The sequence below is a fragment of the Heterocephalus glaber genome, unplaced genomic scaffold (assembly GCF_053883595.1).
Source record: "Heterocephalus glaber isolate CG9 unplaced genomic scaffold, H.glaber_assembly_v1.0 deba00001868, whole genome shotgun sequence".
In the NCBI taxonomy this organism is placed as follows: domain Eukaryota; kingdom Metazoa; phylum Chordata; class Mammalia; order Rodentia; family Bathyergidae; genus Heterocephalus; species Heterocephalus glaber.
The window spans coordinates 735,803-807,891 of NW_028258506.1; the positions used below are offsets into that span (position 1 = coordinate 735,803).

At 38.9% G+C, this 72,089-nt stretch overlaps 2 protein-coding genes and 1 pseudogene across 2 annotated transcripts; 1 reads left to right on the forward strand and 2 right to left on the reverse strand.

The window, feature by feature from the left end:
• Positions 1-1,728: 1,728 nt before the first annotated feature.
• LOC147820501 (olfactory receptor 7C2-like) lies at positions 1,729-2,698 on the reverse strand. The gene has a single exon (XM_087204166.1). It carries the CDS (start codon positions 2,696-2,698, stop codon positions 1,736-1,738), a length of 963 nt encoding a protein of 320 aa, XP_087060292.1. The 3' UTR covers positions 1,729-1,735.
• Positions 2,699-27,909: 25,211 nt separating this feature from the next.
• Positions 27,910-51,035, reverse strand: LOC101700451 (vomeronasal type-2 receptor 116-like; annotated as a pseudogene).
• On the forward strand, positions 37,136-45,057 carry LOC147820502 (syncytin-1-like). Its single transcript, XM_087204165.1, has 2 exons — positions 37,136-37,619; positions 41,888-45,057. The coding sequence occupies exon 2, from the start codon at positions 42,222-42,224 to the stop codon at positions 43,638-43,640; it is 1,419 nt and encodes a 472-aa protein (XP_087060291.1). The 5' UTR covers positions 37,136-37,619; positions 41,888-42,221; the 3' UTR covers positions 43,641-45,057.
• Positions 51,036-72,089: the final 21,054 nt, after the last annotated feature.

Below are 72,089 nucleotides of genomic sequence, written 5' to 3' on the forward strand. Positions count from 1 at the left end.
CCTGGGGGCCAGGGTTCATGGCCGGAAGCCCGCTGAGGCCTTGCAGGACAGGCTCCTTGCAGGAGCACCCCTGCGGGGACCCGAGGAACAATACCCAGGAGCCCGCCACACCGCCCCCCTCACGATTCACTCCCAGTTGCCAGTCACTTCTGCTTCCCCCTCCTGCACATCTGTGCTGCAGAAGATGGCCTCCTATGAAAAAAATCAATACAGAAAAATTATGTTGAAATTTATAGACAATCAGTTAGTAATTGGAAGAAAAATCAAGGTAAATTCCTGTGTTAATATTGTGATAGTGAGATGAAGTTGGACCAAAGATCTTCAGTTGTAGTAGATTTCTAGAAGAAGAAGATATAAAGCCCCTGAACACTAGTTCAATAAGACAAGAAAGGAATAAAAGTGAAAACATAATTGTGGATTCAAATAAGTTGAACATGGTTAAGTAAAAAAGAAAATAAATCATAAATTCCAATCTAGAGAACGTATTTAGAATATATTTATAACAAAGCATACAAATATAGGCATATAAAATTGTTTAAAATCAATTAGAATAAAAATATCTAATATGAGAAGCAATCAAAGGAGGTGAACCAAAACTTGAGAAAAATAAAAGCAAGTAAATCTAGTAGAATGTGTGTATGATAACAAGTCACTGCACTCTAACCTGGAATATGTGCAACTTTTATTTGTTAATTATACTTCAATAAAGCAGGAACAAAACATACACACAAAACATATAAAAATGTGTCTATCTTAATTATCAAAATAAGTAAAATTAAAATAGCATCATGAACTGCACAAAGACATTTTAGAAAGAACATTTCTTGGTTGAGCCTTGGAATTCCAGAAGTGGAAATTTAGATTAGAAGTTTCCTTTTTTTCTCCAAAGTTTAACTATTATTATCATAAGGTTAGATTCTAGGTTCCACTACACTATGCCAAATTATTCAAGAGAATAACTTGGTTTATACATCCCTGAGTTGGAGCTTTGTCACCACACCTGTGACTCAAGCTAGTTACCCAGGTCCCATGATGGCTTCCTTATGTGTAAATAGGAAAAATAATACACATCACATGCCATGAACTGGAGATGCTTGAAGTTTGTTGACACAAGGTTCATGTGTAGGGAAATTGGTCTTCAGTGTGATAATGCTGGAAACTGGTAGAACCTTTCAGAATGAGAGTCTAGGGGCGGGGTTGCTGCCCTGAGAAGGAATTGATGTAGTTCTTGTGAGACCTTTGTGGTTATAAAGAATAAGCCTGGTTATAAAGAATAGACCTCCCTGGTCTATCTATGTTTTCCTGTCTCTTTGTGTGATCTCCCTCTTTTCAAAGTGCTCCTACTACAATGCCATCCTCCATGATGTGATGAAGTCTGAAGTATCCTCACTAGAACCTTAGCCATAATACCTGGATATTTTAGCCTCCAAAACTGTGAGATAAATAAACCTTGTATAAAGTAGGGATCTGTAGTCCCTGGACAATAGATGGTACCAGTCTGTGGGCTGTTAGGAACTGGGCCACAAAGCAGGAGGTGAGTGGTGGGCCAGTGAGTGAAGCTTCCTCTGTATTTCCAGCCACTCCCCATCATTCACAATAGCACTTGAGCTCTGCCTCCTGTGAGATCAGTGGCATTAGATTCACATAGAAGTGTGACCCCTACTACGAACTGCTCTTGTGAGGTACCTAGGTTGTGTGCTCCTTTGAATCATCCCTAAATCGTCCTCCTTCACTTCTAGAATAATTGTCTTCCCTGAAACCAGTTCTTCATGCCCATTTTATTGAGGAGTCTCCCAAGAGCACCCTGCATGTCCCTGTTCCTCAGACTGTAGATGAAGGGATTCAGCATGGGGGTGACCATGGTGTACACCACTGAGGGGATCAGACTCATCTTAGAGGATGGTGTGGCTACAGAGCTGAGGTAGGCCCCAAGGCCTGTGCCATAGAACAAGGAGACCACCAAGAGGTGAGATGCACAGGTGGAAAAGGCTTTGTATTTGCCCCCTGCTGATGAGATTCTCAGGATGGAGGAGAAAATCTGAGAATAAGAGAAAAGAATCCCAGTGAGAGGAAAAACAGCTAGGACGGTGGTCACAGAATACACCACTATGTTTTTAATGAGGGTGTCAGAATATGGGAGCTTCAGGACTTCAGGAAGATCACAAAAGAAGTGGGGGATTGTGGTATTAGTGCAAAAGGACAACCTCAAAACAGTCAGGGTCTCAGACAGGGGTCCCATGAGACCAATCACCCAGGACCCCAGAGCCATCAGCCCACAGAACCGTGGGGTCATGAAGACCACGTAGTACAGCGGGGGACAGATGGCCACGAAGCGGTCATAGGCCATCGCTGTCAGTAGTGAATTGTCCCGGCAGCCAAACACAATGAAGAAAAACATTTGTGTGATGCAACTTGCAAAGGTAATCACTTTGTTCTGAGTCTGGATGTTCACCAGTGTCTTTGGAACAGTGGTGGAGGTGAAACTGATGTCAGCAAAGGACAGTTTGGAGAGGAAGAAGTACATGGGGGTGTGGAGGTGAGAGTCTGAGATGATGGCCAGGATGATGAGCAGGTTCCCTGTAATGGTGACCAGGTACATGGGCAGGAAAAGCCCAAAGAGGAGAGACTGCAGGCCAGGGTCATCTGTGAATCCCAGGAGGAGGAAGTTTGTGACTCCTGTTTCATTTCCTGTTTCCATGCAGCTGCCAGATTTACCCATGAGGAGGCAAAAAGAAAAACAAAATTCACTCTAAAGGGATTCCCCAAGATGACCCATAATAGCTATTATTCAAATTCACAGAACTCAATAAATTATTCATTTTGGCTGATGTTGGCTCATTGGATGTCTTTGCTGACAAGTTGTAGTTACCATTGCTACCTGAAAAAATCAGCTTTAGTTCAGTGGTTCTCTAACGGTGTTCTCTGGAACAGCAATATGAGCATATTTATGGAACTTGTTAGAAATGTGCATTTTTAGGCTCTCCTGACCAACCTGCTCCCACACTCTGGGTCTAAACAATCTCTCTTGGGATTCTGGTGCACACACACACACACACACACACACACACACACACACGCTTGGGAAACAGTCTCCAGTGTTTGTCTACATATCTAAGCAATCTTTTCTTTTGTAGCATCCCTGGTGGTTGCTCTGGCATGTTCTGACTAATGCATTTGGGAATGAGAATTTCCTAATTCTAGGCAGATTCATCAGTCATTGGAAAGGTCTTTGTTTTACTATGCTGGCTTTTTGCAGTTTTTACCTGCCTCATTCTTTGTTCCTTGGATGGTCCTTCTATAGATAATGTTAACAACCTCTCTTAATAGTATCTCCCTTTTCCATTTCATTTTAATTACCACATTCCCAACCTAAGGTGAGAAAACCTGGAGTTGTTAAGTAACATACCCTAAAGTTTCTAAATGTAAAATGGAAAGTTACATTTTTTACCATATGATCCTAACAGGACAAAAATTACCACCATATTGAAATGGCTCTTTATACTTCCCATTTCAGATATTTACTTTCTTGTTAAATTTTATTTATGATGAATATATTTGGGTTAAGTTTAATTTTATGTTTTCTTCTCCTAGGTAATCAGTAAATGGCCACTGCCAGTTTTTCCGAATTCAGATACTATATTTCCTTTTTCATATTCTTGTTAATAAATGATGATAAATGATTCTCTATGTCAATAGCAACAAACTTTCTGGCCTTTTTTCATGTTTTTAATTATTTATCTTCATAATATAATTAAAAGATGAGTCTGAAATTCACCTGGTATTATTTAAACACTATCATTATTTTATTACTGGCCCCAATCTGTTCTTTGGATGAATTTTAGGATCTCTAGGTATGTTGAATGAAAAATACTATTAGAATTTTATTAGAGCCCATTAAAATTATAAATCAATTAGGAAAATTTGACCTCTTTACTATGCTCACATTCTCTTTCCAATAAGAGATATTTCCCTCTAGATATCTCAATCCCACTTTGAGTATCCTTTCTTGAAGTTTGTTTTTAAACTTATAGATTATATTACTTTCTTGTTAGCAATTTTTAAAGACAATTTATATTTAATGTCATGAAGAATGATACTCCTCCATAGTATATTTCAGCTATTGCAACTATATTAATAAAAGTTTTAATTTTCTGTATTGATGAAGTGTCGTTTTACTTCTGTGTTTCTTTATAAATTTCATTTACTATCAATTTCTAATAGTATAAATTTATGACACTTTTTTTAGGTTTTACTTAATTGTTGCAAAATTCCAGATTCTTGTTAAAATGTATAGTGAGGTTTGGAATTCCTCTTTTTTTCTTTGAAAGCGGATAATCTAGAGTTTTGTAATGTAATATGAGCCTTGCTATCACATTAAATATGAAATTTTTAAAATCATATTAACTTATATCTTTGCTTCCTGGTATTTTACAGGGGACTTGTAAAGCTATGAATAAGTGTTTAATGATTAGTTAAATATTTAGAAAAATGATGTTATACTAATCTCTAAAATGTAAATAATTTTGAAACATTAGATATAGAACAAGACAGTATATCAGTTCTCTGAAGGAAACATAAAGAAATAGTATAAGGAAAATAAATATTATATACTTGAACTTGGCAACATATTCTTTGAAAGTACCACTATTTCCTGAAAAAAACTTTTGTGTAGAAAGTAGAAAAATAAAAATCAGTAATAGGAGTTATATACTAAAAAACTATCAATGAAAACATTTCTTGGAGAACATCAGAATGCAAGAATAATGTATTTGGTGATAGAGGTTAATAACTTTGATTTACAAAGCCTGCATAACAAAGTGTAGATGAATGCACTGCTGTAGAAAAGATGCAGCATATTAAATATTCATAAAATAAATGTATAAGAGTAGTAGATGTTTGACACTTTGGATGGAGAAGAATGAAGGCACTTGTAATGAATGGCTTAGGAAAAATGACAAGATCTTGGATAAGAAACGCTTAAGAGATGCTGATGCTAAGGGAAGGCCAATGTCCGTTAGGAAGGTAGAGAGCTTCAGAATTGGCTTCTAGAAGCAAAAGAAAGCAATCTGAGAAGAAGCTGAGAGGAAGAGAAACCAAGAGGGATGCAGAAACTAGCTGCTTAGAATTCCTTTGATGGACTCATTGCATTGCTCTTATTTATCATCTTTTGAGAGCTCTGCCTGCCTCCATACCTGCTGCTCACATCAGGAATTCCTGATGATCCTCTGTTCTTTAGGTGACTTGGGTTCAACTCAGCACCAAGTTTGACAGGGATGTGGCATCAGGCATAAGTCCTCTGCAACGTACAGTGGAACTCACCCTTTCCTGACGCAGTAGAGCTAGCTGAGTGGATGATGGAGGTGTACTTACTATTTTCACAGCCTCAGAAATTACATTCTAATGAATGCTCATTAAATTAATTATCCCATTGTTACTCTATTCTCTGAGCAGTTCGGTTCCCATGAGTGAGGTAACCAAAATAGAATGATATTTTTGTGTGTTGGTAGTTTTGTACCTTTGGGATTATCTTGTTTTGCAAGATATTAATTTCCCTTTCCCTGGGCTCTTTGTTCATGGTGTTACTTTTTTCTGGACTCAATCTCCTCTATTCATCATTCTCCGTGGGTATTGCCTCATATATGAAACAGAGTTTCTTTATCTATCAATGATGCGAACAGGCACAGTTTTCAAGACTGTGCAAATCCTGAGCACCTTCACTTAAAGCTGAAGACAGGGAACACATCCAACTGCACATAAAAATTTGCCAATGATGTCAAACATATCCTCAAGGTTAAAGGTGCAGTATACATAAAGTTCCAGGCGTGTGGTTCGGGGAGAGGTGGGTTGAGAATGTGAGAGGTGGGTGGGTTGGCTGTCCAGGTAGTCCTCTGCAGGTATCTGCAGCTTTCCAAGTTCAAAACTTGCCCACTGGTTAACCTTCAATATTCCAGCCCAGAAATAAAGACTATCTTTAACAAGTTACAAGGCATTGCTTTTACAGCCTGTTGTGGTTTGGACTTGGAATGTCCTCCCAAAGGCTCGTGAGCTCAGAAGTGGGGCTTGTGGAAGGTAGTTGGATTATGAGACACTACAGCTGGCTTGTTTTTAGGAGGCAGAGCTGGATTTGAGGCCAGTGATTGGAGGTGTGTCCTGGAAGGGTACATTTCCCTCCTTGGCTCCTCCTTCCTCTCTCTGGTGGCCATGGTGTGAGCAGCTTTCCTCTATGGCAGACCCTCCCACCATGCCCTTTGTGCCTTGCAGCAGATTGACCATGAACTGAAAATGTGAGCAAAAATAAACTTCTCCTTCCTTAAGTTTATAGGTTTCCAGTATTGTGTGCCAGTAACAAGAAAGTGATCAATTCACAGCCCAAATCACAATTTATTAAAACAGTTCAGAATGATGAGAACAACTGGACACAAAGCAACTGTTTTTGAAAGGCTGTCTTTAGCTTAAAGAAGTAATGAGTGGAATGAGAACTTTCTCATCCCTACCATGGAAGGAACCCCTACCATGGAGCTTACAATGCTCATGAATTCATATCTGATCTGTGCTTTATTCCTGGATTGACTCTGTTCATTCCTACTTCTCAGGAATGGGTGACATTTCTGCTTAATATTGGTGTAGAGGCCTCAGCTGCTACAAGATATAAACTGGAAAGAGCCTTGTGAAATCCATTGTTGGACAGAGAGAAAGAAAATTATTGAGGACATTGCAGAGGACTTTTACTTGAGAGGAGTGTTAGAAAGTATTTGTGTTGTCATATAGCAGGAATGTTACTCTTTGGAGAGCTAGCTGATTACTGTTTATTTTGTTAATGCCCTGACTTTTGTGATTAGTATACTCTATGTTCTTTCTTTTGTCTTTCTTCTGTTTGTCCTTCTTCTATCTTAAACATTAGACTCCACTTTAACATTGCACAAATAACATTGTGCATGGACTTATGGCCTATGGTAATGACATGTAAACATGTTTTGTGGAAGAGAAGTATATGTTTCATACAGGCAAGCAGGAGCATCTCAAGTAAACTGATTTAGAACACTAGGGATTCTATGCATTTTCATCTTAGTGATAGTGGATTTTTGAGTGGAGGAATTATTGAACAGACTTCTATTTTTAAAGATCATTCTGGCATGCTATGCACAATATAGGAAATGGTACCTTTAATCACTCCAGATAAAGCCATAGAGACAGCTATTTACAAACCTGAAAATGCCAAAGAGGATTAAAAGGCCCATTAAATAATCTAAGGCAAGTGGTAAAAAAAGATAATATTTATATTGAAAGATTGCTGATCATGTCTATATAACTAAGATAATAGGTAATATGGTTTGGGTCTTAAATGGCCCCTAAAGACTCATGTGTTGAAGCTTGGTCCCCAGCTGACATGCTATTGGGAGGTAATGGGTCCTTGAGGATGTGGGTGCCTGAGGATGTGGAAGGTTGTAGTAAGTACAGTGGCACCTCAGTTCATAAACCCTTTTGTTTGTAAACAACGTGGTTCACAAACAGAAGCATTTGGAAAAATTTTGTTTTTGTTTTTGTACTCTGCATTGGAAGACAAACATGATCATGATCATCTTTCCCAAAAATATGTGGCCATATTTTCCAAAATCATATCACAAATTAAGGTTCTGAACTGTGGTACTACTGTAGTTCATTGTGGATTTGTCTTTGAAGGGAGTATTAGGATCCCTGTCTTTCCCTTTCTCTCTCCCTCTTTACTTCTTTGCCACTATGAACTGAGCTGCTTTGCTCCACCCTGTGCTCCTCACCATGTTGTTCTGCTTCACTACAGTGCCAGAGAAAATAGGACCAAGTGACAATGGACTAAATCCTCTGATGACAAGCCAACATGAATCCTTTCCTCTGTAAGTTGTTTTTCTTAGGTATTATGTCATGAAAATAGAAAACTAACTCACTAGAAGATGGATAAGGTCGAAGAAGAAGAGTAGATTGATGTGATCATTGATGTTGATTGTATTACTTTGGCCATGGTGATGTAATTGTCCTAGTCAGTTGTGCTTCCTGGTATACCAAGACTGAGATTGCCTAAGGGTCATTACAGGCTTAAAACACAGAGGCCAACTAAACCTGGAAGACAATCCAAGAAGTAACCATTCCCTGAGGGTTCTGAATACTTGCAATAAAGATACTTGCAATAAACAATTTGCAAGCAGCAACCTAGGAGTTAAACCAAAAACATCATCAACAACAACAAAAACTAGAAATGAGAACGCACATAAGCAAGTCTCAAAACAAGACTTCCAGATCATGTAAAGCAGCCACAAGTGTCAACAAGATGGCATAATCTGAAACTCAGGAACCTCTCATCCCTCAACTGGCAATCAGAGTATGTGGAAAAAAGTAATCAGAAATAATTTATCAGATAATAACAGAGATGGTATACTCAAGGAAAGACATGCTTAATAACTCTAGAGCAGATACAGATAAAAAAAAATAGAGGAGCTCAGGAACATGATGGAATCCCAGCATAGGAAACAAATGGAATCTTTAAAATAGATGAAAAAAGATATCCAGGAGACTAAAAACTCCATTGAAAGTTTACGCAGCAGAAACACCCAATGTGAGGACAGAATATCACATATAGAACACAGGATTGTGATCAGTGACCAGGAAAAGAAATAGTCTTAAAAATACCAAAGGAAAATGAGAAAACAATCCAGCAGCTGCTAGATGATGCAAATAATAACATAACCCTGAAAGAAGTCAAATAAGAAAGAGTAGAGAGTGCAAATGACATTAAAAAAACTTGTTTACAGAAGTAATGGCAGAAAACTGCCCAAGCAGAGGAAAAGAACTTGACATACAGAGAAGTGAGGCATATAGGACTCCAACTAGCCATGATCAAATAATCCACACCTGGGCATATAATAGTTAACATTCCAGAAACCCAACAGAAGAACAAAATACTACAAACAGGTAGAGAAAAGTAACAAATCATATACAAAGGCAAGCCCATCAGAATCACAACAAACTTCTCAACACAAACCCTCAAGTCAAGAAGATCCTGGAGTGAAGTATTTCAAGCCCTAAAAAACACAACCTCCAACCCAGATCTAAGTAACCTGCAAAACTATCTTTCAATCTTGATGGAGAAATAAGATAGTTTTATGACAAAGAGCACCTGAGGAACTTCATGATTACCAAACTAACATGCAGAAAAATTTTGAACAATATCCTAGGAAAAGAGAGTGAAGATCACAACCAATGAAGCCCAACAGAATGAATTCATCAGACAAGACAAGAAATTAAATGCAAAGTGGAAGAATCCAACAAAAGGAAAATGTCATGAATAGGATAAGTCGATACATGTCAGTTATAACCACCAATGTTAATGGTCTCAATTCACCAATTAAAGAAATAGACTGGCAGAATAGGTCAAGAAGCAAGATCCAACAATACGCTGCATACAAGAAACACAATTAAAAAAGAAACTCATAGACTGAAAGTTAAAGGGTGAAAAATAATGACCCATGTGACAGGAATTGGAAAAAAGCAGGAGTAGCTATCCTCTTTGCAGATCAAATGGATTTTAAACCAACACTAATTAAGAGAGACAAAGAAAGACACTGCATCCTTGTAAGGGAAAAAATCCAAGAGGAAGACATGACAATAATGAATATATATGCACCAAATACTAGTCCACCCAACTATATAAAACAAATATAAACAGACATGAAAAATCAATAAGCATTAATACTACAGGAAAGGGGACCTCAATACCCACTGTCACAAATCAATAGAACAATTAGACAAAAATAAACAGTGAAATACTAGAACTCAATCAAACTCCTCAACAAATGGACTTGACAGATGTTTACAGAGTGTTTCAATACACAATATCAGAATACACATTCTTTTCAGCTGCACATAGGTCATTGTGCAAAATATACTACATACTTGCTTAAATAAATGTTTAAGTAAATGCAAAGGAATTAAAGTTATCCCCTGCTATTATCAGATAATGGTGCCATGAAATTGGACCAAGGAAAATGCAAGAACTTTATAAACATATGCTTCTGAACAATCAATGGTTCACAGAGGAAATTAAAGAAGAAATCAGACAGTTTCTACAAATAAGTGACGTCAATACGACATATTGGAATTTTTGGGACACAGTGAAAGCAGTCTTACAAGGGAAATTCATAGCAGTGAATGACCATATTAGGAAAACAGAGAGAGCTCATATACAAAAACCTGATGCTGAACCTCAAGCTTCTAGAAAAGAAGAGGAGGACAAAGCCAAAGCTCATACAAAGGAGGAAATTATACAGATCAGACCAGAAATCAATGCAATGGAGACTAAGAGATCCATACAAAAAGTCAATGTAGCAAAGAGTTGGTCCTTCAAAAGAATAAATAAAATTCACAAACCTTTTGCCAACCTTATCAAAAAAGAAAAGAAAAGACTCAAATCCAAGCAATTAGGAATGAAGAGTGAAATTACAATTGACAGAGCAGAAATCCAGAGGATCATCAACACATGCTTTGAGAACCTATACACCATTAAGATGGAAAACACAGAAGAAATTGACAGATTGAATGAAAAAGATCTAAAAATTCTAAACAATCCAATAGCACACAATGAAATTGAATACATAATTTAAAAATTATCAACAAGTAAAGCCCAGGTCATGATGCCTTCACTACTGAATTCTACAAGACATTAAGAGAAGAACTATTGACACTACAGTTTAAACTTTTCAATGAAATTGAAAGGAAAGCATACTCCCAAATTAATTACTGGAAGAATGCATCACCTTGATTCCAAAAGCAGAGATTGATGTAACCAAAAAGAAAAGAACTATAGGCCAACCTCATTAATGAACATAGATGCAAAAATCCTCAATAAGATACTGGCATACAAAATGCAGAAGATCATCAAGTAGATCATACACCCTGACCAAGAGAGATGAATCCCAGGGATACAGGTATGGTTCAACATGTGCAAACCAATAAATGCAAAACACTCTATGAACAGAGCCAAGGACAAACCATATGATAGGCTCAATAGATGCATAAAAAGCATTCAACAAAATCCAACAGAAATTCATGATAAAAAACTACAAAAAATTGGAATAGACAGTCTCTATCTCAACCTGATAAAAGCCATCTATGAAAAACCAATAGCCAACATCACTAAATGGCCAAAACCTAACATCCTTCACACTAAAATCAGGAATAAGAAAAGGATGTCCACTATCACCACTCCTTTTCCATATAGTTTTGCAAATATTAGCCAGAACAATTAGACAAGAGTAAGAAATAAAAGGAATAAAGATAGGAAATGAAGAAGTTAAATTGTCATTATTTGCTGATGACCTCATATTCTATATAGAATACCCCAAGAACTCCACCAAAAGTCTTCTAGACTTAATACCAAAATTCAGTAGAGTAGCTAGATACAAGGTCAACACACAAAAATCATGAGCCAGTATAGTAAAAATGCCCATACTTCCAAAACTGCTATAGAGATTCAATCCAATCCCAATTGACATTGAACAGCATACTTCACAGACCAGGAGAAAAAAAATCCACAAATTCCTTTGGAACAACAAGAGACCTAGAATAGCAAAAGAAATTGCAGGCAACAAAGACAAGGTAGGGGGTACCACAATTCCCAACTTGAAACTATACTGCAAAGCTATTGTAATAAAAACAGCAAGGTAATGGCAATGAAACAGACCTGCAAATCATTGGAACCAATTAGAAGACACAGAAACAACTCCAGACACACTCAGTCACTTCATCTTTGATAAAGGAGTCAAGCACCCTCACTGAAAGAAAGATAATAAATGGTGAGGGATAAATTGGGTTTCAACTTGCCAAAGATTAATACTAAACTTATATTTCTCAGTATGCACTAAAATAAAATTGAAATGGGTCAAAGATCTAACTACTAAAGCAGAAACACTAAACTGGCTGGAAGAGAGGGCAAAGATTTCATGAACAAAATCTCAGTCACACATGAACTAGCACAATGAATCAATAAGTGGAAACTCTTCTCATCAAAAACTTCTGCACAGCAAGAGAAACCAGCAACAACGTGAAGAGATAACCCACAATAGGGAAAAAAATTTTCCAGCCATTCCTCAGACAAAGAACTACTATCTAGAATATATAAAGAATTTACAAAAGTCAGAGTTCACAAATTTAATGACTCAATCCAAAAATGGGCATCTGATATGAACAGATATTTCTCAGAATTAGAAACAGCAAATAAGCATTTTAAAAATGTTCGATGTCACTGGTAATTTGAGAGATCCAAATGAAAATAATGCTGAGATTCCACCTCACCCTGGAAAGAATGGCTTCTATCAAGAAATCAACCAATAACAAATGCTGCCAGGGATGTGGGGGGAAAGAACACCTCTCCACTGTTGATGGAAGGGTAGACTGCTGCAACCACAATTTAAATTAGTATAGAGATACATCAAAAAACTAAGACTAGAGGTCCTAGTTTGACCCAGCCATTCCCCTGCTGGGTATCTTCCCAAAAGTATTAAAAGCATCATACCACAGCAGTATATATGCATCCATGTTGAAAGTGGCACAGTTTTTAATAGCTAAATCATGGAATCAGCCCAAGTGCCAATCAACTGATGCCTGGATAAAGAAGATGTGTTTTTTTATATAAAATGGAGTACTACTCAACCATAAGGAATGAGAAACTAAAGATATTTATAGCTAAATGGATGCCCATTGAGGCAATACTCAAGTGAAATGAATAGGACACATATTTGTAAATACCAAATAGTTTCAGTGGTGTGAGAAACTGTACATGTAAGTAAAGATTAAAATGTGTAATAGATAATGTGAAATAGGAAGAAAAGGTGCAAAGAGGCAGGGGAAGTGGGAGGGGTAGGGGAGAAGAAAGAAGGGAATGGAATTAACATGAGAAAAGGAAAAAAATGGAAACAAAGTCTTTGTACATAGAGGGGGTGGAGGGGTTTTAGGCAGGGCAGGGGAATGGGAAAAATTAAGAATCAAGTTATATTACATAAAGGTATAAATCTCCAATGATGAATGTCATTATATTATATACCTGAAATGTACCAATAAAACTAATTAAAAATAGCTGTGAGAATATTGAAAGGAAAATGTTATATGGTAATTATGTAAATGTTTATCATAACATACTACTGCCAGAATATGAAAGTGTGGTACTTCAAGAGGAAAAGGCTTAATGGAATATATTAAGAAATTCAAAATCTACAGTAATCAAGGCAGTGTTGGTGTAAGGAAAGACATATAGATCATTGGAATAAAACAGAGGATCTAGAAATAGAACCACACACATATGGTCCACTGAGTTTTGAAAGATTATTTAACATTAGCATTTTATAGAATAGAAACTCAGTTCAAGAGCCAAGGAAGAGATAGTGTTTGCAGCAAATGGCACTAGAACACCTGGTATCCGTATATAAAAAATTAACCTCAACTCTTTTTTTCAATACATGAAAATATCTTGGAGGGATCTATGAATCTAAATAAGAAAGCCTAAAAGTATAAAACTTTAAGAAAAAATTATAAGGGAAAATATTTATGAATTCAGGGTAGGCAAGAACTACCTAGGATACAAAAAACATGATGTATAAAAGAAAAAATTTGATAAATGGGATTCCATCACTGCCTTGATTACTGTAGCTTTAGAAGAAATCTAAAAATTAGGTACTAAATGTCTTACAACACTGATTTTGTTTTTAACTTTTTTAGCTCCTTTGTACTCCTACATAACTTTTAAATTTCAATATCCAATGCTTCATTTATAGCAAGAATACATGGACCTGAATTTTTATATATACCTTGTGTTTTCTAATCCTGCTAAATTCAAATACAAGTTCTAGGGGCTCCTAGAGATTTCTTAGTATTTTCCCTGTAGATGATCATTTCATCTACATATAAAGATTTTGCTTCTGCCATGCCAATCCTATCCTAGTTGTGTCATTTTATTGCCAGACTATTTTGGTGGGGCCTAGGTTTCAAAGTTTAATGGAAAGATGATGAGTAAGCATATCTGCCCTTGTTCCCCACCTTAAGGAGAAAGCATTGTATCTTCTCCATTTATATAAGGCATTCTCACTGGAAGTATGGAGTACATGTCTTAAATCTGTTGAGAAGTTGCTGTTCTACTTCTAGGCTCCTGATATCTTTTACCATGAACAGCTGTAGAATTTAGTCCAATACTTTTTCTCCAACTAGTGGCAGGATCATATGACTTTTTCCTTTCCTCCATTAAAATGATGACTTTTGGGGGTGGATCTTCTAATGCTGAACCAACACTGCCATCCCTATAACAAAACCACTTTCTACATCCTGCCCGATCTTCCTTCCAATAGTTTGTCTTGTTAAACAAATTTCTATCTATGTTCATACATTTTTCTTCTATTATCTTTATCCAGTTTTAGGATTAGCACAATGTGACTTCCTTAAATGAGGGGAGAAATGTTCCTTTTTTTTCTGCTTTAAATGTTTGATATAATTTATCAGTAAAAATGTATATGAGCCTGCTGTTGTCATATAGGTAGGTTTTCAAGCTAGGAATATATTTTCTTTAATAGGTGCTATTCAAATATTATATTTCCTCCAGAGTTAGTTTCATTAATTTGTCTTCCAAGGTACTTCTTAGAAGTTGTCAAATTTATTCAAAAAAGATTTTTGCAATATGCTTTCAATATCCTTTTAAATTCTGTAAAATCTGTGATAATGTCTCCTAGATCTTAATATTGTAATTTAAAAAATGTATAACTGATATTGTGGAACTGGAAGAAAAGGTCTAAAAGACCAGGGGAATTGGGAGAGGTAGGGGAAGGGAAAAAAGGGAAAGAAAAAAATATGAAAAGAGGAAAAAAATGGAAACAAGGTCTTTGCAAATAGGGAAGTGTGAAGGGGGTGAAGGGAGGGCAAGGGAAGGGGAAAAAATAAGAACCAAGAAACTCATGTAAAGGTACAAGATCCCAATGATGAAAGTAACTGTATTTTATACCAAAAACGTACCAATAAACTTAATGGGAAAAAAAAGAAATTCAGGAACAGCAGCCTACTGACAAAACTGTACATAGTAAAACATGTGGGTTTCCACTTCTGAATATACTCAAAGCCCAGGCATTGGAGGGTATCTGAGGACACTTAATTTCACAACTCAGCTCTTGGGAATATTCACATAATGGGGCACAGTTATCTAAGAATGACTTAACATACTCAACCACACATGTGTAGCATGGACAAGGTCATGCAGCAGCTGTTTAGTCCCACCATGCCTCAGTAAGCTGATAAGAATATAATTGTGAATTGAAGGAAATATAACTTTTTAATAGCTGTAACTGCTGTTTTGCTGAAGGAATAATGGCATGCAGCTCTTGAGCTCTGGACTGGAGCTCCAACTTTCATGCTCTGATGCTGAGGATTAGCTCCCCATGTGTTGTTCTTTATTGGGGAATTAATTAATGAACTTACTCATGCATAAAGGATTATATTGACTAAACAGACCCTTCTCCAGGTGCCTCCCTGAGGAGGCTCGGCTCTCCCAAAATATTAACAAGAGAATGGAGAAAGCCAAAGGAAAACAGTGTAAGAGTCAATAATATAATCAGACTTGAGTACAAGTAATAGGTTTGGTTGGAGATAAAATGAGATTAAAAATTCAGATTAAAATTCAAATTAGAAAAGTGACTATTAGAGATGAAAGTTACTTTAAGACTATTAGAGAAGAGGAGTCAGTTGTTCACTGAATTAAACACCACATAGTGGCCTAAAAACAGACTACAATATTGGTGAATATTTGCCTCAGACCCCTCTGTATACTTTAGGAATAAAATTATTTTTAACTTAGAAATGCTTTTTCCCAGAATGTGACTTATCTCTGAACCTTGAAGAGAGTTCCTATTTGGCTTTCACAAAATAATGTACCACTTGTGGAGAAAGATACATCGTAGGGCTCCTGTACTGGAAGCTAAGATCGAGAAGACCTCCATGGCCACCATGACCTTCCCCTTGGTGCTGTGGTACACAGGGAGGAAGGTGACCCACACACTGCAGAAAACCAGCATGCTGAAGTCAGGAACTTGGCTTCATTGAATTTCAGGCAGATTCCTGGCCAGAAAAGCCACAGTGAAGTTCAGGAGGGCCAGGGAGCCCAGGTATCCCAGGACACAGTAGAAGGCAGTGAGTGAGCCCTTGTTGTACATGATGATGATGTGGCCATCATCTGAATGTACATCTGTGTCAATGTAGGGTGGATTTTTTTCCATCCAGATTCCAGAGAGTGAGCTGGATCAGGGAGGAGAAAGGGATGATCGAGTTAGATTCCCCTGATATCGGCAACTGCCTCATGCTGCAGTGGCCTTAAAGGTCAGCATCACAGTAATGCTTTTGGCTAAGATGGTGGAAACAGCCTCAGTGAACACAACTCCAAATGTAGTCTGCTGGAGGATGCAGGTGGCTGTTGGGATGTCCAAGGAAGAGTAAGGAGCAGAGAAAACAGAAGGTGAGGGAGATGAGCAGGGTATAACTGAGAGCCTGGTTGTAGGCCTTGACAATAGGACTGTCTTGGTTCTTCACAAAAAGCCCAGGAACAAGACCTGTCTGTGCCAGCCAGAACCTCAAGGGCTCTTCATAATGCAAAGAAGTCACAGACTTTGGGAGAGAGCAATTTCTCTGCATGTTGCTATACTGATTGTCTGGGCATTTCACACACTGCTGCATGTACTGCGATGACCCATTTTTAACTCACAACCTCACTTTCCTCCAATATTGATACTTTCAATGATGACATGGGCTTAGTTAGACATTTCTTTTCTTTCTCACCATTTGGTAAAAAGGAGAAAGCTGGAGAGCACTCCTGTATTTCCCAGCACAGTAATTATTGTAGACAATGGTCACAGAGTGAAACCCACAGCCCCAAATCTCATGGTTTTATCAAGCAATGAAACTCTTTTATATGATACTGTAATGCTGGCTATTGGTCAATTTACTTTGGCCAAAGTCCAAATAATGTACAACAGAAAAATTGAACTCTAAGTTGAACCATTGATTTTATTAGTATAAATGTGTGGTGTTGATTTATGAATTGTGACATAAAATTAAACATAATGGTGAAGGAGAAAGAATAGACTATTCAGATGATCTCTTTAATTTTTGTACACTTAAATTGTTCTTAATATCAATTCTCTTCATTTCAAGAAAAACATTTCTCATAGTGAAAAAATACACATTGAGTCTCACAATTTGTATTAATGTATAATAACTATAACAATTTTTATATTTAGTACATACCAAGATAGGTAGGGGTTGGGATGGTCCTGTAGCAGTGTACTTTAATGCATTCTCCTGTTACATGCAAGGACCACAGTTTGATCCTTAGCACTACAAAAATGATGAGCCTACATGTTTCTGAATTGTGCACTGCAATATGCACACTCTACACACAGACACATGAAAGTAGAGTAGAGCCAGCATTTCTACATGCTGAGATAACCACACAAGTTTTTGACCTACTAGATACAAACTCTCAGGGCCAGACTATCATTGTGGGTTGTACACTTTGGGGTCATGCTGCTGGCTGGACAGGGATGTCATTTCCTGGATTGTTCTGCTTAGTTAGCACTATTTCTGTGACCTGATGTGGGAAGATGAGGAGAGATGAATCCTGAGCAGAGGATGATCTTCCTAGTACAACCTAACACTGAGGTAGGGTGAACTAAGGCTTGCTGACCTCATCTCCACTCCCTTTCATGCCCACCTCTTGCAAAAGAACTTGAGATATTCTTATTTGAGAAGAGGGCCTGAGAAAAGACAGAAACCATTTGAAAATTGCATCAGACCTAAATTCACACAGTTCAAAATATTTGATTTTCCATCAAGCTCATGACCAGAACATGAGATTCTGCTTTTTATAAGAGGTCTTAGAGCAATTGGATGTATCTTTGTTCATCAGCTGACATGCTCTGCCCCATGCTTTGGTCTCAGGCTAAGCCTTTTCACTAGTGAGCATAACCTTATAGAGCTCTCTGGTCTGGTTGCCTCTGTTTTGTACCATGAAGTCCTCACACTGTATCTGCTGTCCAGTGGCATCCACTCTGAGTGACCTTCCCTTGGTCAGGCAATAAGTCCCTGTATGGGGCACAAGTTACTGGAGGCTGACCAGACCCCCAATTGCTCTACCAAGGATACAGCAGAAGGATAACAAAAGACAAGACAAGATCTTTACTGCATAAAGGGGGTCCAGGATGGTCAAAGCTCTTATAAGGCTAAGACACTCTCTCCTAAAGCTTACCATTATTTATTGAATACATAGTTCTTGCAGGGGTAAGGGGAGGGCAGGGAACAGTGAAGTGGAGAGCACTGATACAAGCAGTGTCCTAGCAACAAGGGAACAAGGCATGCTAGCTGGAGCATATCATTGATTAATGAGAAAACTGCTTTTGCCCATAGATTAATTTTTGCTTGTATGCAAGTTGTGTCCATGAGTGATGTTGCCCTTAGTGCAATATTGTCTTGTCATCCAAGATGTCACAGCCTAATGGATCATTGAGACCTTTGCTGTGACCAGCAGCATGGGGAGTTGTTACATTCCCACACACCAAATGCTGCCTTTTCAGGCAAGATATTGTGGGCTAATAGACATACTCAAACTTTTAATATGAAAAGCCAATTTATAAATTTCCAGCTCACTCAGGCTGATCTTCATTAATCTTTCACACATGGTGTGAAGTCCATGCTTAGGATAAAGAAAATATCACAGGGCTGAGAATTTCCAACACATTTCCTGATGAATAAATCAGCTACGTGAAAGGGCTGCCTTTCTACAAATATTAGCAGTGAAGAAACCCATCAATAAACTGGTAATAAGATTCAGAATGAGGGTTATGAAATTTTATATATACAGGGCCACACAGTAAATATTTTAAGTTTGAAGATCCAGTGGCCTCTATTGGATCTTCTCCCTTTGCAGTTGTACTGGAAATACAGCTGCAGAAAATGGGTGTATACACAATGGGAAAAACTTTTTGCCAGCTACACATCTGAGGACTAATACCTAGAAAATAAAAAGAACTCAGAAAAATTAGACCTCTCCAAAATAAAAGATCCAGTCAAAAAATAGGCAACTGAAATGAATAGATACTTCTCAAAAGATGTACAAAATGTACAAATGGCAATAAATACATAAAAAATGTTTTAATATCTCTGACCATTAGAGAAATGCAAATTAAAACAACACTCAGATTCTGTCTTACTCCAGAAATAATGGCTATCATCAAGAAATCAAATAATAAATGTTGGTGAGGCTGTGGAGAAAAAGGAACCCTTCTACACAGTTGGCAGAATGTAAACTAGTACACCGGTTATAGAAATCAGCATGAATATTTCTCAAAAAACTAAAAACTAGAAATTCCATTTGACCTACCTATTCTCCTTCTAGGTATTTTCCTGAAAGAGTTAAAGACATAATAGTATACAATGATTAGAATGAATAATTGAAAATGTAAAATAGGAAGAAAAGGTCCAAAGGGGTAGGGGTAGTGGGAGGGGCAGGGGAAAGGAAAGAAGGGAAAGGAAAAATGATGAGAAATGGAAAAAATGGAAATAAAGTCTTTGTAAATAGGGAAGGGTTGAGGGCATGAAGGGAGGGCTAGGAATGGAGAAAAAATAAGAACCAAGATGCATTATGTAATGGTACAATTCCCAATGAGAAATGTAATTGTGTTGTATACATACAATGTACCAATAAAAGAATTTAATTTAAAAAAGACATAATAGTACAGTAATGCTTGCATACTTATGTTTATAGCAGCATAATTCAATAGCTAAATCTTTGAAGTAGCCCATATATTCATCAACAGGTGAATGAATGAAGAAAATTATATTCATACAGAATGGGGTACTATGCCATATAGAAGATAAACTTGATCCTTGTGTAGGAAAATGGATGCACTTTGAAACTATAATGTTAACTGCAATAAATAAGACATGCAAGCTTAAAAAAAAGAAAGAAAATAGGCACATAATTTGAAATCAGCTTGGACATCTCAGTGAGAATCCACTTCAGGAAAAGCAAAATAGTATGATGTCTTTTCAACAGATGGTGCCACACTTGTGTGGGGGACCCTAGAGGACATCACATATCATAGAAACCCCACTACACTGCCGGCCCTTAGAGAAGAAATTAAAAATGCACATGCAGCAATCTCGATGGCCAAGGTAACCCAAGCAGCATTTCTCTGTGCTAACTAATGTCTGGAAGATCATAGTCACCCCTTGGTACTGGGGATCCCTGCAGTTAGGTTCCAGTATCCTGTCCAGTATATGATGCCAGCCTGAAAAACATACATTAACATACAGAACTAGCAGAGAGAAATCAGGGTGCCAGGATGATGAATGCTGGTGTAACTCACCAAGGGCCTGGTCAGTCCCAGGCACTAACTTTATTGGCAATCAATTGGGGTAAAAGCAAGCTAAGTGCAGTTTCTATGGAAATTAAAGTAAACAAGGCTTGCAAAGGACAAGACAAAGCATTCTCAAATTAGGAACAGAATAGACAAACTGTATGATTGTAACTAGAATATTGTCCTTTTAGTCAGAAGGTTTTAGTTGTGGGAATGGAATTTGGGTGCAAGTTACTCTGACCTCGGCAAGTAGGCAGCAGCCAGGCTCACCTCTATAAACAACACAATTGAGGGGTTAACTCTTTAAACCTGCTTTGGGAATACTCAATATTACAGTCCTTTGCAACTTGGAGCACTTCTTATAATAGCAGAGGCTAAAGTTACCTTGTATTAATCTTATGATCTCAATATAATTGTAGTTTTAAAATATTTATATATTTTATTTTCTTAAAATGTGCACACATTTTATTGGACTCTATCTTATGTCTGATACATGTTGTGTGATAAAATTATAATGAAAGTATAAATTTTTAAACTTTAAATGATTAAAATACAGTAAAAGACTTTATTTCTTTCTCTTGTCTAATTGCTGTGGCTAATGTTTCCAGAACTATATTGAACAAGAGTGGTGATAGTGGACATCCTTGTCTTGTTCCTGATTTTAGTGTGAAGGATTTCAGTTTTTGACCATTTAGTATGATATTGGCTGTTGTTTTTACATAGATGGCTTCTATCAGTTTGAGGTAGAGACCATGTATTCCAATTTTTTGTAGGGTTTTTATCATAGATGCATATTGCATTTTGTCAAATGCTTTTTCTGCGTCTATGGAGATAATAAAGACAGGTAATGAAGAAGTCAAATTGTCATTATTTGCAGATGGCATGATACTCTATATAGAAGAACCCAAGAACTCCACCAAAAGGCTTCTAGACTTAATAACCAAATTCAGTAGAGTACTTGGTTACAAGGTCAACACATAAAAGTCAATAGCTTTCCTCTACACCAATGACAGACTCACTGAAAGAGAAATAGGGCAAATAATTCCTTTCACAATAGCATCCAAAAAACTGAAATACCTAGGAATCATCCTAATGAAAAAAAAATCAAAGACCTCTTCTCTGAAAACTATGGCATTCTGAAAAGAGACATTGAAGATGATATCAGAAAATGGACAGACATCCCCTGCTCCTGGGTAGGAAGGATTAATATAGTGAAAATGGCCATACTTCCAAAACTACTATATGGATTTAATGCAATTTCAATTGAGATCCCATCAACATACTTCATAGACCTTGAGAAAACAATCCAAAAATTCATTTGGAACAAGAAGAGATCCAGAATAGCAAAAGCAATTCTAGGTAACAGAGACATGGCAGGGGGTATCACAATGCCCAACCTGCAACTATACTACAAAGCTACTGTGATAAAAACAGCATGGTACTGGCAAAGAAACAGACCTGAGGACCAGTGGAACAGATTAGAAGATGCAGAACAACTCCAGACACAGCCATCTCATCTTCGATAAAGGAGCCAAACACCCTCACTGGAGGAAAGATAGCCTCTTTAATTAATGGTGCTGGAGAAATTGGGCTTCAACTTGCCAAAGATTAAAACTAGACCTGTATCTGTCACCATGCACTAAATTAAAATCAAAATGGATTAAAGATCTAAATATTAAAATAGAAACTCTGAACCAGTTAAAACAGAGGTTAGGAAGAACCCTTGAAAACTTTGGTGTAGGAAAAGATTTTACGACCAAAACCTCAGTTGCCCGTGAACTAGCACAAACAATCAACAAGTGGGATCTCTTCTCATTAAAAATCTTCTGCACAGCAAGAGAAACCACCAGCAGTGTGAAGAGACAACACACAATGTGGGAAAAAATCTTCCCCTGCTCTTCCTCAGACAAAGGTCTACTATCTCGAATCTATAAAGAACTTAAAAAGATCAGTCCCCTGAAATTTAAAGACCCAATCCAAAAATGGGCATCTGAAACGAACAGACATTTCTCAGACAAAGAATGAGAAATAGCAAATAAATACATGAGAAAATGTTCAACATCACTGGCCATTCAAGAGATGCAAATGAAAACAACTCTGAGATTCCACTTCACTCCAGAAAGAATGGCTGCTATCATGAAATCAACCAATAACAAATGCTGACGGGGCTGTGGGGAAAGAGGAACACTGCTCCACTGCTGGTGGGAGTGTAGACTGGTGCAAGCACTGTGGAAATCAGTATGGAGATACCTCAAAGAACTAGGACTTGAAGTCCCATTTGACCCCGCTGTTCCACTGCTGAAGATCTTCCCCAAAGAATTCAAAGAATCATACCACAGTGATATATGTGCACCCATGTTCATAGCAGCACAGTTTGTAATAGCTAAAACTTGGAAATAGCCCAAATGCCCATCAACTGGAGACTGGATAAAGAAAATGTGTTTTTTTTATAAAATGGAGTACTACTCAGCCTTAAAAAATGAGAAATGAGAGACATTTATAGCTAAGTGGATGCACATTGAGGCAATACTCTTAAGTGAAATAAATAGGACCCACATGAATAAATACCGAATAGTTTCTCTGGTGTGAGAAACTGAAAGTGTAAATAAGGACTAAATGTATAATAGGTAATGTGAAATAGGAAGAAAAGGGGAAAGAGGAAGGAAGTGGGAGGGGTAAGGGAAAGGATAGAAGGGAATGGGATTAATATGAGAAAATAGAAAAATAAGAACAAAATCTTTGTAAATAGGTAGGAATGGAGGGGTTGAAGGGAGGGCTGGGCAAGGGTGAAAAATAAGAACCAAGAGAGACTATGTAAAGGTGCAAATTTCCTATGATGAATGTCATTGTATTTTATACCTAAAATGTACCAATGGTTAGAATGAATAATCAATAATGTAAAATAGGAAGAAAAGGTCCAAAGGGGTAGGGGTAGTGGGAGGGGCAGGGGAAAGGAAAGAAGGGAAAGGAAAATGATGAGAAATGGAAAAATTGAAATAAAGTCTTTGTAAATAGGCAAGGGTTGAGTGCATAAAGGGAGGGCTAGGAATTGGGAAAAAATAAGAACCAAGATGCATTATGTAAAGGTACAATTCCCAATGAGAAATGTAATTGTGTTGTATGCCTACAATGTACCAATAAAAGAATTTAATAAAAAAAAAAACAGTAAAAGCGACTTTGCCTTCATTTCCCCCAAACACTTTAGACACACTCAGCCCATTGTTCTTACCTCTTTCTGAAAGAGTCTTGGAAAGTCTGTTTTATGAATGTCTTTATTTGTACTGACCTGGCTGCCTCAATGTCCTGAATTGATTCAAAATGTTTACCTTTCATGGTAACTTTTTACTTTGCTTCAAGACAGAATTGAAATGGTGCTGTATTTGGTAAGTAAGGTGAATTAGGGCACAGAGTAGTGTTCTATGAGCCTGCATTTCTATTGGACAGCACTAAGCAGTAACATTCATTTCATTTTTTATCTCACCTTTTAAAGACACTCAGAGCAGAGAACTTCCAAAACTGCTCAGGAAGTGGCAAGGATCATGGTAGGTGTGCTTGAAGGAAGAGAAAGTATTTTAGGTGGATTAATGGCAATGTGTCTGTTACAGTAAAAATTATTTCAATTTGTACAATCACTCCATATTGTAATCACACCTCATATTCATAAGGAGTAACTGGAATGGACAGAGGAGTAAAAATGGAGAGATGGAAGTGGTTTCCTTATGATGACAAAAATGAGTCATGTGCAGTAATTGTGGGAATTATTTAGAAGATAATATTCCAGGACAAACAGATCTTGTGTGTGTGTTATGGAAATGGAACATGTTTAGAAAATTGAGATCCAGAAAGAGATAGACACATCTAAGTTTATAATCTAGCCATGTCATATTTTATTCATGAATGTCCATCTATTACTAAAAATCAGAGAAATGCATGTTCTCATTTAGAAGTAGGTAGCTAATGCCTACAACAAACTGTATATTGAATGTTCAATGTTCGTTCTGTGTAAAATATGAATATATTCATAATTAACACAATAATACTTTTTTCAGGTACCTCAAAGTGAAAAAACTGAGTCAATCTTCCTTCTTATTATGACACATATCATCATTTATATATACAGTGTATTTTATTCTTAACTGAATGGGAACTGTAGCTTAGAAGTATCTCGAATACACTAATGTGCATGAGGGATATTGCAACTCACAGAGATAATTAATGGAGGGCAGGATTGAAGTATTACATTGCTAGTACATCAGATAGAACCAAGGAAATTTCTCTGGACTCCTTCTCTCTATACTTTGTGATCTTTTCTTCTATTCAGGGTCATAGGACACATGGGACAGCACTGGCATTGTGACCTGGTTACACTGTGTCTTTGCTGGGTAACAGATTTGGGAGCGAGGCTTGCCACATAAGAGTGCCAATTCCTCCAACATGTTCTGCCTAACCTTCCATGGACTCTATCCTGGCCTGGGTAATAATACAGAGAGTGGCAGAGGATGCATGTGGCAGAGGTACATGTCAGAATGGATGCATCAGCATTGCCTGAATATCTTACCTGAAAGAACTAACACCACTAAAATTATTTCTCCTCTGAGAAACCCTGGGGCATGTGAGGCTCTGAGCTTCTGGAATCAGTGAGGGATGAAAGTGCTTTTATATCCAGCCAAGATAAAATAAATTTTTAAAAATTGAAAGTGACTTCTTCAATTAGGAGAAAAAATGTCTGTGTGCAACATATATCAGGTTATCCTGGGATTTGGCTGTCAGGAGGAAAGATTGAACAATAAGGGAAATTCATTCTGAAAAAATGATTTTCATTTTTTAAATGAAAAATTGGCATACAAATATATTCTTTTTATAGGTATGAATATTAAACCTCAATGTGCTTTATCACTGACCTACATCTTCAACCATGATCTGTTTTATTTTGTGTGAGTGTGTGTATGACAAAACCTCACTCTGTTGCCCATGTTGTTCTCCAACACATGATCCTCCTCAATCAGCATCGCAACAGGCTGTGCCTGCAGGCCTTCACCTCCTTGCACAGATGAACACATTGTTTATGCACAGTGAGAGCCAAAGTCTGAATTTTGGCACTGGAAGAGAAGAGAGCGCCCTCTGCTTTTCAGAGCAGTCTGAAAGAACATGTGCATGGACTTTGGAGGGGTCAGTCTCAGAGGGTTGGGGGGGAAATTGTAACTGATGTGTCTGGAATTGTTCAAGACTGGAGTTTAGTTCTTCTTGCTTGGTCAGCTCTGCCTGCTTTGACTCAGGCAAAGAAAGGTGGACGCAGGTAGGTTTTTCACAATGAATGCTCCAAAACAAAGGGACCTAGACTGTTTCTTAAAATGCCATTTACTGCCAACAGATGGACAATTTTCTTGTCTTAGCCTGAATTATCCAATGTTGCCAAGATGCATTCACAAATCTGAGCTCCTGGCAAGATTCCCCAGAACTCTCTCTCTGATTATTACTGTGGCACAGAGTGATACACAAACAATCAGATTCTTAAAATTGATACTACTTGGATCCAAGCCCAATTAAAAATATACTGAAGAGAGATGTGGATTCTCTTGGTTTATTTCTCCTTAGACAAGATGTGCTGTGAAAAGCACAATTAAATACTTAATTTAATGCATAGAGCTTCCTTATATTTTGACAAAGAGAAAATAGAGATAAGTAAAAGAGTGGATGATCATGCCAGGGTTTTAGCTCAGTGGTTCTGCCACCTGCCTTGCAAGTGGAAGGATCCGAGTTCGCTTCCCAGTACCAAAAAAAAAAAAAGAAAGAAAGAGTGGATGATCAATTTCTGGGTAGGGTGAAATTTATTTCCCACAGATGAATCAGTCAGAGGTAAAGGTTTTGCAGGGTTTAGCAAAGAACAAGGATAAGTGTACTTCCGTGGGTATACTTAAAAGGGGAAAGTGATTTTTAAAATTTTAGTGAATAAAAATTTTGATAGATTAAAATTGAACCTTTTAAAATTATAATAAAAATTAAAATTCTGCATTTCTCTGCTTTATTTTTTGTGCACTCCTTGCCTCTATACTTCCATCTAGTTACGCGTGGACCACTTCCGTTGTTTTGCTGCTAACACTGTCTCTTCCCTCTGCCCATCCATGCTTTCATCATCAGACCCCCATTCATCCAGTTCCTCCTCTCATTTAAGAAATGGTTTTACAGTGTATTTAAATGTAAAAATCCAACAAGAATGGCACTACAAAAAATGCTGTTCATCAAATCATTGATAATGTATCCAAACAGATTAAATTCAAATTTGCTCAAAATTATCTTAGAAAAAAACAGTACACTGTGAACAATTAAGTTTTTACTACTTGCTAATAGTGTTAATACTATTAATAAAATTTCTAAATTTAGGAGTGCTGAAAAATGTATTATGAAGTAAGAAATAGTTTGACCATGAACTGATGAAAATTCTGAGGAATATATAATACATATCTGATCATCTTTATAACAAGATGCCATATTGGCAGTGTAATGAAAATCACAAAGAAACTGCAAAGAAGGAGTAAAGAAGATAAACGCATGATAGATTGCAAGATTATATGCATTAAAAATCCAAGGGATTCAACAAACACAAATGTACACCCAAATAATTTGGTTATTTGATTCAACAAATAACTGTTCCTTTATAAAACATTGAATACATTCAAATATGGCAGATAAAATAATTTCTTTTTGCATTAACAACAAGTTATAAAAACTCAGGAATAAATCTGAGGAGAAAAACTATTGTGTATAATATTTTGGGTGTGTGTAAAATCGTAAAACAAGATATAAACTTGTTGACAGAAGTGTCCCATTATAAAAGGATATTTAAACAAGATAAATAGACTTAGCCAACCACTGCTATGAAAATTCACTGTAAGCCTGCAAAATTATCCTTAATTTAACATAAAAATTCAATTCATTGCTATTTTAAACCCAAGAACATTTGATATCACATATGATCAACCAATCCTAGGATTCTGAAGGAAACGAGAGGGAAATTCTGCAAATAAAGGGCTTCAGAAATATTGGTAGTCAAGTGTGAGAAAGGAAATACAAACCCAGTTACCAGAATAAAGTTTAATCAGCATATTAAAGGCACACTAATTATCCAAGAGGAAAAACTATAATGAAATACATTAGGGAATTCTGTAATATAATGTTTTGCAGAGAAGAGTTATAATATGAGTAATTCATAAAAGTGATTGAGAAGAACAAATGGATCATGAGATAAAAGTATATAATATCATCATCTTAAGCAAAATTATAAGAATTTATTGCAGAATTTACAAAACAAAACATTTCCAAAATAAAATTCAAAGTAAAAAGGTGATTGTTACAGGTAATGGTAACATTAAGACTATTGTAGAAAAAAATGAGTCCCTTGATTATTGAAGTAAATGCCATGGTTTATTCTAAAACCTGAGACCAAAATGTTGCAGATTTGCCTAGAGACACTCTATATTTTATGAAGAGCATATTTTTTTAACTAATAAATTTTCTTTTTGCTAGAATGTGCTTTATCCCTGAACCCATGCAGATAATTTCTATCTGGTCTTTAAAAAATAATGTAGCATTTAGGAGCAATGATGCAGCCCAGCAATCCTGCACTGGAGGCCAAGGTGGGGAAGACCTCCATGGCCACCATGACCTTCCCCTTGGTGCTGTGGTACACAGGGAGGAAGGTGACCCACACACTGCAGAACACCAGCATGCTGAAGTCAGGAACTTGGCTTCATTGAATGTGTCAGGCAGGTTCCTGGCCAGGAAAGCCACAGCAAAGCTCAGGAGGACCAGGGAGCCCAGGTATCCCAGGACACAGTAGAAGGCAGTGAGGGAGCCCTTGTTGCACACGATGATGATGTGGCCATGTTCAGAGTGTGCATCTGTGTCAACCAAGGGAGGAGAGGTTCCCAGCCAGACTGCAAAGAGAATAATTTGGATCAGGGAGCAGATGGGAATGACAAAATTAGAGACTCCTGACACCAGTAACCACCTGATTGATTGTTCCGGTTTTTGAAGACCAGAATCACAGTGACAGTTTTGGCCAAAACAGTGGAAACAGCCACAGTGAACACAAGTCCAAATGTTATTTGCTGGAGGATGCAGGTGGCTGTGTTGGGATGGCCAATGAAGAGCAAGGCACAGAGAAAGCACAGCAGGAGGGAGATGAGCAGGGTGTAGCTGAGAGCCCTGTTACTGGCCTTGACTATGGGAGTGTCTTGGTGTCTCACAAAGAGCCCCAAAACCAGAGCTGTGAGAACAGAGAAACACAGAGCTGTGCAAATCAGAGCCATCCCTAGGGGATCTGTGAAGGACAGGAAGTCCACAGTCTTGGGGAGACAGCGATTTCTGTCTCTGTTCAGGTACTCATGCGTTGGGCACCATGTACACTGATCTGCATTTGGGGAGAAGGCAAAGATTCAGCATTTCTTTTTCACAAATTTTTCATTTCTGCCCAGTTGAACAAAGTGGTTAGCCTTGCAATATCACTATGAGTTCTGGTGGCTCATATGTAGTTTTGAGATCCATCAGAGTACATGCCTAACCTAGGGAGAAAACTTTCAGCTGTGACTAATATCAAAGTCCTTCAAATGGACCCTCAATGTTAGAGGGGTTTGAGGTCACATCATGCTCTGATTTGTTAATGTCATCAAGGCTATGGGTTGTGGACTTCTCTCAGCCCCTTTGTTACCACCACAGCCTATTCCTCATGAAAATCCATGTGTAGACACACTTGTAATAGTCACTTAGTGCAATTGAATTTAAGGCTTTCCAGTATCTATACTTAGATGGAGAAATATTTATTTGTCTTTTTACAAGCTCAGTGTTTTAACTAATTGATCTTAATTCATGGAAGAACAAGTCTTTCTTCATGTAACATATTTATTTTTCTGTGACTATTCCAGGAAATTTTTCATAAAAATATTGAAAACTGTGAATTGAAAACACTTGTATTTTGTATGCCACTATATTGCTGGTATACAACACTTTAGAGTAACTGATATTTTTATCCAATTAGTGAAAAATATGTGTATTTCTAAAAACTTCATGCACTTACAACTGAAAGTATCATTTCCTAACCTTTTTTTATAATGTGTTATACAATAAGTTGAGAGCTTAGTATATATGATGATCATTGCTGCAAATGTTCACGTCTGCTTTTATAGAGCTTGAAAGCAGTCATGGGGCACAGCTCTATTAATGGGCATTTCTTTGTTCAATTTAAAATTTATTTATAGAAGTAATAAGGAACTTTCCTACTCCCATTTTAAGGGTCCTAAGGGTTTTTTCTTCCCACTCAGGTGGAGATTTAACACATGCATTCACAGTAAACTATATCCCCAACTTCTTTTGTTTTTCATTTTGAGACAGGGTCTTGATAACTTACTCAGGACAGCCTCAAATTGCAATCTTCCTGCTTCAGAGCCTCTAAGTAGCTGGTGTTACAAGACTGCACCTCCATGCTGGGCTCTTATTTAGATTTTATAGGTAAATATCTTGCAAGAGGACAAGATTATGAACTGTTTATACAGATTGTCTTTCATATTTCTCCTGTTGGAATACTCATCCCTCTTCATAGTCACCAGGTACTCCTGGTTTTTGCCCATAGATCTGCTTGACACAGACAAACAGGTGAATGTGGCATCACGCATTCCAATCCTTTATTTCTTTTTTTAATGTTATGAATTACTTTGGTGTTTCAAACCTGTCACAAGGAAGAGAATAAGTTTTGGTAACTTATTTTTACTGAAAACAATTACTAGCTTTGCTAAGTGAATACAACCAAATGATGCTTCCTGCTGATATAATTGGAATGGCCCAGTATTTTTTTCAGGAATTCAAACAATTACAATGTTTATTCTGTAAACTTTCTAACATTGAAGTATTTTAAAATTGGTCCTACATTTCTTATTTTACAAAAGCATTTTGTTTGATTTGTAACTGCATAAATTTAAATGTGTAGGCATTACTTTCAGAGACATCAGATGATTGTATCTTTCACTGGAATATTGTGTCTTTGTATTTTCTTATTGTACCATAACATAAAAGTTGATATTATACTATCTTTATATTAACTCTGCATACTTAAGACTGAACATGGCACACTGTATAATGGAATATTTCCACAATATTTTATGTAGTTTATTGTTTCATGAGTGTACATTCCTCAGATCAATGCAATTATAAAGCATTCCAAATATATTCCAATAAAAAAGCAACAATATATGTACTTATAGTTTGTTATGGAAACTATTGGGTGGGAAACTTCAAAGCACCAGCAGATAGGTAGGGGAATTATACATCTTACATTGCCTGGACAGTCTTTAGAATGGCTCACCGTGAGACTCATGTTTTAATGCCATCTGACTCAGCCCTGGATGGCAAAGAAAGGCAACCACTGGAATCAGTGCCTCTGAGGAGTGTAATAGAATGTGCACTGTCAGATGAGAATATGGACATATTTTAGTGATCGAGGTTAAAAAATAAATGTATTGGAGGGGCAATTATCATGGTGTAGCTTAATGTTTTCTACCTGTCTGATTGGAAATGTGTCTCTCTGGGCAAAATACACAAGTAAAGCAGCAGGCAGGTCTTCTTTCCTGTGGAATTTTTCTAAATCCTGGACCACAGCTCTGGCTACACACTGATTGAGGAGTCTTAAGAGGAAGAGAGAAGCACTGGTCATGATTTTGCACATTCTTAGCAACTTAGCTTTCATGTAAATATTTTCCTCATCAGAGAGAAATTTGACTTTCTCTATGAGATCATCACTTCCTCTCTCCCATCCTTTCCCAATTTGATACTACCTAGATGTCTAATTCAGGATTACAATAGTTAACTTCCCTTTGTTTGTTTAAGCTATTTGCCAAATATAATACACAGTACTCTGATTAACTTAATATGTCACCAGCAACATGGCTTGACTATTTTCTCTTATTTACCAACTTCTTCCAGAATCATTTTTGTGTGTGTGGTACTGGGGATGGAACTCAGGACCTTGCACTTGCAAGGCCAACATGGTGCCACTGAGCTAAATCCCTGTCTCTTCCAAAATCTTTAGAGTGTTAAGTCTTTATGTGTTAATGCTTCAAAGAGGGTTTACTCTGGAGATTATTTTACAATGGCATCACACTTGATTGAACATAATCTTTTAAGTTCTAGAGAACAGAATGTAATGACATGATAAGTTGGTCAACCACTGAAATTAACTACAGAAAAAATTCCCTCCAAGAAATATAAAGAGCGATGCAATAGAGAAATAAAGAGAATACGTTATGAACTGTATGTGTATTTATTGCCTCTCTGTACTTCAAAATCAAGGCGGGCACCGCTTTCGGCACACTAACAGTCTGTTGCATACAGAGCATGACTGTTAAATAAATCGCCTCTACAATTTTGTGGGATAGTTCAAGCATGTAAAGGTGACATTACATCCTGTCAGTGCTTTGAGATGCTAACTAGAACAAAAGCTGAAGACTAAATCTTATGCCAAAGGACAAAGGAAAAAAGGAATAGTGTGAATGTTATTTCAATCTAAGACTTGCCATTTTATAGTCCTTCAAAGTATAGTAAAGACTCTGACAATGTATGGCCAGGGTTTTTGGGTATTTGGACAGATATGTGTGGTATCTACCTATTATTTCATCTCCACCCCTTTTCACTATCTTTATTCCTTTTTCATTCACTGCAATATGAATAAATATAGCTTGCTAAAATATAATTGTTGGTATAAATTTGCTCTCTCTACCAGAATTAGCTCAGAATATCTGTCAGATGCTAAAGGTGAATTTAGTGCTGAGTTAAAGGCTTACATTTAGTCTGATCTCAGGCTATATTCATATATCTGCTTTATCCACTATTGAAAGGAGTCATAACTCTGTGAATCCACAGGCCATTCTATCATCTCTTTGCTGATGACCCAGGCTTGATTATGCAGACTGTTGGAGACAAATTCTCCTACTTTAACCAGTAACCCAAGAGCAGCTGGGAAATTCACAGTGTTCTTAATGTCATATTGTGCCATATGGTGTCTTTTGTCATCTAAGGAAATGTGGATCCTCACACTGTTTCTGAATTCAATTTTCTTCAGGAATGGATGAATCTAGAGGAAAGGCCTCAGTTTGAAAATGAGAAATTCATGCAAATTAGAGGTGGAAAACCAATGTGTACTAAGCAATGCTTTTCCCTCCAACATACACTCAAGTTGCATCTTTGATAGATGGTCTGTTGTGTTTGGGTGTTCACCACCCCATGGGTCCAACTGAGAACTCTTCTCCCCATTAAAGAGTGGGGGAGTAATGGAAACCAATCACAACAATTCTAAGATATTGGCTCCTGTGCAGCATTTTGCACAATCTTGGTTGCAACTCTGAGCTCTAAGTTCATTTTGGATTTGGTACATGTCAGTCTTTTGCACTGAAAAGGGATCTATATGAGTGAATTAATTTAGGATCTTTTTTTAAAATGTAGTAAATTCTTTTATTGGTACATTGTAGGAATACAACACAATTACATTTCTCATTGGGAATTGTACCTTTACATAATGCATCTTGGTTCTTACTTTTTCCCCATTCCTAGCCCTCCCTTCACACCCTTCACCCTTCCCTATTTGCAAAGACTTTATTTCCATTCTTTCCATTTCTCATCATTTTTCCTTTCCCTTCATTCCTTTCCCCTGCCCCTCCCAATACCCCTACCCCTTTGGACCTTTTCTTCCTATTTTATATTATTGATTATTCATTCTAATAATTGGTACATTTTAGGTATACAATATAATGACATTCATCATAGGAAATTTGCACCTTTACATAGTCTCTCTTGGTTCTTATTTTTCACCCTTGCCCAGCCCTCCCTTCAACCCCTCCAGTCCTCACTATTTACAAAGATTTTGTTTCTATTTTTCCATTTTCTCATATTAATCCCATTCCCTTCTATCCTTTCCCCTAGCCCTCCCACTTCCTTCCCCTTTCCCCTTTTCTTCCTATTTCACATTACCTATTATACATTTAGTCCTTATTTACACTTTCAGTTTCTCACACCAGAGAAACTATTCAGTATTTACACATGTGTGTCTTATTTACTTCACTTAAGAGTGTCACCTCAATGTGCATCCACTTAGCTATAAATGTCTCTCATTTCTCATTTTTTATGGCTGGGTAGTACTCCATTTTTAAAAAATACCACATTTTCTTTATCCAGTCTCCAGTTGATGGGCATTTGGGCTATTTCCAAGTTTTAGCTATTACAAACTGTGCTGCTATGAACATGGGTGCACATATATCACTGTGGTATGATTCTTTGAATTCTTTGGGGAAGATCCCCAGCAGTGGAATAGCAGGGTCAAATGGGACTTTCAGTCCTAGTTTTTGAGGTATCTCCATACTGATTTCCACAGTGCTTGCACCAGTCTACACTCCCACCAGCAGTGGGCCAGGGCTCCTCTTTCCCGCAGGCCCACAAGCATTTGTTATTGGTTGATTTCATGATAGCAGCCATTCTTTCTGGAGTGAGGTGCAATCTCAGAGTTGTTTTCATTTGCATCTCTCGAATGACCAGTGATGTTGAACATTTTCTCATGTATTTATTTGCTATTTCTCATTCTTTGTCTGAGAAATGTCTGTTCATTTCAGATGCCCATTTTCAGATTGGGTCTTTGAATTTGGGAGGTCTGATCTTTTTAAGTTCTTTATAGATTCGAGATAGTAGACCTTTGTCTGAGGAAGAGCAGGGGAAGATTTTTTCCCACATTGTGTGTTGTCTCTTCACACTGTTGGTGGTTTGTCTTGCTGTGCAGAAGCCTTTTAATAAGAAGAGATCCCACTTGTTGATTGTTTGTTCTAGTTCATGGGCAACTAAGGTGTTGTTCATAAAATCTTTTCCTACACCGATGTTTTCAAGGGTTCTACCTAATCTCTGTTCCAACTGGTTCAGAGTTGCTATTTCAATATTTAGATCTTTAATCCATTTTGATTTCAGTTTAGTGCATGGTGACAGATACAGGTCTAGTTTTAATCTTTGGCAAGTTGAAGCCCAATTTTGCCAGCAACATTTATTAAAGAGGCTATGTTTCCTCCAGAGAGGGTGTTTGGCTCCATTATCAAAGATGAGATGGCTGAGTGTGTCTGGAGTTGTTTCTGCATCTTCTAATCTGTTCCACTGGTCCTCAAGCCTCTTTGCCAGTACCATGCTGTTTTTATCACAGTAGCTTTGTAGTAGAGTTGCAGGTTGGGTATTGTGATACCCCCTGTCATGTCTTTGTTACCTAGAATTGGTTTTGGTATTCTGGGTCTCTTCTTGTTCCAAATGAATTTTTGGATTGTTTTCTCAAGGTTTATGAAGTATGCTGCTGGGATCTCAATTGGAATTGCATTAAATCTATATAACAGTTTTGGAAGTATGGCCATTTTCACTGTATTAATCCTTCCTATCCAGGAGCAGGGGATACCTGTCCATTTTCTGATATCATCTTCAATGTCTCTTTTCAGAATGCCATAGTTTTCAGAGAAGAGGTCTTTGATTTCTTTCGTTAGGTTGATTCCTAGGTATTTCAGTTTTTTAATATGCTATTGTGAAAGGAATTATTTGCCCTATTTCTCTCTCAGTGAGTCTGTCATTGGTGTAGAGGAAAGCTATTGACTTTTGTGTGTTGACCTTGTAACCAGGTACTCTACTGAATTTAGTTATTATGTCTAGAAGACTTTTGGTGGAGTTCTTGGAGTCTTCTATATAGAATATCATGTCATCTGCAAATAATGACAATTTGACTTCTTCATTACCTATCTTTATTCCTTTTATGTCTTTCTCTTGTCTAATTGCCATGGCTAATGTTTCCAGAACTATATTGAACAAGAGTGGTGATAGTGGACATCCTTGTCTTGTTCCTCATTTTAGTGTGAAAGATTTCAGTTTTTGATCATTTAGTATGATATTGGCTGTTGGCTTTTCATAGATGGCTTCTATCAGTTTGAGGTAGAGACCATCTATTCCAATTTTTGTAGGGTTTTTTTCATAAATGCATGTTGGATTTTTGTCAAATGCTTTTTCTGTTTCTATGGAGATAATCATATGGTTTTTGTCCTTGTCTCTATTGATATAATGTATTACATTGATTGATTTTCATAATTTGGACCATCCCTGCATCCCTGGGATGAATCCCACTTGATCAGGGTGTATGATCTTCTTGATGTTCTTCTCCATTCTGTTTGCCAGTATCTTATTAACGATTTTTGCACGTATGTTCATTAGTGAGATTGGCCTACAGTTCTCTTTTTCAGTTGGGTCTTTCTCTGCTTTGGGGATCAAGGTGATGCTTGCTTCCAGGAATGAATTTGGGAGTACTGCTTCCCTTTCCATTTCACTGAAGAGTTTAAACAGTAGTGGCAGCAGTTCCTCTCTAAATGTCTTGTAGAATTCAGCAGTGAAGCCATCAGGGCCTGGGCTTTTCTTAGTTGATAAGTTTTTAATTACATTTTCAGTTTCATTGGTTGATATTGGGTTGCTCAGAATTTTTAGATCTTCTTCGTTCAACTTTGGTAATTCATATGTATCTAGGAATCTGTCCATTTCTTCTGTGTTGTCCATCTTATTGGTGTATAGGTTCTGGAAGTAGGTATTGATGATCCTCTGGAATTCTGCTGGGTCTGTTGTCATTTCACTCTTTTCATTCCTAATTGCATGGATTTGGGCCTTTTCTTTCCTTTTTTCTGACAAGGTTGGCTAAAGGTTTGTCAATTTTGTTCATCCTTTCGAAGAACCAACTCTTGGCTTCATTGATTTTTTGTATCATTCTCTTAGTCTCCATTGCATTGATTGCTCCTCTGATCTTTATAATTTCCTCCCTTGTATGAGCTTTGGGGTTGTCCTGCTCTTCTTTTTCTAGAAGCTTGAGGTTCATTCTGTTTTCCTAATATGTGTATTCACTGCTATGAATTTCCCTCGTAAGACTGCTTTCACTGTGCCCCATAGATTCCGATATGTTGTATTGTCATTGTCATTTAATTGAAGGAACTGTCTGATGTCTTCTTTAATTTCCTCTGTGACCCATTGATTATTCAGAAGTGTGTTGTTCAATTTCCAAGTGCTTGTGAAATTTTTTGAGTTTCCTTTGCTATGGATCTCCAATTTCATCACACTATGGTCTGATAATATACAGGGGATAACTTCAATTCCTTTGCACTTACTTAAACATGTTCTATGTGTGAGTATGTGGTCTATTTTGGAGAATGACCCATGCGGAGCTGAGAAGAATGTGTATTCTGATTTTGTGGGGTGAAGACTCTGTAAACATCTGTTAAGTTCATTTGTTCAAGAGTTCAATTGAGTTCTTGTATTTCATTACTTATTTTTTGTCTAGTTGATCTATGTATTTGTGACAGTGGGGTGTTGAGGTTCCCCACTACAATTGTATTAGTGCATATATGACTTTTCATGTCGGTTAGTATTTGTTTTATATAGTTGGGTGCACTAGTGTTTGGTGCATAGATATTTATGATTGTCATCTCTTCCTCTTGGATTCTTCCCTTTACAAGGATGTAGTGTCCTTCTTCATCTCTCTTAATCAGTGTTGGTTTGAAATCTACTTGATCTGCCAAGAGGATAGCTACTCCTGCTTTTTTTCGGGTTCCTGCTGCAAGGAGTATTGTTTTCCACACTTTATCTTTCAGTCTTTGAGTTTCCTTTTGAATGAAGTGTCTTTCTTGTATGCAGCATATTGTTGGATTTTGCTTCTTGACCCATTCTGTCAGCCTATTTCTTTTGATTGGTGAATTGAGACCATTAACTGTGGGGGGCCTTGCCCCCCCCCCGCTAGAACTCTTGAGTGCCTTTTACAGGCATGTCTGGGCCTGCTGCAAGTCTACCTGGCAACAAGGAAGTAGCCCCAGTACCCTCCCCTTGCTCCTTCCCTCTAGCCCTATGGTATATATGCTGTAGCAGCTTCCGCAATAAACGAGACTTGATCAGAAACCTGTCTTGTCTCCATCTCTCGTGTCCCCTGTCCTTTGTCATTCTCACTCCCCCTCTAGGGTCTCCGTTGACTTACCCGTGGGACGGGACAAGTGGCGCCCAGCGTGGTGCCCGAGAACGGGGGATCCAGTGAAGAACGCTGATCGGGGGCCCAATAAAATAGAAGAGACAAATAAAATAGAAAAAAGAGGATTGCGTCTGACGTGAACCTGCCGTCTTTCCTGCACCTCGGTGAGTTGAGCAGCGATTATGGGACAGGAGATTAGCCAACATGAGTTGTTTGTAGAAGGTCTTAAAGAAACTTTACAGACACGAGGGGTAAAGGTTACAGTCAAACAGTTGTTAAAATTTTTTGATTATATTAGAGATCTCTGCCCTTGGTTTCCCGCCGAGGGTACCATTGACGAGAGGAGATGGTAAAGAGTAGGGGAGGCCCTTAAAGATTATTATGCTACTTGTGGACCAGGAAAGGTCCCGATTACTGCATTTTCTTATTGGAATCTTATTAATGAAATTATCTCCCAAAAAACCAAAGATCCGCTGGTGGCTCAAGCCATCCAGGTCGGGGAGACAGCTCTCCGATCGGAGGAAGGGTCGATCACTCTCCCTCGGAGTGAGGAGATTGTAAACACCCCCGGAGATGCCAAGATGGCACCGAGGCCCGAGCCCCTGCGGGTCGGGACTCCCTTAAAGAATGAGGGAGAAGACTTGATGTCTTTTGATAGTGACGATGACTCAGACAAGAAAAAGCAAAATGCAACTGATGAGGGTTGACAGGCGGGCTCTGCCTCTTCCAAGCCTTTTAAAGAAAAGCAGCGCTCCTCAGCTTCTGCCTCAGCTCTTTCAGCCCCTGCCTCTAACCCCGCCCCGCCAGTGAAAGAGGAACCGACCTTGTACCCTTCCCTCCACCACCTCAGACACCCCTCCTTGCCACAGAATGATCCGGGGGAGGCTGACTGGGCCAATCTTGAGGAGGAGGCAACCAGATATCATAATCCTGACTGGCCGCCCGTAGTCCAATGTCCGCCTCCTTATGTTCCGGTACCCAACACTCCCAATGCGCCCGTTTTGGCATGCCCTGCTGTTGACCCCCAAAACAAAAAACTCCGGGACAAGATAAAATTTCTAAAAGAACAAATAAGATTAGAAAAGGAACACCAGGAACTTATTACCCAGCTCGAGGGCTTGAGAACGGGCAAAACCCATAAAAATGTCCATAGAGAGGACAAACCTAAGCCACGAACCCCCGTTAGAGGGGCGGCCCCTAGGGTGCCATCCGGGTCAGGAGTACCCCTAGAACTTGAAAATGTGGAAGCCTTTCCCGTAACTGAAAATACTGACACGCAGGGACAGGCGTAGAGACACCACAGTGGTTTCGATTTTAAGGTCATTAAAGAACTTAAAATGGCCGCAGCTCAATACGGGGCCACTGCACCTTACACAATGGCCATTTTAAAATCAGTGGCAGAAAATTGGCTCACCCCAATTGACTGGCAGACTCTGGCCCGCGCCACCCTTACAGGAGGTGACTATTTACTATGGAAATCTGAATATGTGAAAAATTGCCGAGATACTGCTAGACGCAATGCTCAGGCGGGTAATGGTTGGATACTCGATATGCTTCTGGGGGATGGAGCCTATGCCGCCGGCGATCAACAGATGCAATTTGATGCGGGGTTGTTTGCCCGGATTCAGACCGCAGCCACTAGAGCTTGGAGAAAGCTCCCTTCTAAAGGAGATGTGAGTGCTTCTCTCACCAATATCCGACAGGGGCCTGATGAGCCCTTCGCGGATTTTGTTCACCGCCTGCTCACAGCAGCGGGTCGGATTTTTGGGAGCGCAGAAACCGGGACAGATTTTGTTAAACAGCTTGCTTTTGAAAATGCTAATGCTGCTTGCCAGGCCGCCATCCACCCTTATAAAAAGAAAACTGATCTCTCAGGTTACATTCGCCTTTGCTCAGAAATTGGGACCGCCTACCAACAGGGGCTTGCTATGGCTGCCGCCATGCAAGGTTACACGGTCAAACAGTTTTTGTCGCTCCGCCCGGGTAACAAATGTTTCCGGTGAGGGGCAACCGGTCATTTTGCCAAGGAATGTCAGGCCCCTAGGGCGTCGGCCCCTAGGGCCACACCCCCGGGGCCTTGCCCTCGATGCAATAAGGGGAGACATTAGGCAAATGAGTGCAGGTCCAAGACGGACGCTCAGGGCCAGCCCCTCCCACTTGCCCATAACCCGGACCAGGGAAACAAACGGGAGAGGGGGCCAGCCCCGGGCCCCCAGACCCAAACAAATTTACGGGGCGCTCAACTTTGCTCCAGCAAACAACAATCCATTTCAGACCTCTTCAGAACAACAACGGGAAGTGCCGGACTGGATCTCGCTTCTTATACAGGCTTAATAGACAATCACTATCCTCCAAACAAACTTATTGACTTTGCCAATAGACATGAGTTCATTTTCCCAAAAGTCACTTCCTGTTCTCCTCTAACAGAAGCCCTATTAGTCTTTACAGATGGTTCTTCTACCGGGATAGCTGCCTATGTGTGGGACAATAACATTGTCCAATTCCAAACCAGCTGTTCTTCAGCCCAAATAACCGAGCTACATGCAGTCATAGTGGTCTTTTCTGCATTCCCTGAACAAGCCTTTAATCTCTTTACTGACAGTGCTTACATTGCTCAATCTGTTCCCCTATTAGAGACATGTGGATTGATAAAACACGCTTCTCAAACTGGTGGTCTTTTTATTCAATTACAAGATCTAATCAGAAAAAGATCCAAGCCCTTTTTTATTGGGCACCTTCGTGCCCACTCTAACCTACCCGGCCCACTTACAGAAGGCAACTGGTTAGCAGATCTGGCCACAAGACCTCAGGCTTCTGCCTACTCTCCAAGTATTGATGCCTCCATTCAGATTGATCAGGCACAGAAGGCGCACCAGTTACATCACCTTAGTGCCCACACGCTTCTCCTCATGTATAAACTTACTAGAGAACGAGCTAGACAAATTGTTAAAACCTGTCCTATGTGCACCCTCCATCTTCCCACACCTCATCTGGGAGTTAATCCTCATGGCTTAATTCCAAATGCCCTATGGCAAATAGACGTCACACATTACCCTGAATTTGGAAATCTTAAATATATACATGTCAACATTGATACATGTAGTGGATTTATATTTGCCACCCTACAATCCGGGGAGGCTACTAAACATGTAATTGCCCACCTTCTAGTTGCCTTCTCAGTACTTGGATGTCCACAGCAAATTAAAACAGACAATGGTCCAGGCTATACCAGCTCTGGTTTCTCAAAGTTTTGCAAACAATTAGATATAACACATATAACGGGAATCCCATATAATCCACAAGGACAAGGCATTATAGAACGAGCCAACCTCACACTCAAAATTACATTAGATAAAATAAAAAGGGGGGAATGGTACCCTATCAAGGGGTCACCCAGAAACCTAATATCTCATGCACTATTTATTCTTAACTTTTTAAATTTGGATTCTAAGGGATTATCAGCAGCTAACCATTTCTGGCAACCAGAGACCCAACAACAATTTGCCTCTGTGATGTGGAGAGACCCCCTGGACCACTCATGGCATGGGCCTGACCCCGTACTCGTCTGGGGCCGAGGGTCAGTGTGTGTTTACTCCAAGGAAATGAAGTCGGCCAGGTGGCTTCCAGAACGCTTAGTGAAACAAGTTGATAAGTGTGTTGATGATGCCGATGACCTAACATTGTCCAATTTCAACCAGTTAACAATGGCGCCTACAATTATAATCTAATAATCATAAAGAGAATAGTATAATTCAATTTGGCCAGTTATATTTGAGTGCACCCTAATTTTATACACTGTCTCATATGTTTATCTGTTGTCTGTTGTTTGTGTTCGTACAGTTGAGCTCAATATTTCTTTTCCTTCCTTTTCAAAAGATATTCGCCTATCGTTAAATTGGCTTACAGATAAATGTTATTAAATTAAAGGCATGCCTTCCTTCCCAGGTTGCTAATTGATTAAAGTGCCACTGAGATTTATTTTATAAAAGTAATGTGTATTGTCACCTACAGGCAATAATCAAATTACAATAAACAGTTGTAAAATAAAAAGATATATATATTCTTAATTGCTTGTCAAAATGATTAGAGACTATGGGGACTCCCTTTGATGAATATAGAAGTGGCCACCCAGAAAATGATTATTCTGGTCTTAATTCATTAAAGGGACCCCCTAGTAAATTTTATATTATGATCTCATGGGAGACACATCACAACGAATATTGTCTAAATATGTTATAAATTGATTACATTGGTTATCCTTGATATTTAAGCACTGAATATGTTATTACAAAATGTTTACATTGCCTAAGTTCTAAATATGTTATTGTAATATGTCCACATTGGTCATCTTCAAAAGCTTAATCAGGTTAGCCTAATTCTCTTATCTACAGCCCAGCCTTGCTTACATCACAGGACGAAATTTTGCTTACAGGTTAAAAAAGATGACATCCCTGATTCTGTTACATGGCCTGTTGCTGCTCCTGGCACCGACAGCAGAAAGCAGATTTTAACCAGTTAACAAAGAACAACTGCTCATTGCCCTGTATGGTAACCCCTGTGACTGTGCTGGGGGTTTTGGCGGGGCTGCACCCACAAGTTACACTCGTAGTACTGATTGCGGCAACAAGATTGCCTACTTGGTTTATGAGGCCACGCTAGCGGAAGGACATAACCAAAAATGGGATTGCGTCCCTAAGCCTAAAGTCATACCAACAGTCAATGGCGAACCAGGGCCATGCCCTGCCAATTGTGCCAAGGCCACAGAGATGCATTCTACCTGTTACACTGAAGCCCAACAATGTACACATTCTGATGGAAAAATATATCTAACTGCTGTTCTACAAAGAACTTACAGGGGCTCCGTCGGAGGTGACTGGGACTTTTCCAGCCCCACTGGATATCCTAAATTTGTCCAAGCCTCCTGCAATGGCAGTCCTGGCAAAGATGTCTGCTGGCCACCACAGGCCCCAATTCATATATCTGATGGTGGCGGGCCTTCAGATCAGCTCAGGGAAGAGCGAGTACAAAAACAGCTCGAAACTATCATCCAAGAGATGTACCCCTCCCTAAATTATCATCCACTGGCCCTTCCCAAACCTCGAGGCCCAGACCCTGACGTCCGAACCCTGAGTGTCTTAGAGGCCACTTATCAACTGATCAATACATTCAACCCAGCCTTTGCTGCGGATTGTTGGCTATGCTTGACCCTTGGCACACCCCTGCCCCTCACCTTGCCAGTTGTCGACCAAACTGACTATGCCAACAGCTCTAGTTACAATTGCAGTTTTTCTCTGCCCTTCAGGGTCCAGCCAGTACAGTTCAATGCCTCAGTTTGTTATCTAAGTTCGGGCCACAACGATAGCTTCGATATACCTGTCAGAGTCCAAAATTTCTCTCTCTGCTCTGTAATGCTGAATGGCTCTGCCGCCATTTGCCCTGCCCCGGGTCACGTGCTCATCTGTGGAGGGAGCTTGGCATTCATCTCCCTCCCCACTAATTGGACTGGGCTGTGCGTGGTGGTGACTGTCCTCCCGGACATCGCCCTCATTCCTGGAGATGAGCCAGTGCCCTTGCCCAGCTTTGACTATATCGCTGGGCGACGTAAAAGGGCCGTTTCACTGGTACCCCTGCTCATGGGGCTGGGGGTGTCCGGTGCCCTTGCTGCTGGCTCTGCTGGCATTGGAGTGGCATTACACTCCTATGCCAAATTATCCAACCAGTTGATTAATGATGTTCAAGCTCTCTCCAACACTCTTACAGATATACAAGATCAGATCGATTCTTTGGCTGAGGTGGTCCTTCAAAATAGAAGGGGCCTGGACCTCCTCACGGCGGAACAAGGAGGGATTTACATAGCCTTAAATGAACATTGTTGTTTCTATGCCAATAAATCTGGGATCGTCAGGGGAAAAATTCACGAACTTCAGGAAGATCTAAACAGACGACAACAAGAATTCGCTCAAAATCCCCTCTGGACTGGCCTCAATGGTTTCCTCCCTTATCTTCTCCCTTTGCTGGGACCCTTGTTGGGTCTACTTCTGCTCATTTCTTTGGGGCCCATAATATACAACAAAATTATGGCCTTCCTTAGAGCCCAGATAGAGGCAATAAAAACAGCGCCCATACAGGTCCACTATCATAGATTGGCAATGGCTGACCAGGACAAATGCCGGACCGTCGATTAGGTCCTTGCCGTGGTGAAGTGTTCTCGCCCCACCTGAGTGGGCTGGCAAGCCAATGACGGGCAACTGAGCAAGCATGCCATGCAATGACAGAGCCCTCGTGCGCCACCTAAGACAGGTGCCAGAGCCTTGATTCTCTGGTTAACCGATGATGGGTAAGGTGCACGGTGCAGACACGTATGTCGCTCTGACCCAAGACAGGCTCAGCCCCACAGGCTTGGCTCTCCTAACGCCTTTCTAAAATTATAATTTTAAAGGGAGAACCTGTGGGGGGCCTTGCCCCCCCCACTAGAACTCTTGAGTGCCTTTTACAGGCATGTCTGGGCCTGCTGCAAGTCTACCTGGCAACAAGGAAGTAGCCCCAGTACCCTCCCCTTGCTCCTTCCCTCTAGCCCTATGGTATATATGCTGTAGCAGCTTCCGCAATAAACGAGACTTGATCAGAAACCTGTCTTGTCTCCATCTCTCGTGTCCCCTGTCCTTTGTCATTCTCACTCCCCCTCTAGGGTCTCCGTTGACTTACCCACGGGACAGGACAATTAATGTTGATGGTTATAACTGAAATGTGTTGACCTGTCATTGCCATGACTTTTTCTTTTTGTTGGGTTCTCCCCCTTTACATTTAATTTCTTGTCATGCCAGATGGGTTCATTCTGCTTTGCTCCCTGGGGTTGTGATCCTCAATGTCTGTTCCTAGGATATTGTGTAAAATTCTTTGGAGTGCTGGTTTGGTATTCACGAAGATCCTAAGGTGTTCTTTGTCATGAAAGTATCTTATTTCTCCATCCATTTTGAAAGATAGTTTTGCAGGGTACATCAATATGGGTTGGAGGTTGTTTTCTTTTAGGGCTTGGAATATGTCACTCCAAGCTCTTCTTGCCTTAATGGTTTGTGTTAAGAAGTCTGCTGTGATTCTGATGGGCTTTCCTTTGTATGTGATTTGTTTCTTTTCTCTGACTGTTTGGAGAACTTTGTTCTTCTGTTGTGTTTCTGGAATCTTAACAGTTACATGCCTATGTGTAGATTTTTTTTCATCAAGGCTATTTGGAGTCCAATATGCCTCACTTATCTGTATGTCAAGCTCTTTTCCCCTCCTTGGGAGTTTTCTGCCATTATTTCTGTGAAGAGATTTTTTTTTATGTCATCTCCACTCTCTCCTGTTTCTTCATTGAGCCCAATCAGTCTTATGTTATTCTTCTTTGCATCATCTAGCAGCTGCTGGACTGATTTCTCATGTTCCCTTAGAATTTTGAAGCAATTTTTCTTTTCCTGGTCACTAATTGCAATCTTATTTCTATATCTGAAATTCTGCCCTCACATTTGCTCATTCTACTGTGTAGACTTTCAATGGAGTTTTTCATGTCCTGGAAATCTATTTGCATCTGTTTTATGGACTCCATTTGTTTCTTATGTTGGGATTCCATCATGTTCCTGAGCTCCTCTCTAGATTTATTAATCATGTCTTGCACTAGGGGCACAATTTCTCCTGTTATCTGAGAAATTATTTCTGATTTCATTTTTTCCAGATCCCCTTTTGTTGCCAGTTCATTGGGTCCAGGTGGTTGAGTATCAGAATGGTCCATCTCATTTCCCTTTGTGGTTGCTGTAGGTGATCTGGAAGTCTGGTTTTGAGACTTATTTATGTGTTTTCTCATTTCGACTGGGGCGGGGGCTGTTAGCACCTTCATGGATTACCTCCTCTGAGCTGGGTGAGGTGGGACAGGGGCTGGGAGCAGCCATAGGGATGGTGACCCAAAAGCCCTTTCCTGTGGGCTGGGAGCAGCGGAAGGGATGGTGGCCAGGAAGCCCCTTCCTCTGGACCAGATGCAGTGTGATGGTGGCTCAGAAGCCCCTCCCTCTGGGCCGGGAGCAGTGGGAGGGATGATGGCTTGGAAACCCCTTCCTCTGGGCCAGGAGCAGCAGGACAGAAGGTGGCCCAAAAGCCCTTTCCTCTGGGCTGGGAGCAGTAGGAGGGATGGTGCCCAGAAATTCCCTTCCTCTGGATCAGGAGCAGTGGGATTGTGGCTCAGAAGCCCCTACCTCTGGGCCAGGACCAGTGGGACTCAGTACCTTGGTGTGGTGGTCTTGTGTCCTCTGTGTCTTTGCAGTGTGGAACCAGGTGGCTGCCTATCTGCAGCAGGGTGATTTGGTGTCTTCCGCATGACTGAGGACCTCGGTAGGGCATGAACCTCATTTAGGATCTTGATCATGATGGTTGCATGAATGTACAGAGATGTCCAGTCTCATGAAAATAAAGTCACTAAATATGTGCACTTTGTGTATGTATTACACTCTAGGCAATTAAGAAAGTGTACAGCATAGGTTGTTTTTGTCTATTCCTACAGATTTGTTGGTGAAATTTATTTTTATATCATATGGATGAACCTATGTCTTCTTCCCTCCCCCAAATCTCTTCAGGTTTTAATTGGGATTTTAAATAAGTTACTAAGCCTTGAATCCATGGGGGTCCATGACACTGTATTGTGGAAAATAATAAATTTTTCTTTTAACAACTGTCAAGTTCTTTAATATCTTGAATATAAGCACTCTACACACTCCCTAATTTTAGGAAGGATTTATGTTGGTAAATTCACCTAATTTTCTTAGTGTCAAATAAAGATGCTCAATGAGGTATATCAAATGTTACTGCTATTGAGCCTGGAAATTAGACAATGACTTAAAGTGCATGAGACATTTTTATACGTCTATATTTGTCTTTACTTTTTACATTTATTGATCACATTCAATAATCTGATGAATGTATTTGTCACTTCTACATGAGAAGAGGATTCAAAAAAATGTTTCCCAGTCTTTGCTAACTAGGGGGACCTCAACAGTTTCCATAGCCTTACAGCAGACTAACCTCAAGAGATACTTTTCATGGCCTTATAAGAGACTTACATCAATAAATAGTACTTAAATATGTCATTATAATACATTTACATTGGTTGTCATCAAAGGGTTAAATTCTACATATATTTTTGTGATGTTTACATTTGTCATTTTCAAAAGAGTAAATTTTCTGTGAAAAACAACAAGGTTTTTATTGGAAAGATGCTTTTTGTACCAAACTAAATTCAAGGGCATAAGGTTTCATACATATAATTGTGATAATTATTATTGTTAATTTTCTAGTGTACTATTTATTCATGGTTTCTGACTGTACAGGTTTTCTAATATATTGCTTATGATAATAAACTCCTTTTGATTCAGATATTTGCCTTTCTCTTACACTCCAGCTACTTATGATAACAGGTACATTTATAGGCTGATATATTTTCTTTAAATGTTATCCTACCAAAAGATAACAATTTGGGTAAGAGTTTTTGGGTTTTTTGGAGGAGAGAGTGTTTAACAATGGTTATTTTCTACTAAGATAGATGTTTAAGTGTATTACAAAGATAATGTCATCATGATTGTTATGCTAAAATGTTATGTGTGGCTCTTGACTGGAAGCTTTTTTTCCTGTTAGAATTTTACAGAAATTCAATTACTAGAACAATCATGATTGATAAAAAAAAAAAGTCTTCTAGCTATATTTTATATTTCAAAGTCCTTGATATCAGATAAAATTATAATAATTAAATTCACTACTCATTGCAATGCAAATGTTATGGATCTTCTCTTCTGAGTGTTCAACAACTAAGGTTTAGAGACCAGAATTAGAAAGGTAACTGGGCTAAGAAGACAGCCAATATACTGGCCCTGGCTTTCCAAGGTCAACAAACAAGCCAGGACATGAGAGAACCTTTCCTACATGATCCTACAAATTACTCAATACAATTAATAACATAGGGTCCAAGGTATGCTTATTTTTCAACAGAAAATAAAAAGATGCTGTGGCCATCATGCCAGAATGCATGATCATGGACCAAGATGATGGATTTGCTGCAAGCTGCATGATGTACCACCCGTGCTAAAAGCCATACAATGGATGAATCTGAGAGACTATCCTTGCCAGATATTGCCCTCGGACCTACCAAGATCATCAGACCTGATGCAGCCACAGTTTTCAAACTAAAAGGGAGCGATGCAGAGGACTGTAATATTGATTATGCCCACAGCAGGCTGTAAAGAGTTAACCTCACAATTGGCTTGTTTATAGAAGTGAGCCTGGCTGAAACCTACATGTCAAGATCAGAGTAACTCACACCCAAATTCTGTTCCCACAACTAAAACCTTCTGACTAGAAGGACAATGTTCTAATTGCAACGTTTATTTAGTTTATTCTGTTCCTAATTTGAGAATTCTTTGTCTTGTCCTTTATGAACGTTGTTTACATTAATTTCCATAGAAACTGCACATAGCTTGCCTTTACCCCAATTGATTGCCAGTAAAAGTCAGTGCCTGGGACTGGCCAGGGAGTTTTTTCAGTTGCACCACCGTTGGTGGTCCTGGAACCCCACTTTCTCTCTCCTAGTTCTGGCTCAGTGTATTTTTCCTCAGGCTTACATGGTATAGTGGGCTAATGGGTACTGGAACCTAACTGAAGAGGTCTCTGGGACTTCAATACTTGTATTATGAATTCATATAAGCTAGGGATAAAAATCACACCAATTTATACTTGACATTCAGGGGGTGTCATGTACTTATGTACATCTCAGGTTTCTCACATTTAAAAATGAGAACACAGACTCTGCTCCTATGATTCCCCGAGATTTGGAAAAGGGTGAAATATACAAACAATTCATTACCATGAAGAAGTTTAGAATATCATGTAGAATCTTTTTCTATTTTTAGTCAAAGTTTCACATTGAGGGCTTTGGCCGCAACATATACAATACTCTGGGTGAAATAGCTGCTGTTGGATATAATCTTCATGACTGTATTTTCTGGCTCCTAATACATTGCAAGAAAAAATACACAACTGACCAGTTGTAGTTCTCCTTGTAGTTTGTCATGAGCTCTGTTTAGATATTTTACCACATTTCTTTCTATATCTGGAATTTTGGGATATAATATCTAATTAACTGGCTTGGAATCCTAGCCCACAGCAACAGTGTTCTCCCCATGCAGGTGAATATTACAGATATATCTATATCCAGTGCAAGAGGAGCCCTATTCCATTGGCTTAATTTTGCTGATTTGACTTGAAAATATGCTCGTGGTTCATCTCATTGAAATACCTGCAAACAACATCAAGCCATCAGTGCATGTCCTGCTTCTGAAGTAGGTTTACCTGCCAAGGAAGAAGCCCAGGATGCTCTGCATCTTCTGGAGAGCACATTTCTATTTTCTCCAAAAGCATTTTATGGAGCACAAGGGCCACTGCATACACAGCATTGTAGATTAAATAGCTGGAGTCAGATATGGTCATCAGGTCAATGTTTCCTGGCATAAACTCTAAGGAAGTATTTGGTGGGCAAACTCTAATTTTTCCACAAAATGACCCAGGAAGAGAGCATTCAAAAAATGTAAACCATAATTTACTGAAATAAAAGTCTTCAGGGTATTGGGAAGTGTTGGATGTCCTGAGAAAGTGTCTGAAACCAGGGACTTCAGCATTGTGAGGAGAAAATGAGAAGCTTCCATAGAAGGAGTGCAGCATGTGGTTCATCTCATACATGACTATGTCCCACTTGGCTGTCATGACCCACACCTTCCCTATGGTTAAATAGAATTCTGCTGTGATGTCCACAGTGATGAGGTTCCCGACTTCTGCATACAGGATGTGCACATTTGCAGATGAAACTCTGATCCTGGACATGAAAGTGATGTCACTAGATCTATACATTATCTTAGTGGCAGGGAGCTTTTCTGTGAAGGCCACACAGATACCTTTCTTGAGCATCTCTGCTTTCAGGTCCCTCAAAAACAGGTCACCTTTCATGTCATCAGATAGAAAGATGGCCACCCACGTCCAGCCAAAATGCAGCAATAATGAGATCATGGCATGGACCAGAGTGCTGTCCATGGGGGCCATCTGATAGAGCAATGGATATTGGTCTTTATCACTGAGCCTGGAATCAAAAGGTCCATATGTCACCTGGGTAAACAAAGAAAAATATCATGATTTTAAATCATAGTTGGATTTGGATTTGTTTCCTTTGCAGAGGGGCTGAGACAGTTCCCTTCAAGATAGGGCTAGTGAGACCACTAATGAATAAAGAGTGAGACTGGGGTAGAGATCCCAGTCCTCTCATTCTGAACAGACAGAGTTGTGGGTTTTCTTGCTCTGTAGCATTTAGGGAAGGGTGTGTATATGTGATGTTCTATGAAAGAACTCTTAAGATCCACATGTTCTTTTCATTTCTGGCAGATGGGTCAAGAAGGAGTAAATTTTGGCTAGTGTCTGCTTCACCCCCTCCCTGTTCCCTTGGGCTCCAGTGCCACCTGCCAGCAGCCAATACTGGATGTAATCTCTGAGAAAGAAACAGATATTTACTGTGTTAATCTCTGAATGTCTTCAAATTATTCCTGCAGTTACCTAGACTGTCTTGAGAAATACAATCACCTACAATGGGTAACTGTGTAAAGACAGTATTTCCAGAATGCTCCCAATGTAACAAATCTATTTATCCATTATGCCCCCTAACTGATCTTCATGTTGTTAGGTTCTTCAGGAAAGAACATATGATACCGATACCTGGTAGTAGAAATTTCTCTGGGAGTCTTCTCAAGATATCTGTGTGGGTGAATTTAAGGCAGGTTTGTGCAAAGTGGATGAATCTCAATAGAGTTGTAGGAGCTTCAGCTACTCTTTGGATCTCTAAAACTTTAAACCCTCAGTGTTGTCTCAAATAAATCAGATGTCCCCATGTCCCTAGACCCACACTGGAGAGTCACTGGCCCCTGGAGGCTCCTGAGACTGTCATGCTCTGTGATGTGCAGATTGTGCTGTGGAGATTCCCCACAACACACAGCTGTGACCTGCTAGCAATCAATGGTAAAGGAAGTTGGGAAATCAATGCACTGGCACAAGGCATAAATATGGATTGAAGCTCACAGTAACTACTTCTTCCCGCTCTCTCTCTCTTTTTAATCTCAATTATCTCCAAAGGCAGGGAGTTTCCTATAATCTGTCTTAGGCATTTAAAGGATTTCCATTCCTAGTCTCCATATGTCCTATTGACCAGATGGGAGGGAATGACATTGGAAGCATTAAAAAATTTTTCTTTCCAAAATTCATGGCCCACTTGGCTGTGGGAATTTGTAGAGTTCCAAAAGTGTTCCAATCTCAGCTGAAAATGCTGCCATGGTTCCTGCAACGATGGCAGAAAGTTTACTGTGTGTCTGGCAGTTGTAGTTTGGGAATTCCCTCACTGTTCCAGACAGCCAAAGCAGAGTGCTCCACAAGGAGAAGTGGTCACTGGCAATGGCATTGTAGACATGGAAACCCAAGCTCACATTTGGGAGGAGCTGAGAGTCCTTGTTGATCTCCTCCATGGCAAACTAGGAAGCCAGTACATGCTGGTAGCTCTTCCAAAACCATCTATTAAATTAGAAATTATATCAGTTCTACAAATTGTGTCCATAAAATTTTAGAACATAGTATATTTCCTATTTTGTGCAAACAGAAGTTACTTGATTGCCAAATGCACAAAGATACTAAGAGGTTGTAAGATTATGATGTACAGACTAATACATGCTACACTGTGAATGAAACCTGAATACACTGCAAAACATGAAATTATCCAGATGGAAATATCACAAATCATATGGATCCATTTATAGGAGATGTTTCAAGTAGGCAAATCTATAGCATTGCAAAGTAAATTATTGCCTTCCAGGAATGGAAGGAAGAATGGTGAGAAACTCTAAATGAATATGTGATAATGAAAATACGCTGGCTTTCCTGTAAGTGTTTAGCATTAAATATCATCAGCTTTGTCAATGAGGATATCTTTGTAACCAATGCTTTTATTTTACTTATATTTATCAGGAAAAATGTGCATAGCATAATTTAAAAATATCGGACATTTAGGCATCATGGGTACAGAAATTGAGTCACAACCAAAATGTCCAACAGTAGTTAAATGAATGGTGGCATACTCATGTAAAATGACAGTAGGCCTGGCAAAAATAACAGAAATGTTCATTACTCCTACAAAATTAGGACTGTGATATACTTCTGGTGACTAGAAGACCATTTACAGAATAAAGCTGAGAGTCTGTGCCCATATTAGGCTTGCACAAGTATAGGAATATATATTTTTATAGTTTTCTAACCATGGTAATTGTAACTGGCTATTTTGCAGAGAAGGAGAGTGGCCTGAGGCTTCCCTGGCTGGAGAACAGATTACAGAGTGCAAACGTGGGCTTCTAGCTTTGGGAAATCGGGTGACAGTTTTTCTTCTTCACCCCCTCTGCTCTCATGAACTCTCTTGACCCACAGGTTCTCAGGAGGTCCACAGAATGCCTGGGTTTTAAATATTCTTTCCTTCTCTATTATCTGTGCCTACCCCCTAACTGAGACAGATGGGAAGCATCAGTAGCTGTCACCTAACCAGAGATTTCATATACATGAAACAATGGCCAGAAAATGGTCCATTTTATATTTTTGGTAAAGGAAGCGAAAGAGATAAAAGGAAGGGAAACTCAAAATTAAAACATGAAAAGGAAGGATAACAGGCAGGATGTGTCAGAATACTAAAGACAGAGAGTCAGAAAACTAAAATTCTTCCCACAAGTTGGCAGCCCAATATCTTCTCTTCTTATTGAATGTGGTTTTGCTGAAATGACAAGACTTAAAATGATGTCAGCAGATACTGGTAAGACTAGAGACACCCATGGAATCAAGTTGCATAATGACCAACTCTCTTGGGATATGGATATATTGATGTGTTGAGCCATTCTTTTAGTATGCTGTACTGTTGCACCAGCAAACCATGTAAGGAGAAACATGGTAATCTACAATTAAACCCTTAATAAAATCAATCTGGGAACCAGTTATTACAAACACATGCCATACTGTTGAGTAAGTCTAGAATGAATGAATTTCTGCTTTTTTTCTGGAAAAATTAACAATAAGGTTCCTGGAGTAAGGCATTTACCCCATTTAAAAGATGGTTTCATTTCTTCTCGTGAACATCAAGCTTAGGGGAATGAATGTCTCATGTTTGATAAGATTCAATTATGGGGACCAGTGAGCAGACAGTGAGGACCTCACCACATGGAGCTGGGCTCCCTCCTGCCTGTGTCCCGGCCCCCAGTGACTAGTTTAGCCATGTGGGGACCTGCTGCACCCTTCCCTCACCTCTGGCCTCCTGGCTGTGCCGGTTCCTGGTTCCACACTACAGAGGCAAAGAGGGGCATAAAGGCCATTGTCCTGAACTGCAGAAGATACAGCAGAAGTGAACAACAAAAAGAGGGCCTTTCTCAGGCTCCTTGATGAAAATTAAAGCCTATTAGAAAAGTGAAGAGAATCTTTGCAATAAAGGCACACCAGACCACCATACTTGGTAAGGTGGACAGATCATCACCTCCCATCAGAACCTGGACTATCCTATAGGGAAGGGTAGCTGGAGCCTGCAGTAGAGCCTTGCAGAGTTCAACCCTGCAGGAGGACAGGGAGCTCAACTTGGCCCTTGGAGCCAGAAATCTGCCTGAATCTCATGGGTCTGCTGCTGTCTTGCTGAGACTCATTGACTTACATCTGCACACTGCTGCCTGCATTGCCTATTGTGACAGCAGAGACATACCCTAAAGGAGGCCCTTCATTTTTATTTTTTATTTCTTATTTTCAAAAACATCTTTTGCTCTTCTTTTTAATTTTTAATTTTTAGTTTTTATTTTTTCTACTCTTCAATTTTTTCTTTTTTCTTTTTCTTTTTTATTCTTTTTTCTTTCTCTCTCTCACTCTCTCATTCTCTTGCTGTCTTACTTTGTACTTCATCTTCTTTTTTGTTTCTTTTCTGGTCCTAATTTGGATTTCTTCTTTATTTTTCTCTTCTTCTATTTTTCCTCCTCTCGATTGTCATTAGTTTTAAAAGAAAGTAAATAAAATTTCTAGCCACCCTATTGCTGTTAGGTTGTTCTGGTCTCTTTGTTCTTTAATTCTGTCTTTTACTCTTGTCTTCAACAGTTTCTTAGAGTTTGCATGATCTTCCTGTGTCCTCTGGCCTCATTGCTAACCTTTCCCTATCCTTCTACTTATCTATCCCTCCCTCCCTCAGCCAACTAATTTTTAACAAAGGAGCCAACCACCCTCATTGGAGGAAACATAAATATTTAATAAATGGTGTTGGGAAAACTGGATTTCAACCTGCCAATGACTAAAACTAGACCCATATCTATCACCATGCACTAAACTAAACTCAAAGGGGATTAAAGAGCTAAATATTAAAACAGAAACACTAAACTTGCTGGAAGATTAGTTGGATAAAACTCTTGAAGACATTTGCATAGGAAAAGACTTTATGAACAATTCCTCAGTAGCATGGGAACTAGCATAAAGAATCAACAACTGGGATCTCATCTTACTAAAAAGCTTCTGCACTGCAAGAGAAACCACCAACAGAGCTAAGAGACAACCTACAATATGGGAAACAATTTTTAGCAGCAGAACCTCAGACAAAGGACTACTATCCAAAATATATAAAGAACTTAAAAAATCAGACACCCCCAATTAAAAAACCCAATTCAAAAATGAGCATCTGAAACGAACAGATATTTCTCACAGAAAGAAGTAAAAACAGCAAATACACACATGAAAAATCTTTCAACATCACTGATCATTCGAGAGATGCAGATGAAAACAACACTGAGATTCCACCTCTGTTGGGAGCAATGCTACATAATTTTGGAGAAAAATCATTTGATTAGGTCTAGTTCTCCTGCCTACATGCCAGCTATGGCAATTCAAGACATAATTCCACTTTGGTCTCTGGTAACAACTGAGACTTCAATGATCCGGTGATGCTGTGATGCTCCAGGACAAGATTACAGCAGCTGAAGATATCCTTGGAGGAGCAAAATCTTCATCTGCATAGTTCCTCATTGATCTAGATATTCCACTGCACTTCATGTACTGAACTCTCTGTCCTGAGTTGTCTGTTACATTTGTTTCTCCCAATGTACCAAATGCTCTATCCTGAGTCATTTGTTACATTTATTTCTCCCAATGTCCTGAATAAAAGGTGCAGCAAACTCAGGGGGGCTTTTTCTTTGCCACCCAGAGCAGCACTGATCAGGTCTAAAGCTCAACTTCTTCTCAAAGTCTCATTTTTTCTACCTTTCCTGTATAATAAGTTAATTCACCTTGTGCTCCCGTGGCCCACAGGAGACTAGGACTTACTGCAGAAGTTCTAGTAACGTCCACTTTCCCTGTTCCCTACACACCTCACCCTAGAAAGAATGGCTGCTATCAAGAAATGAACCAACAACAAACATTGGTGGGGTTATGGGGAGAAAGGAACCCTTCTTCATTGTTGGTGGGAGTGCAGACTGATGCAACCACTGAGGAAATCAGTATGGAGATACCTCAAAGAACTAGGGCTAGAGGTCCTATTTGACCCAGCTATTCCCCTGCTGGGTATCTTCCCAAAAGAATTAAAAGAATCATACCACAGCGATATATGTGCACCCATGTTTATAGCAGCACAGTTTGCAATAGCTAAAGCTTGGAAACAGCCCAAGTGCCCAACAACTGGAAACTGGAAAAAGATGATGTGGGTTTTTTATAAAATGGACTACTGCTCAGCCATAAAGAATGAGAAACTACAGACATTGTAGCTAAGTGAATGCACATTGAGGCCATACTCTTAAGTGAAATAAATAGAACAGACATGTAAATACCGAATAGTTTCTCTGGCACGAGAAACTGAAAGTATAAATAAGGATTAAATGATTAAAATGAATAATTGATAACTTGAAATAGGAACAAAATGTCCAAAGGAGTAGGGGAAGTAGGAAGGGAAGGGGAAAGGAAAATTATGAGAAAAGGAAAAAATGGAAACAAAGTTTTTATAAATAGGGAAGGGTGGAGGGGGTGAAGGGAGGACAGGAATTGTGGAAAAAAATAACCAAGATATGTCATGTACAGGTACAAGTACGCAATGGTAAATGTAAATATATTGTATACCTAAATGTACCAATAAAAGGATTTAAGGAAAGAAAAGATTCAATTATGGATCTTTTGGGGGACATGGTCTGTTTTGGCTGGTGGATCTCAGCTACAATTGGCTTCACCATGAGACATAGTTCAACAAGGTCCTTGTCCAAATTTGGCACCTATAGTGAGTCACTGATTTAAAAATTAATGTCAGGCCAGGGATAAGTTTCTAGGGTGCCTGTGGCTGTCACATCATAGATGCTCAAGAAGTAGGTTCTGAGGCAGCAACAATTTCATTCATTTGAAGGATCCCCTGCTTGGTAATAAGCATGCATCTGATGGACTGGACACAAGGATGAGGAATTCCATCATCTGTTTTTATGGAGAGGAGAGCAAAAGATAAGTGAAAAAATATGCAAGTATTGGGAAGTAAAAGAACCTCAGAAATCATGCTTTTCTGCCATGTCTTTACATTTTTTAAAGCACAGTTCTCTATAAATATGAACCACAGATTTGCACATACACAAGCACTTCCAAACAAAGAGTTAATAGTGTATTTAATACACACACACACACGCACACACACACACAGCCAGGAACTTACCTATTGGCTCTCATGCTAGTTTTAGGCTGGAATAAAAAAGATAGATGGGATATTTCTGGGTCCTGGTTCATGTAGTACAGAGGGAAAATCCCACCAAGCACAAAGTCTCCATCCCTGTAAACACTTGGACTCAGGTATCCTAAACACCATGAAATGTCCCACTGGGATGTGTGTAGTGGTTCCAGGAGTAGGAAGAGCAAAATTGGGAAGAGCATGTTAGGCTCTGCCCAAATGGAGACCAAGTTCTTTTTGTAGTCTAGGGTGAGGAAATGGAGCGGGGTCGTGTCTGTCAACTCAGCCCTCTGTAGTGAGAACCAATCTCTGTGTAAGGCACAGAGAAGGCCCACAGTCATCACATGCCTCCCCAAAGTGGAGAACATGATAAACCAGCTTTTACACAGGAGCAGAACTAGAGGCACAGTGATGTATTAGTAACATAGCCATGGTGGTGACATGTCACCCATGATGACATGATGGCCAGAGCATTGTTGGCTCCCTCTTTTCAGTGCCTCATGTCTCCTCAGCTAGGAGCTCTGGGGATCGACCTGACCTGGGGCTCTGCACCTGTCACCCCCAACTTGGTGGAAAAACATTTTTGAAAAACATGTTTGGGGCTCCTTCCCTTGGATTTGTTTTTTCATCATGGTCCACCAAGGATTTGGAGATGCCTCCTCCTGAAACAGAGGGATTTGTATTTTTGTGTCATCAGGGACAACAGTCTGTTTGTCAGAGCATGTTTTGAGGAATTTGGTATATTTTGAAAGTTGGTTTTGAAATCAAGAAGACATCTATTGGCAAAATCCCATATGATGTCTTAAGAAGAAAGTGCATGATGGAGGTTAAGCATTGGTGAGCAGTTGTGCAGCCCCCAGAATACACTTTACATGGTTTAGTGTCAGTCTCACACCTGTGGTACACTCCTGGAATAAATCCTGGACCTCACAATTTGCAGTGCTGTAAGCCGCATTACAGAGAAGACCAGGAGCCCTCCCACATCTCAGAATTCCCATTGTTATCTCTGAGCTCGATCTGTACTCTTCCCACTTTGAATTCTCACACTATTACATTGTTCCTTTCTTTTTTCCTTTTTGTTTTTCTGTAACTGGAATTCAAGCTCAGGACTTTGCACTTGCTAGGCAGATATAGTGCCATAGAGCTGCATCCCTGGCCCCACATTGTTTTTTGGTGTCACAATGAAAAGTAACTTTATTTCTGACCCAATACTTATGTCCTGCATTCTTACCCTTGTGTTACACAACTCTTCATAGAAAACTTTTATGTTTCCTGCTTATGTGTTAATTAATAGTTTGCTGTTGACAAGTACAAATTGAATATATTCATGCAACTGAACTAGATATATTGTCATTAGTATATGGTGTGGGATTGTTCTATCAAACTATGCATCTCATATATCATTGTGGTAAAAGATACAAAGTGCAGAGTTTTATTGTCACCTATATTGAGTATGATGTAAAGCAGAACTGTTAAAATTATTCCTGCTGTCTGACTTAAATTTTATGTCCTTTGCCCTAAATCTTCCTAAATACCTCCAATTTTTGGTTTACTCCCTTTTTCTATGAGTTTGACTTTTTAACCCTTGTCATGAGTGAGATCTACAGAGTTTTCTTCTCAGTGCCTGGCTTATTTCATCTAACATATCCTGTAGATTTATTGATATTGTTGAAAATTACCAAATTCCTTTTTTAAAAGGCATAATATTTTACAGTGAATATGTACAACAGTTTTGTTTTGCATTCACCTGTGGATGGATGCTCAGCTTGATTCCATATCTTGGCTACTTAAATATCACTACAAAGAACTGGCAGTGCAAGTACCTCTTAAACAAAGTCATTTTTTAATTTTGTGCATATATACCCAGTTGAGGAGTTGCTCAATCATATGGTAGTTCTATTTTTAATTTTGGGAGAAGCCTCCAAACTGTTTCTTTAATAGTCCACTACTTTACATTCCCTTCAGCATTGTACAAGTGTTCCCTTGTCAGTACATGTCAAGTAACTTTTACTACATTTCAAGCTTTTTATTAATGCATATTTGTAGGACAGAAAAAGTTTGTGATTGTATATTACTACATGTGTTTAATGTTATTTATTTTCTTCCCCATTGCCTCCCTCTCTCTTCCTTTTCCCTCTCCCCCAAATACCCCTTCCCATCAGAAGAAGAACATCATTTAGTTTTCTGTACTCTTTCCTTGGTGTTAGCATTCATTTTTACTTATTTGGAGGTTTATTACTTGAGAAGAGCATGCCATTTTTAACTTTCTGAGACTGGCTTATTTGATTTAAGTACACTGTTTTCAGTTCTATCCATTTTCCTTCAAATGAAATGATTTTTCTTTTTTTAATGGCCATTGTGTATTTATACCGCTTTCCCTTTATCCACTAATCTTTTGAGCATCGCATTTCCTTAGCTTACTTATTGTCATTTATGCCACTATAAAATTGGAAATGCATATATCATAATATACTCTTTTAATATTTTCATGAATAGAAGAGTGGTATAGCTTGATCAAAGTTTTATTTTTTGAAGAATACTCATGCTGCTTTCTATATGGGTTGGCTTCATCTCAGGGCTCCCAGTGTTAAACTCCCACAATGACTGGGTGAGTGACAACCATGGGAGATTGTCAATGGCCAGGGACTGTAGCAGGTGGGCAAGAGATACTAAAGTGTTATATGCTAAACAACTCAGGCCCTAACCCTATGACCAGAGGCCAGGGTCAGCCTGAAGTTCCATGGATTTGAAAGTCACAGTACTGTCATCCTGCCTAATCTTATGGCAGTGCTGGGGATCAAACTCAGAACCCTGCACTTGCGAGGTGGGTGCAGTGCCACTGAACTACATCCCTGGCCACCCCACCTAATCTTACTATCAGCTTGCTGGTGTTTACTCAGCATGGATCTGGGCTGTGACTGCCTCCCACGTCTGCCAGTGAGAGCAGAGTCATGCTTTGCAGTTGACATTGCCCAAAATACTAGAGCCCAGAAGATAACTATAGCCTTGAAATCCCAGAGAAAGTGTTTTTTCTTTGCTTTTTGTTTTGGTTTTGTTTAAATTTTCTTTTTTTTTTTTAGTGTGAACATAATTTTTAGGGTTTTTTATGTTACAGTTGTGCTTTTGTTTTTTCTTCTTTCCTCCCCTCCTGTCTACTTCATCAGTTTCCCAAGGCTTGGGTAATCTTCCTTCATCCTTCAGACTTGCTTCCAATTGCTTCCTTTCTTTTTCTATTTTTTTCTCTTTTCCTTTTTACATTTTTTACCCTTGATTACTTTTCTTTTGTTTTTTTTCTCTCCATATAATTTTTTTCTTTTTTGTCCTTTTTCTTGTATCTTCCCTTTCTTACTGGTTTTTCTCTTACCTCTACCTCATTTTATAGACATAATTCTACTCCACAATAAGATCCTTTGTACCACTTCTCTCTCCCTCTTCTCATATCATAGAGTTTGTTTCAAGATTTTCCTTTTGCATCCTCCATTCCCAAACCTTAAATCTTTAATAGTATAACTATAAAGCTTTGTTGATTTTTAATTACTATTTAATTAAAATTAATGTTTACATTTAAAATTACTGTTGAATTATTTTTCCATTAGTAGAGATATAGTGGTTCCATTTAGTACATATTAGCTATAAGTCAGTATCTGGGTTGCAATAATGTTTACATCTTAATTGACATTTTCCTCTATAGGAATAAGGGTGGTAACCAACTGGTTCTTATGGTATGTTAATATCTAAGTTGTCATGGGTGGGCTGGGGGTTTGGCTCAGTGGTGCCACTGGTGCCTTGCAAGTCCAAGGTCCTGAAGTTTGATCCCCAGTGCTGAGCAAATAATTGGTCATGGGCAACACCACTATAACTGATTCACTTTATATGAACAGTGTTACATAATTATTGCAATTTCTCTGTAAGCCAACACTCTGATTGCCTTTGTAACATCAACAGCACTGGAGTACATGTCCAGAGAACTTTGTTGCTGGACTAACTACATTGTATCCTTTCCCAAAATAACAAAGGTGGGCAAACCTGGGGGCTGTGGCCAAGGATTATACTTAGCAATGCCCCAACTGCAACACTGGAAAGCAACTAAGGACATCTCTGGAGTGGCAAAAAGGCTTTAGACAATTAAGTATCCACAAACCTCAGCCCAAAACAAAATACACAAATAAATAAAAACAATAGAAACACAGGAAGAAAATGCAACAAAATACCTCAGTCTCACCCTAGAAAGAATGGCTAATATCAAGAAATCAACCAACAAGAAATGGTGGCAGGGCTGTGGGGTAAAAGGAACCCTTCCCACTGTTTGTGGGAGTGTAGACTGGTACAACGACTATGGAAATCAACGTGAAGATTCCTTTAAAAATTAGGATTAGAGGTCCTATTTGACCTAGATATTCCCCTTCTGGGTGTGTTTCCCAAAGAATTAAAAGCATCATATCACAGTGATATGTGCTCACCCCTGTTAACAGTGACATCATTTGTAATATCTAAATCTTGGAAACAACCCAAATGCCCATCAACTGGTGACTGAATAAAGATTTTTTTAATAAATGGAGTACTACTCAGCCATAAAGAAAGATAAACTTGAGACATTTATAGCTAAATGGATGCACCTGGAGACTACAGTCTTAAGTGAAAAAAATTGGACACGTGTGTAAATGTTGCATTGTGTGTCTGGCATGAGAAACTAAATCAGTAAATAAGAACTAAAATGTTTAATAGATAACGTAAAATAGGAAGAAAGTTTTCAAAAGGAAAAGAAAATTGTGTAGGGGGATGGGGGAAAAAAGGAAGGGAAAATATAAAAATAAGAAAAGATTGAAAAATGGAAACAAAGCTTTTGTAAATAAGGGGAGGGGGTTGAAGGAAGGGAAGGGGATTGGGACAAAAACAGGAATCAAGATACATCATGTACAGGTACAAACTCCTTTTGATGAATGTGATCATTACATATATTTAAATTATACCAATAAAATTAATGAAAGAAAACAATTACAAAAAAGTCCCACCTCTCTAAACCCCAAACTTTCCCAAAACCAATCCATAAAGCACCAAGGGGCAGAATAGTATAAGTCACTCACCTGAATTACCCAAAAGCATAGAAGAAAGGGTTAGAAAACAGCTCAGAGACAGAATTAGAGACTATAGAAATAAACATGAAAGGAAAGTAATAACAAAAAAATGCAAGAGCTCTCAGAAGACACTAATAGAAAGCTAGATGAGCTAGTTTTAATCTTTGGCAAATTGAAATCCAGTTTTTCTAGCACCATTTATTAAAGAGGCCATCATTCTTCCAGTGAGGGTGTTTGGCTCCTTTGTCAAAGACAAGGTGGCTGAGTGTTTCTGGAGTTGTTTCTGCATCCACTAATCTATTCTACTGGTATTCAGGTCTGTTTTGTTGCCAGTCCCATGCAGTTTCTATCACAGTAGCTTTGTAATATAACTTTAAGTTTGGGATTGTGATACCTCCTACTTTGTCTTTGTTGCCTAGAATTGCTTTTGCTATTCTAGGTCTCTTCTTCTTCCAAATGAATTTTTGGATTATTTTCTCAAGGTCTGTGAAGTATGCTGTTGGAATTCCAATTGGGATTCTATTGAATCAATATAGCAGTTTTGGAAGTACAGCCATTTTCACTATACAACTTCTTCCTACTCAGGAGCAAAGGATGTCTTTTCATTAAATGTTCAACATCACTGGCCATTAGAGAGACACAGATGAATACAATGCTGATATTCCACCTCATCCCAGAAAGAATGGCTGCTGTTGTGCAATCAACCAATAACAAATGCTGGTGGGGCTGTGGGGAGAAAGGAACCTTCTCCATTGTTCATGGGACTGTAGTGTGGTGCAACCACTGTTTCAATCAGTATGGAGATATTTCAAAGAACTAGGATTAGAGGTCCCATTCAACCTAGGTATTCCCCTACAGGGTACATTCCCAACAGAATTAAAAGAGTCACACCACAGAGATATACATGCATATTTGTTCATAACAACACAGTTTACAATAGATAAAACTTGGAAACTGCCCAGTTGTCCATCCACTGGAGACTGGAGAAAGAAACTGTGGTTTGTTTGTTTTTTATAAAATTTAATACTACTCAGTCATAAAGAATGAGAAACTAGTGACACTTATAGCTAAATGGATGCACATTGAGGTGATACTCTTAAGTGAAATAAATAGGACAGGCATGCATAAATACCAAATAGTTTCTCTGGCATGAGAAAATGAAAGTGTAAATGAGGATCAAAATGCATAATAGATAATAGAAAATAGGAATAAAAGGTCCCAAAGGGAAGGGGAAGTGGGAGGGGTAGGGGAAAGGAAAGAAGGGAAAGGAATAAATATGAGAAAAAGAAAAAATGGACACAAAGTTTTTGTAAATAGGGAGGGGCAGAGGGGTTACAGGGAGGACAGGGGAATGGGGAAAAAATAAGAACCAAGATATATTCCCATTGATGAATGTCATCATATTGTACACCATAAATGTATAAACTTAATAAAAATATTGAAAAAAATAAAGAAGAGCAGAGTCCATTGGCATGACCATTGTATAAGGAACCATCAACATTTCCTGCAGCCTACTCCAGGGAGGACACCAGAATATTTGCCACTGAGGTCACCAGTGTCCATTTCCATGGTGAATCCAGGATCGGGAGATATGGTCACACACCTCTCCTCATCCAGAGGAGTGGCTGCTTGTTAATATGATTGGGAAAGAGCTTTCCCCTCTGAAAGTGCTGTGATTCTTCTACTGCAGCTGTCCTACAGCTGAAGACCCTTTACTGAAGACCCTGTCTCTGTGGCTGAAATAATCACAAGCACATCTCAAACACTGCAGCCATTGCTCAGTGACATAGCTTGCAGTCTGGTTACCAGACCTCATTGTATGTGGTCATGCTCTTCTCACTGCCTTAGTGGCCAGATAAAGCTATGACCTAGTCTCACCTCAAAGCCACTGTACCTCTGTACATGCTTGTGCTTCCATTTTCAGACCATGAGTAACTTCACAAACATCCACATCTTGCATCTTGTGGCATGTGGGGGCACATACACCATGTGCCTATACCCTGTGCCCTATTATCTTTTTTGATGGCAGAACTATAGCCTTCCACTCATGCTTTTGATTCAGGTGCCAGCTCCATTGCTACTTTCTGTGGGGTGTCACAGTTACTCATGTCACTGGGCTCAAGAGTGAAACTACAAGCCACGCTCATTTCCAGAAGGGATATCCTTAGACACATCTTCCTCAGTGGGAGAAAAGTCATTGGGAGGACTTCAGGAGCCATCACCACTGAGGTTTCCATTACCTCCCAACTCACTGACATTGCAGACATGGACAGCACTGGCCACTGAACATCCCTGCTGTTTGTCAACTCCAACATGAGTTGAAAGAGCTTCACAGAGATTTACATCTCTACCTTCATGATGGCCAGAGTCACTGCATCCTCCCACCAAGTATCTTTTAACCTCCCCTCTTCTTTAGGAGAAAATATTTTCACAGAAAAATTAGCTTGTACAGTTTGGAAGAAGTGACTGCTTTACAAAATATATGGACATCAACCAAAGATAATTGAAGACATGAAAAAGCAAAGTCACAACATCCCAAGATAACTACCCAGAGGCTAACTCTATTAAAATGGAGACGTATGAATTGTTTGACAAAGAATTCAAAACAATTGTTTGAAGAAAGCTTAGCAAACTACAAGAAATACAGAAACAATTAAAAAAACCCATAAACCACAAAGAGGTGAAAGGCCTCTACAATAAAAATCATAGTACTCTGAATAAAGATTGAAGAGGATGATAGAAAATGGAAAGTCATCCCTGTTCCTGGATAGACAGAATTAATAGCATTAAAATGGCCATATTACAAAAAAATGATCCATAGATGACTGCAATTCCTATTAAAATACCAAGAAGCTTTTTCACATCTAAACAAAACAATCCTAAAATTTATATGAAACCAGACGAGGCCCTGAACACCAAAAGTCACCCTGAAAAATAAGAGCACAGTGGGAGTTATTGCAATCGTGATTTTAAGATATATCCCAAAGTTACAGTAACAAAATAGAATGGTACAGCACAAAAGCAGGCACATAGACCAATGAGATAGAACAGAAGACACATAAACACCATGTACTTTTAATCATCTGATTTTTGACAAAGGGGCTAAAAATATACACAGGAGAAAAATATACACTGGAACCTCTAACAAATAGTACTGGGAAAATTATTTATCTATGTGCTAAAGAACAAAACCCAAACCTCTCACCTTGCACTAAAATTGAGTCAAAATGCATCAAAGTCCTAGTTATAAGAACAGAAACAGTGAAACTTATGGAAGGTATAGAAGGGAAATCACTTGAAAACAGGCATAGGCAAGGACTTCCTGAACAATTCAAATAGCACAAAAATATGACCAAGAATCAACAAATGGGATTAGATTGTATTAAAACTACTGCACAACAAAGGAATCAATCAACAGAGTAAAGAACCAATCTTTAGAATGGAAGGCCTAGTGACTAGAGTATATGAAAACGCTCAAAAATTGGACTCCACAAAAAAACCCAGTCAAAAAATGAGAGTTCAATAGACATTCTCAAAAGAAGTGGAAATGACCGATGAGTACCTGAAAAAAATATTCCACACTTTTAGCTAGTAGTGTAATGTAAATTAAAACACTAAGATTCCATTTTACTCCCATCAGAGTAGCTATCATCAAGAAACACACACAGTAGGCAGGGGATTTGGCTCAGTGGTTCTGCCACCTGCCTTGCAAGCAAAAGGTCCTGAGTTTTATCCCCATACCAAAAAAAAAGAAAAGAAGAAAGAAAGAAAGAAAGAAAGAAAGAAAGAAAGAAAGAAAGAAAGAAAGAAAGAAAGAAAGAAAGAAAGAAAGACACAAACACTATAAAACAACAAATGCTGGTGAGGATGTAGGGAAAAAGAAATCTTCCTGCATTGTTAGGGGAATGTAACCTAGTACCACAGCTATGAAAAACAGTGTGCAGGCTCCTCAAAAAATTAAAAATAGAAGTTCCAGTTGACTCAGCTATACCTCTCCTAGGTATTTTCCAAAAAGAGTTAAAGACATACTATAGAAATACATGAGTACCTGTGCTTATAGCAGCATGATTTACTGGTAAAAATATTTCTAGAGCCACTAACAAAACCTTGCATTTACAAAGTACTGTGGCTGATAAAAATATTCCTCTGGATTGTACAAGAAGGGAAACAGAGACCACTGATAGACACAGTGTGCAATTAATGAGACTTGGATTCTTTCTCTTCTGCTTTGTCAGAGGCTGCAGTCTCCTTGTTTTTAGTTTCTCTCCTTTCATAGGTGGATTTTCTTTAATTTCCTGGGTAGCATTTGGGCCTGTTTTCCCTTAGCTCCGTTTCCCCCACACACATTTTTTGTGTGTGTTTTTGTCAGAGTTATCAAGACCCGCCATCTTGGGAGTGGTTCCAACAGCCCTAGGGCAGAAGACAGCCTTGCAGAGGGTAGCCTCCTGGGATAGGCCCCACACATACTCCCCCTCCCACCTGGAAGAGGCAGCCCAACATGGACTTTAACTCCAGGTAGGGCCCCAGGGAAGCTGTGGATCACAACCAGAGAAAGGGAGAGACACCAACCAAAAAGAAGCAATCCCTCCTCCCCATCACTGGCCCATGCACCAGGGAGCACTGTGTCCCTGCAGGATCTTCCTACTACCCACCACTCAGTGTCAACAAGGAAAGCTCCTTGCCCTAAGCAGACAGAGGCTGAACACTGCAAATTGTGGGTGGTGTGGAGTGTACTGTCTGGAAGTCACAGAGCCCATCCTGGAGACACGGGGAAAGGGGAGAGATTCAGTGGAACCACACTGAGTGGGTGATTCCTTAGTGTTTCTCCAAACACCAGAAAGATCTGAGACAATGGGAAATCTTGCCCACTGCCCATGATCCCATACAGGTAATGAAGGCCCTCTGCTGAACCTGGGGGCTGCAACAAGTTCCTCTGGAAAGTAGAGCTCTTGAGACAGGGTCCAGGGATGGATAAAGGTCTGAGGGTGAAAGGACAGAAAGCATCACCTGAGAGCTTCTGCTGATAACTGTGCAGAGCCCTGGAAGGAGAGCGCAGAGCTGACCGTGGATTTGTCCTGGATTGCGGGGAGCAGGAGGTCACTAGTGGAAGCCAATGTAAAAATAGGTGTTGGGAAACTATCACACCTGCTGTTCCCAATTTAATCAAATTGATCGAATCCTGGGACAGAGACAGAGGTCTGTAGTTATCCATGCCCAAGGCAGAGCTTGCATCTAGGAGGCAGGTCCAGAGGCCCTGTGAGCTCTCAAGACTCTCATGCCAGTAGTTAAGCAGTCCACAGAGGGAAATGGGCTTGGCTGCCTGCTACTAAACTGTGATTACAGCATGAATGCATCTGTGTGGACACTCTGGTTCTATGGTATAGTGTCTGCATGTTTGTTTGATTGTTTCCTTGCTAGTGTTTCTGACCTGATTTTTTCTTTGTGGTTTTGCTTTTATATTATTATTTTTCCTTTTTCTCAAAGTTTTTCCCATTATTCTGCTTTTTCAGTTTTTCCTCTTTTCTTAACTTTCTTTCCTCCCTATGATTTTCTTTTTTACTTCTTCCCTTTCCCTATCTTTTTGTCTTCCTTCTTTCCTTGACCTTTCATGCAACATCTATACAGCAGGTGACTGGATATATACAAAAGAGAATAAGAACTGAGCAGTGCTTTAATTTGAATGGTACTGTTCAGGGTCATATTAGGGTAACCCTTACCAGAATTGTGCTTAGAGGATCCAAACAAAACTAACTACAAATATATTAACAGATTCTGAGAACCTCCCAGCGTTTCTCAATCTCTAGTTACATTTCTCTTCCTCTGCATGATTCCTCCCACCTCCACTAATATTCTCTCAAACCCCCTCAACACTAGCCCTTTACTCTAGCTATAAAACGCCTCCCAATGACTTCTACCTTCTGTCTATTTTTCACCTACTGATGTTTCTATTATCTTCGTCTCTTGTTATTGACATATCCCCCTCCTTTTCTCCTTTCTCTTTCCTTAACCCCATCTCTCCACATGGAAGACTAATCACTAGCAGCACTATAGTACAGTCTATAAGGGTTCGTGTTAAAAGGGAAAATTTGTCTAAATGAGTTTTTATGATTATGACTGGTGTATGATTGGAAATGTGGATAGTGCTCTAACCAGTAGGACTTCTACCCTTAAAACACAGTCGTTTGATCTAACCCAATTAAACTGAATAGACTGAAGTGATAGACAATGGATCTTGACAAATTAATCCAAAGTTACATCACTGGGAAACAGAATTTAACTAAAGAGTTTTTCATACTAAAATCAAAGTCTCTTTGCTCTTTTTGACCTCAACTCTCAGCACAAAAAATATAGGCACATGAAAAAAGAAGGTAACAAAATGCTTCCAAACAATCCCTACTCCCCCAAAACAGATTCAAGAGGTATAGATGAAGAGGAAATTTAAAAAATCAAATATGGCAGCTGAACTGCACAAAATGATCAATGAGGAAGCAAAGAAATTTGATGAGCTCAAAGACGATATAACCAAACAGATAGTGGAATTAAACAAATTGCCTAATGTGGTTAAGGAAGAGTCAAATAAAAAAATCAAAGGAGCTAATAAACACCATTCAAAAGATGAATGACAAACTTACTAAAGAAATAGAGTCTCAGAAAATGTCCTAAACAGGCCCAGGGATTTAGCTCAGTGGTTTTGGCCCCTGCTGTGCAAGCACAAGGACCCGAGCTGGATCCCTGGTAGAAAGAAAGGGAAAAAAGAAAGAAGAAAGAAAGAAAGAAAGAAAGAAAGAAAGAAAGAAAGAAAGAAAGAAAGAAAGAAAGAAAGAAAGAAAGAAAGAAAGATGTCCTATGTGGAAAATGGTAGAATTCAGCTATATAGTTGTAAGAATAGATCACAAGAAGTTTGTTAACTAAGAGAATTAAGTCATTTCTGGGAAATTCCACAAGTCTGTTTGTTAAAAGAATGCCAGAAAACTTTGAGACCTTGTAAAAGTCTCACAGGAGAAAAACAGGTTTTCCTAGTTTTCTTATTTACCATTTTCTGGGATCAGAGGACCCTGACCCAATGACTCCATGGGTGGTAAGAGAGATAAGACTCACTATGCACATCTGTGATGTTTATGGTGGGCCGGTAGGTTTGATTTTTGGCTAAAGTCCTAGTGCTCTCTTGATACTATCTGATAAGAAGAGGGCTGCGGTGTGCTCTTTGATGTATGAGATTGGTGAATGGAAACAGGGGACTTGTGAATTCTCCTGTAGCTTTTATGAGTCACTTAAAGTCACTGGTTATCATCAGAGATGAAAATCAGAAAGACAATAGCCAGAATGACTAAGCTGCTTTCATACATGTATAAAAGCCTTGCTTCTTTCCTTTGTGATTGTCAAATAGTGCCAGAGGAATTAAACTGCTGTTCACCCCCCAGGCTGTCTCCTTTTCTTTCTTTAAAAGTCGGTGCTTTCTGGGATTCCAGATCTCCCTCAAGAGAGACCAACGACAGTCCTAAACAGAAATTCTGGAAGCAAAGAATTCTATTGAATATATGAACAGCAGAAATGACAGTGTGAGGAGAAAATGTCAGATCTCAGAGATACATCAGAAGGACAAGACCATACCCTCAGAGATACCTCAAAAACAGCAAAAGAGTAAGGAAAATTGATCCAGCCACTACTAAATAGTGCTAAGAAGACTGACCAAAGGTAGAGAAAAATTAGCAGCACATATGAAATAAAAATATGTTTACAGAAACCTTACTAGAAAATTTTCTAAGTATGGAGGGTAACTACACATACAGGTAAGCAAGGCTCGTAAAATTCCAAATTACAAGAGAAGTGGTTCCTCATGACACATCACAGTCAAAATCCCAGAGTTTCAACACAAGGACAGAATCTTCAAAGCTGTCGGTGAAAAGCAAAAAATCCATTATAAAGATAGATCCATTAGATCTATAGCACTTTTCAACACACAATTTAAAGACCAGGAGAGCATGGGGGAAGTTATTCAAGCCCTAAGAATACAACATTTTGGGATTTTTTAAAAGACATGGTGTCATTTGTAGTTAAGGGTATCCTTGAACTCACTACATAGCCCTGGCTGGCCTCAAACTCATGGTGATCCTCTTGCTTCAGCTTGTCAACTGCTGGGATTACAGGCATGCACTACCTCAGCCAGCTAGAAAATGACTTTTAACTGTAATATATCTGGCATTATACAACAAGGATATATGCACACCCGTGTTTATAGCAGCACAGTTTGTAATAGCTAAAGCAATCAAGTACTACTCTGCCATAAAAGGGGTAATCTTGAGACATTTCTAGGAAAATGGGTGCATCTTAAGACCATACTCTTAAGTGAAATAAATCAGACACACGTGTAAATATCACATTGTCTCTCTTGTGTGAGAAATTGAAATGGTAAATAAGAACTAAAATATATAATAGATATTGTGAAATAGGAAGTAAATGTTCAAATAGGAAGGGGAAATAAGGAGGGAGAAAGAGAGAAAGGAAGGAAAGGGAAAGGAAAAACAGAGTAGAAGGAAAAAATGGAAACAAAGAACTGGGCATGGTGGCATACATCTATAATCTCATCACTTGGGAGGCTGAGGCAGGAGAATTATGTTGAGTTCAAGGCCAGCTTTGGCTACAGAGTGACTTCAAGGACAACCTGAACTACAGAGTGAGACCCTGTCTTTAAAAAACTAGTTATCTACAGAATATTTCACTCTACTGCCATAGAATACACATTCTCAGCAGCATATTGTTCTGCAAATGCACCATAAAGCCCAAAAATCTTGCTTAAATAAATACACAAGAATCAAAATTATCCCATGTACATTACCAAATCATAGGACACTGAAACTAGAAATCAATTTCAAAAGAAACAACATAAATTTTGCAAACACCTGGACATAAATAACACAGGCTGGAAAACTCAATGGATCACAGAAGAAATCAGGAAGAAATTAAAGAATTCCTAGAAACAAATGATAATATCAGGGGCCGGGGGTTTAGCTCAATGGTTGTGCCACCTGCCTTGCAAGCACAAGGTGCCCAGTTCAAACTATGGTGCCAAATAAATGACGCCAGAACAACATGCCACAACCTATGGGACACAATGAAAGCTCTCCTAAGACAGAAATTGATTTCTGAGAACGCTCACACTAGAAAACCATAGTGAGCCCAAATAAATAATCCAATGATGCACACGAAGGTCCTAGAAAAGCAGAAACAATCCAAACCCAAATCTAGGACAAGGAGGAAAATCACAAAGGTCAGAGTGGAAATTAATGAAATTGGACAAAAAGATACACTAGAAAGAATCAATGAGTTGAAGAACTGATTCTTCAAAAGAATAAACAAAATAGACAAATCTTGAGGTAAACTTACCAGAGAAGGAAAAAGACCTACATCAGTGATGGTGAACCTTTTAGAGACAAGTGTCCAGACTGCAACCCAGAAAACCACTTGTTGACCACAAAGTGCCAACATTGCAATTAAACTCAAATATTAGAGCTTAGTTTAGAAGAAATAACCATACATCAATATCTTTTGTCTTAAAAGAAAACACAAATAACACATGTGCTTCAGGTTCACCACCACTGACCTGTATCAAGACAATTGGAAATTAAAAAGGCAAAAATACAACAGATACCACTGAAATGCAGAAGATCATTTGTAAGTAATGTGAAAATTTACAATCCAGCAAATCACGGTCTATAGAAAAAATGGACAGATTCCTAGATACATATGAATTATCAAACTGAACGAAGACGAAAAATCCTGAATGGTCCAGTAACAGGGAATAAAATTGGGGCAGTAATAAAATGACTTACCAATCAAGAAATCTCAAGACCCAGAGAATTCACTGCTGGATTCTACAAGAACTTCATGGAAGACCCAATGCCAGTACTCCTCAAACTCTTTAATAATGTGGAAAAGAAAGGAGTACTTCCAAACATTTTCTTGGAAGTGGCATTATCCTGATTCCAAAACCAGATCCAGTGAGAAAAGAATCCAATGAGAATTGGATCCAATGATCCAAGAATCCAATGAGAAAAGAATAATACAGGAGAATCTTTTACTGCATACAGGTGCAAAAATGTCCAACAATATATTGGTAGTGAGAGTGCAACACATTGTCGAAAAGATCATACATCATGACTAGGTTTCATCACAGAAATGCAACTTGGGTTCAACATGTGTAAATGAATAAATGTAGCACTCAACATAAACAGAAGCAAGGATAAAATATCATCTCAGAAGATGCAAAAAAAATCCCTTTGATAAAATACAATATATATTTGTGATTTTAAAAAACCTTATGTAATCCATTCATGACAACATCATATTACATGGGGAAAAACTCAAAACATTTCTTCTGAAATCAGGAACAAAAGAAGGATGTCTACTATCATTATTCCTGTTTAATATACTACTTGAAACATTTGCTAGAGCAATTAGCCAAGAGAAAGAAATATAAGGGATATGTATAGGAAATGAAGAAGTCAAACTATCATTATTTACAGATGATATGATCCTCTACATGGAAGATCAAAATAATGACACCAAAAGATTCCTAGAATTAATAACAAAATCCGTAAGTGTAGCAAGATATAAATACAACACACAAAAATGAATAGCATTCCCGCATATCAATAATGAATTCAATGAGAAAGAGATTAGAAAAGCAGTAACATTCACTGTAGCATCAGGAAAACTTAAGCACTTAGTAACTAACCTAACCAGGAAGGTGTAAGATTTAAATGCAACAA

What these genes read in the sequence shown, in the direction of transcription:
- LOC147820501 (XM_087204166.1), bottom strand. Translation starts at nt 2,698, where the DNA reads ATGGAAACAGGAAATGAAACAGGAGTCACAAACTTCCTCCTCCTGGGA.
- LOC147820502 (XM_087204165.1), top strand. Translation starts at nt 42,222, where the DNA reads ATGCATTCTACCTGTTACACTGAAGCCCAACAATGTACACATTCTGAT.